Source organism: Salmo salar, chromosome 14, assembly GCF_965601325.2.
Source record: "Salmo salar chromosome 14, fSalSal1, whole genome shotgun sequence".
NCBI lineage: Eukaryota > Metazoa > Chordata > Actinopteri > Salmoniformes > Salmonidae > Salmo > Salmo salar.
This window is the reverse complement of record NC_138304.1, coordinates 74,848,843-74,916,804: the sequence shown is the minus strand read 5'-3', so window position 1 is coordinate 74,916,804 and position 67,962 is coordinate 74,848,843. Positions and strand designations below refer to the sequence as shown.

Below are 67,962 nucleotides of genomic sequence, written 5' to 3'. Positions count from 1 at the left end.
CATGAGGCAGAAAAATGATGTGGATATATTGAAGAAACATCTCAAGACATCAGTCAGGAAGTTGAAGCTTGGTCGCTAATGGGTCTTCCAAATGGACAATGACCCGAAGCATACTTCCAACGTTGTGGCAAAATTGCTTAAGGACAACTAAGTCAAGGTATTGGAGTGGCCATCACAAAGCCCTGACCTCAGTCCCATAGAACATTTGTGGGCAGAACTGAAAAATGCGCGTGCGATCGAGGAGGCCTGCAAACCTGACTCAGTTACACCAGCTCTGTCAGGAGGAATTGGCCAAAATGCACCTTACTTACTCTGGGAAGATTGTGGAATGCTACCCAACACGTTTGACCCAAGTTAAACAATTTAAAGGCAATGCTACCAAATACTAATTGAGTGTATGTAAACTTCTGACCCACTGTGAATGTGATGAAAGAAAGAAAAGCCGAAAATAAATAATTCTCTCTACTATTATTTTGACATTTCAAATTTTTTAAATAAAGTGGTGATCCTAACTGACCTAAGACAGGGAATTTTTACTAGGATTAAATGGCAGGAATTGTGAAAACTGACTTTAAATGTATTTGGCTAAGGTGTATGTTAACTTCCGAGTTCAACTGTATGTGTAATCGTTATATCAAAGTAGTACTTCTTGAATGGAATCAATATGACTGTATTCACTCTTTCGGGGTTGGAGGGGTATAGAAGTTGAGTAGGTGATGAATAGTTGGGAAGTTGGGTTTGGACAGGGTCAACATTCATGCATTTGTGTACTGAAATGGGTGATTTTCATAATATGAAGTTAAATCAAAACTTTCTAAAAAAATCTAAACCTTTTCTGAATGATGTTCAACATTTCCTGCAAAATCAAGCATTTCTTACAGCTCTGTTTCCTTAGTGGTCCCAGTGTGTTTACACAAATTTCAATTATTGCAGAATACATTGAGAGATATGTACAGTAACATAGTCCATAGACAAGTCTAACCAATTCCATTTCTGTACACTGACAGTCAGAGTGTAATGAGAAGCAGATACAGTCCCACTGGAACTCTGTCGCCCTCCTCTGACCACAGTGTGTTATGGCAGTTTGGGTGATAAAGTGGGTGTTTTACTTTATGGTGTTTTTCAATCAAGTATTTGGTACAGTTTCAGAAATCTAAGCATAAAAACCAAAACAAATCATCAAAATGGCTCATGTTTCAAAACTCTAAGCACATTTCCAACTGACTGAGTACAACAAACAAAGTCACATATCACTCATATCTCAACATTTTCTGAATGTTGTTCAACATTTCCTGCAAAATCAAGCATTTCTTACAGCTCCATTTCCTTAGCGGTCCCAGTGTGTTTACACAAATGTCCATTTATGCAGAATACATTGAGAGATATATACAGTAACATAGTCCATAGACGTCTAACCAATTCCATTATTGAATTGTAGTGTCATATTTTGATGAAAAGGTGTTTAGAGTACTTTAGACTACAGGAGACTCCGTAGCTCTGCAGCTGTTGAGTCAGAGCAGTTCCTCTTTAGCTGAGGGAGGTTTTTGTACAACGCTCTGACACAGTGAATCCGGTTGTACCTCTGCTCACAGTAGTAATCTCCAGCATCTTCAGCCTGGACTCCACTGACAGTCAGAGTATAATGAGAAGCAGATACACTCCCACTGAAACGACATGGAATCCCAGTCTGACGAGTAAAGCATAATAAACCAGGAGTTTAGGAGCTTCTCCAGGTTTCTGCATGTAACAGTTGAGATAATCACTAATGCCTGAACTGGCCTTACAGCTGAGGGAGACAGTCTCTCCAGGGTGAACAGAATGAGATTTAGCAGAATGGGTCAGAATGATGTCTGCTGATGATTCTGAAAGAAAACAAAGTGCAGAAAGGCAACCAACATATTGTAAAGCAAAGCCCATCAAGCTAAATCCTTTTTTGAAATATATTGTATTCTCTGTCATTTTAAAATAACAAATGAAGTGTAACTATAAAGCCAAACCTAGAATTAATCAAAGTTGGTTAAACTGTCTCTCACCAGTAGAATCAGTGACATTATCATTGTGCTGCGTGTCAGTGGCTCTGAAAGAATTGAACAGTCACTGATCAACACTGGGGTTTTAAAAGTATGTGGAGCAATGAGGCAGGACAGCTATGTAAATGTCCCATCTTTTACACAAATACACACACACACACACACACACACGCACACACACAACCAAGCAGATCAAAAAGTCAGCCGTTCCAAAGGTAAAAATCATAGACAGACCACACATTGTAACAACTACATTTTAAATGGGGCCTAGTTTGACTATCCCACACAAAGGCTGATGTCCCTCAACAGTGGTTGTCAGTCCCAGGAGAAGGTAAATGAAGCTCAACAGTAGAATTGCTGCTTCTATAGCCTTCAAACCTTCTCATGGTGGACAGTAGTGGAGCTCTGTCGCCCTCCTCTGACCACAGTGTGCTATGGCAGTTTGGGTGATAAAGAGGGTGTTTTAATTTACGGTGTTTTTCAATCAACTATTTGGTACATATTCACAACTCTATGTACAAAAATCGAAACAGATCATCAAAATGGCTCATGTTTCAAAACTCTAAGCACATTTCCAACTGATTGAGTACAACAAACAAAGTCACAAATCACTCTTTCAACTTGGATGCATATCCAATCTAAGTATATTCTTCCAAAATGCCTTTTGATGTGATTTCCTATTAACTATCACTTAATAAAACTTCTCAAAAATGATAACTACCAAACCAAAATAATGTAGTACCTGGTTAATGTATAACTGCTAAACACTGTACATTTCTATATCCATATCCAAATTATACATGGATGTGACTGTACATTTTACATCATCATTCTCCATCAACCAGTGTACTTCAGTAGGACAAAGTGGTAAGAGTCACTATGTGCTACCATTATTATCGATATGGAATTGGGTGGTTCGAGCCCTGAATGCTGATTGGCTGACAACAGTGATACATCCGACCATATACCACAGGTATGACAACATATTTATTTGTATTGCTCTAATTACGTTGGTAGCCAGTTTATAATAGCAATAAGGCACCTCGGGGGTTTGTGGTATATGGCCAATATACAATGGATAAGGGCTGTATCCAGGCACTCTGAGTTGCGTTATGCATACGAACAGCCCTTAGCTGTGGTATATTGGCCATATACCACACACCCTCGTGCCTTATTGCTTAATTATAGTGTACAATGCACTGTTGAAATACCTGGGTTGTATATAACAATATATTCCTGTCATTATCTGAATTTCATTGATACACTGCAAGCTGATGAATTTCAAGAAGAGAGACAGGCGATACGGTATCGAAAAGCTGATCTTGCACAATGTTGCATGGAGCAGAAATGGCATACAACATGACTCTGTAAAAAGACCGCTATTGTGAACCACTAATCTAACTTTGGGTTGGGGAAGTCCTGTGGTTCGGGGGTGGAACGGGAACTGTTTGTCATGTTCGGTCTCATCACTTGTTTTTCTGTCCATGTGTACCTGTTTTGTGTACCTTATTAAAAAGATACAACCATTTGAACACCAATAAATGGTATACAACACCGTGTTACAGTTTTACAGTAGCCAACTGCTTTACAATACCCCTATTTCTGATGCTTTGTCCTACGTACACTATGTACTGTATAAGGATAATACAACTAGAAGACTGACATACAGTGCCTTCAGAAAGTATTCATACCCCTTGAATTATGCCACATTTTGTTGTGTTACAGCCTGAATTCAAAAAGGATTAAATAGATTTTATCTACACACAAAACCCCATAATAATAATACTCTGTATACATATCCCGAAAGAAAGAAATGATCTCACTCCAATACATTTTAATAGAAAGTTTGCAAAAATAGATAGATCTTGCTACCATGGAAAGAAAATACCTGTCTTTTTGTGGAAAAGTCCCCCTGATTAACTCTTTATTCATATCCCAGTTTATCTATTTGCTTATGGTTTTGCCAACACCTAGCAACCTGTGTTGCGCCGGAAGCCGACAGAGATGGCCGCCTCACTTCGCGTTCATAGGAAACTATATGTAACCGATGTCAAATGGCTAGTTAGTTAGCGGTGGTGCGCGCTAATAGTGTTTCAATCAGTGACGTCGCTCGCTCTGAGACTTGAAGTAGGGTTTCCCCTTGCGTTGCAAGGGCCGCGGCTTTTGTTGCGCGATTGGTAACGATGCTTCGTGGGGTGTCAGTTGTTGATGTGTGCAAGGGTCCCTGGTACGAGCCCGGGTTGGGGCGAAGAGAGGCACAGAACCTACACTGTTACATATACAGTATTTCGTTTTTTAATGTTATTTCTTACATTGTTACCCCAGGAAATATTAGGTTTTATTACATCCAGTCGGGAGGAACTATTGGATATAAGAGCAACGTCAACTTACCAACATTACGTCCAGGAATACGACTTTCCCGAAGCGGATCCTCTGTTTGGTCCACCACCCAGGACAATGGATCGGATCCCAGCCGGCGACCCAAAACAACGGCGCCGCAGAAGGGACAGACGGTGCGGTCTTCTGGACAGGCTCCGTAGACGGGCACATCGCGCACCGCTCTCGAGCAAACTACTCGCCAATGTCCAGTCTCTTGACAACAAGGTAGATGAAATCCGAGCAAGGGTTGCCTTCCAGAGAGACATCAGAGATTGTAACGTTCTTTGTTTCACGGAAACATGGCTCACTCGGGACAGCCACCCGGTTTCTTCACGCATCGTGCCGACAGAAACAAACATCTCTCTGGTAAGAAGAAGGGGGGGTGTATGCCTTATGATTAACGAGACGTGGTGTGATCATAACAACATACAGGAACTCAAGTCCTTTTGTTCACCTGACCTAGAATTCCTTACAATCAAATGCCGACAGCATTATCTACCAAGATAATTTTCTTCTATCATAATCAGTCGTGTATATCTCGCCCCAATCAAACACATCGACGGACCTGAAAGAACTTCATTTGACTCAATGTAAACTGGAAACCACATATCCTGAGGCTCAAATATTCCAATAACATGTCGTAATACCGAGCCCACAATAACAGACCGAACATATATAAAACAAACACACACAAAAACCATGGGGAAAACAGAGGGTTAAATAATGAACATGTAATTGGGGAATTGAAACCAGGTGTGTAAAACAAAGACAAAACAAATGGAAAATGAAAAGTGGATCGGCGATGGCTAGAAGGCCAGTGACGATGGCTAGAAGGCCATATAAAGCCCTCCCCCGCCCTCCTTTTGGAAAATCTGACCACGACTCCATTTTGTTGCTCCCAGCCTATAGACAGAAACTAAAACAGGAAGCGCCCGTGCTCAGGTCTGTTCAACGATGGTCCAAACAATCGGATTCCACGCTTCAAGATTGCTTCGATCACGTGGACTGGGATATGTTCCGCATAGCGTCGGACAATAACATTGATGAATACGCTAATTCAGTGAGCGAGTTTATTAGCAAGTGCATCAGTGATGTTGTACCCACAGCGTCTATTAAAACATTCCCCAACCAGAAACCATGGATTGATGGCAGCATTCGCACAAAACTGAAAGCGTGAACCACTGCTTTCAATCAGGGCAAGGTGACCGGAAACATGACCGAATACAAACAGTGTAGCTATTCCCTCCGCAAGGCAATCAAACAAGCTAAGCGTCAGTATAGAGACAAAGTAGAGTCGCAATTCAATGGCTCAGATATAAGAGGTATGTGGCAGGGTCTACAGTCAATCACGGACTACAAAAGGAAAACCAGCCTTGTCGCGGACCACGATGTCTTGCTCCCAGACAAACTAAACAACTTCTTTGCTCGCTTTGAGGACAACACAGAACCACTGACACGGCCAGCTACCAAAAGCTGCGGGCTCTCCTTCACTGTAGCCAATGTGAGTAAAACATTTAAACGTGTTAACCCTCGCAAGGCTGCCGGCCCAGACAGCATCCCCAGCCGCGTCCTCAGAGCATGAGCAGACCAGCTGGCTGGTGTGTTTACGGACATATTCAATCAATCCTTATCCCAGTCTGCTGTTCCCACATGCTTCAAGAGGGCCACCATTGTTCCTGTTCCCAAGAAAGCGAAGGTAACTGAGCTAAATGACTATCACTCACTTCCGTCATTATGAAGTGCTTTGAGAAACTAGTCAAGGACCATATCACCTCCACCCTACCTGACACCCTAGACCCACTCCAATTTGCTTACCACCCCAATAGGTCCACAGACGACGCAATCGCAATCACACTGCACAACTCCCTAACCCATCTGGACAAGAGGAATACCTATGTAAGAATGCTGTTCATCGACTACAGCTCAGCATTTAACACCATTGTACGTGGTCGTGGTCTTCAGGAAACAGAGAGGGAGCAGCCCCTTATCCACATCGATGGGACAGTAGTGGAGAAGGTGGAAAGTTTTAAGTTCCTCGGCGTACACATCACGGACAAACTGAAATGGTCCACCCACACAGACAGCTTGGTGAAGAAGGCGCAACAGCGAAGGAGTGATGCTTTGTCCAGATGGAGGAATGCTAACTTCTGTCACTGGCATAGAGGGCGTTTGCGGAGTGGCCTGTCCCTCATGCTCCGTGTTGGCTGTTGACCTCGGAGCCTCCGGGGACTGTGTGCCATGCTGTACCAGAGGGGCAGATTGGGAAAGAAAGGCAGACAGGTCAGGTCCCTCTGGAGGGGTGGTCAGGTCAGCTCCCTGTTCGTTCCTATCCAGGAAGGATGACACCATCCGTGCCTCCTCCAATTCCCTTCTTGCCTGATGGTGCCGTCGCTGCTGTGCCAGGTCTTTGGCAATGAATTCCCTTTCCTGTAGAGCTCTACGGGCCTGCACATCCAATAGGTGACATCGTTCGTCAGCCTGTCATTCCTCCTCAATCTGACGCTCAATTTCCTCCAACGCTAATAGTTTCATCCTCTCTTGTAGGACAGCGGTCTGTGATTGGCTGAGGGCTAGTGAATGGCGGCTGCCATGGCCACATCCAAAGGGGTATCCACTGGTCGAACTCTCACTCCGTCTAGAGTGCCTTGACGATTTCCCTTCAGTTAAGGGGTGAGCGGAGCCGGTCTCAGGAAGCTGGTCGACCTGTGCGGTGGGAGTTACCTCCTCCATAGGTTCTTCCTGTAGACCACTTTCCCGTCCCAAAGCAGTTTCTGGTCCTTGGTCCAGAGGGGATGGTTGATGGCTGAAACGTACAGCTGATCCATCACCAATTTGATCTCTTGTGGGCTTGCCCTTGAATGTGGGAAACTCGACCACATAGTCCTTAAGATAACCAGGTGCTTGCCTGGTTCTCCTGGTACTACTGGTGGTTGAGGATGAAGCCTTTGTTACTTTAGGCTTAGCTCCTGGACCTTTTCTTTGTTCCAAGACCTTTCCCTCCGCTGCTCTCTCTTCCTTTCATTCTTCCTTCCAGTGGAGACAATTCCTCCTTCTCCCCCTTCATTTCTTTTTCACCTGTCTTTGGTTCCATCATCATCCGGTTCGAAGGACCATTGAAAGATTAGTGGAATCTGTGTGGGTAGCTGGACAGGTAGGATGACTGACAGTGAGGTTGAACAGGTGGTCACGGGTCAGGTGACAGAGGAATGGATGAGACTGAGGCAGGAATACCTTTAATCATAAAGTGGTATATTTACTGAGTAGTCTGTGGTGGATTCATGGACGCACAGAACTTCTGGATTTGACAGAGTGAAGGAAGAGAAAGCAGCGCGATCAGGCGATGGTGATTTCCTCCTTTTATGGAGTGGAGATCTGTCGGACATTTCCACCTGACCTAATTAAAGCACCCCTGGCCCAGCTGAGTAAGTGGCAATGAATTAAAGGATTATTCCACCAACTCCATGGGCTTTTTCTACACACACTTTATATAATGTTTACATACCCTACATTACTCATCTCATATGTATATACTGTACTCTATACCATCTACTGCATCTTGCCTATGCCGTTCGGCCATCGCTCATTCATATATTTTTATGTACATATTCTTATTCATTCCTTTACACTTGCGTGCATAAGGTAGTTGTTGTGAAATTGCTAGGTAAGATTACTTGTTATATATTACTGCATGGTCAGAACTAGTACCTAAATGTATGTACAAGCCCGGATGTATGTATATGTGATAAATGACCCAGAACCCCAGGTGGTATAGTTAGAAATTCCTGAGGGTCTAATGGAATCTTGTGTGACGAACTTGGTTATAGATTAGGATGAACCAAGTTAGTACTGAGGTACTGGATGACAAGTGATTGAAAGTGTTACAGTGAGGGAAAAAAGTCTTTGATCCCCTGCTGATTTTGTACGTTTGCCCACTGACAAAGAAAGGATCAGTCTATAATTTTAATGGTAGGTTTATTTGAACAGTGAGAGACAGAATAACAACAAAAATATCCAGAAAGAAACGCATGTCAAAAATGTTATAAATTGATTTGCATTTTAATGAGGGAAATAAGTATTTGACCCCCTCTCAATCAGAGAGATTTCTGGCTCCCAGGTGTCTTTTATACAGGTAACGAGCTGAGATTAGGAGCACACTCTTAAAGGGAGTGCTCCTAACCGCAGCTTGTTACCTGTAAAAAAGACACCTGTCCACAGAAGCAATCAATCAATCAGATTCCAAACTCTCCACCATGGCCAAGACCAAAGAGCTCTCCAAGGATGTCAGGGACAAGATCGTAGACCTACACAAGGCTGGAATGGGCTACAAGACCATCACCAAGCAGCTTGGTGAGAAGGTGACAACATTTGGTGCGATTATTCGCAAATGGAAAAAACACAAAAGAACTGTCAATATCCCACGGCCGGGGGCTCCATGCAAGATCTCACCTTGTGGAGTTGCAATGATCATGAGAACGGTGAGGAATCAGCCCAGAACTACACGGGAGGATCATGTCAATGATCTCAAGGCAGCTGGGACCATAGTCACCAAGAAAATAATTGGTAACACACTACGCCGTGAAGGACTGAAATCCTGCAGCGCCCGCAAGGTCCCCCTGCTCAAGAATACATATACAGGCCCGTCTGAAGTTTGCCAATGAACATCTGAATGACTCAAAGGACAACTGGTGAAAGTGTTGTGGTCAGATGAGACCAAAATGGAGCTCTTTGACATCAACTCAACTCGCCGTGTTTGGAGAAGGAGGAATGCTGCCTATGACCCCAAGAACACCATCTCCACCGTCAAACATGGAGGTGGAAACATTATGCTTTGGGGGTGTTTTTCTGCTAAGGAGACAGGACAACTTCACCGCATCAAAGGGACGATGGACGGGGCCATGTACCGTCAAATCTTGGGTGAGAACCTCCTTCCCTCAGCCAGTGCATTGAAAATGGGTCGTGGATGGGTATTCCAGCATGACAATGACCCAAAACACACAGCCAAGGCAACAAAGGAGTGGCTCAAGAAGAAGCACGTTAAGGTCCTGGAGTGGCCTAGCCAGTCTCCAGACCTTAATCCCATAGAAAATCTGTGGAGGGAGCTGAAGGTTCGAGTTGCCAAACGTCAGCCTCAAAACCTTAATGACTTGGAGAAGATCTGCAAAGAGGAGTGGGACAAAATCCCTCCTGAGATGTGTGCAAACCTGGTGGCCAACTACAAGAAACGTCTGACCTCTGTGATTGCCAACAAGTGTTTTGCCACCAAGTACTAAGTCATGTTTTGCAGAGGGGTCAAATACTTATTTCCCTCATTAAAATGCAAATCATTTTATAACATTTTTGATATGCGTTTTTCTGGATTTTTTTGTTGTTATTCTGTCTCTCACTGTTCAAATAAACCTACTATTAAAATTATAGACTGATCATTTCTTTGTAAGTGGTCAAACGTACAAAATCAGCAGGGGATCAAATACTTTTTTCCCCCACTGTATATGTATGGTGTTCTTACCTGAGGGAAGACACTGGTTTTATGTACGGTGTTCTTACCTGAGGGAAGATACTGGTTTTATGTATGGTGTTCTTACCTGAGGGAAGATACTGGTTTTATGTATGGTGTTCTTACCTGAGGGAAGATACTGGTTTTATGTATGGTGTTCTTACCAGAGGGAAGATACTGGTTTTATGTATGGTGTTCTTACCTGAGGGAAGATACTGGTTTTATGTATGGTGTTCTTACCTGAGGGAAGATACTGGTTTTATGTATGGTGTTCTTACCCGAGGGAAGATACTGGTTTTATGTATGGTGTTCTTACCAGAGGGAAGATACTGGTTTTATGTATGGTGTTCTTACCTGAGGGAAGATACTGGTTTTATGTATGGTGTTCTTACCTGAGGGAAGATACTGGTTTTATGTATGGTGTTCTTACCAGAGGGAAGATACTGGTTTTATGTATGGTGTTCTTACCTGAGGGAAGATACTGGTTTTATGTATGGTGTTCTTACCTGAGGGAAGATACTGGTTTTATGTATGGTGTTCTTACCAGAGGGAAGATACTGGTTTTATGTATGGTGTTCTTACCTGAGGGAAGATACTGGTTTTATGTATGGTGTTCTTACCTGAGGGAAGATACTGGTTTTATGTATGGTGTTCTTACCTGAGGGAAGATACTGGTTTTATGTATGGTGTTCTTACCAGAGGGAAGATACTGGTTTTATGTATGGTGTTCTTACCTGAGGGAAGATACTGGTTTTATGTATGGTGTTCTTACCTGAGGGAAGATACTGGTTTTATGTATGGTGTTCTTACCTGAGGGAAGATACTGGTTTTATGTATGGTGTTCTTACCTGAGGGAAGATACTGGTTTTATGTATGGTGTTCTTACCTGAGGGAAGATACTGGTTTTATGTATGGTGTTCTTACCTGAGGGAAGATACTGGTTTTATGTATGGTGTTCTTAGCAGAGGGAAGATACTGGTTTTATGTATGGTGTTCTTACCTGAGGGAAGACACTGGTTTTATGTATGGTGTTCTTACCTGAGGGAAGATACTGGTTTTATGTATGGTGTTCTTACCTGAGGGAAGATACTGGTTTTATGTATGGTGTTCTTACCAGAGGGAAGATACTGGTTTTATGTATGGTGTTCTTACCTGAGGGAAGACACTGGTTTTATGTATGGTGTTCTTACCTTAGGGAAGGCATTGGTTTTGTTTTGATATATGTATAACTGGTGGGATTATAGATTTAGTGTGGGACAATTGTGCTAGTCAATATCAATAATTTCTATGTACTGAAATAAATCTAGACTGGTATAGACAACAAGTCTTTAAGACTAGTACAAGACGGGATACATTTGTGAATTGCGTATTGGGAAAGACACATTGTGAGTTTACTCTTCCATTACATCCACAAGAGAGGAGACAGGGAGACCCCCGTACTGAAGTTAAAAAACAATTGAAACCAATTCTGGTTATTTACCACACATGTGGAACCATTTACAGTAGCGTGGTTAGTGAATTTTTTATTTTATTTTATTTCACCTTTATTTAACCAGGTAGGCTAGTTGAGAACAAGTTCTCATTTACAACTGCGACCTGGCCAAGATTAAGCAAAGCAGTGCGACAAAAACAACAACACAGAGTTACACATGGGATAAACGAATGTACAGTCAATAACACAATAGAAAAATATGTATACAGTGTGTGCAAATGAAGTAAGGAGGTAAGGCAATAAATAGGCCATAGTGGCAAAGTAATTACAATTTAGCAATTAACATGGAGTGATAGATGTGCAGATGAGGATGTGCTAGTAGGAATACTGGTGTGCAAAAGAGCAGAAAAACAAAAACAAATATGGGGATGAGGTAGATAGTTGGATGGTAGGGCTATTTACAGATGGGCTGTGTATAGCTGCAGCGATCGATAAACTGCTCTGACAGCTGACGCTTAAAGTTAGTGAGGGACATATAAGTATCCAACTTCAGTGATTTTTGCAATTCGTTCCAGCCTTATTAGGGGGTATAAGAGAGGGAAGATGACAGCATGTGGTCATTGGTGGTTGACTGTGTTGGCTCTATCCACACTACTTGTTCGTGTGGGTGAAGCCGGCCCTGTCAACACGTGGGTAAAGTTTGCTCGAGACTTAGGTAGAAAAGTGTCTCCAAACGGGACTGCAGTGTTAATTTTGTCTAAACCCAAATCCATGAGGGAGTTGTTTGGTTCAATGAGTAGTCAATGTATTTTATGAGGAGGGCAAAAGACAAGCAGAGCCAGAGTAATTGTACGCTAGGACTCTTTTATGGACATGAGCTAATTGATCAGGGTAATAAGAACATATCGAAAGGAACTGGAGATCTGGGGAGGGTGTTTGACAAATGGGAATCCAGAAGCTGAGGATAAAATAGGGACTGTAACTCGTGGGTTTTGGCCACGGCATAATCCCCGGGATGATGATAATTGGAAGATAGTTAGGAAAAGGCTTATGTGTACTCACCCAACGATGTGTGGTTGGAGTGAAAACATGGGGACCACCGTGGCTGAACCAATTTTAGAGAATCTGAAGTAAGAACGTGTTCCGCCATTATGTATCTGTAACAATGGCTCTTTGGCTGTGGGTGTAACAGTGCATTGTAGATCTTATGCAGGCTACCTCCCTGAAGAAGAAGAGCGCAGGCAACATTTTAGTACACCCTATGGGTGGCATTTAGTGGATGTCTCATATTTAATTACTAGAGTGACCTATCTTGCTCTAAACGATGGTATGGGATCACCCTGGGGGTTTATGTGGATTTGCGGCGGTAGAGGTTATCTGGTAATTCCAAATAACTGGCGCGGGTGTTGTTTCCTCTGTGAAACTATTTTACCAATGTTCTCAGTCCCTGCCTCTGCTATACTAACTAACCGTTCCACTGATAGCATTTCCACACATATAAAAAGGTTGATTCCAATTAACAATGAGGCGTATGGCCATGTCCTTAAACCAGCTGAGATATTCGGTATCTCCATTATTCCTAACATTGGTGTATCCATTTTAGGTAAATGGATGAATAATTTGACTTACTCACTACAAGCTCATATTAATTTGACCTACAAGGGTTTTAGCCAGCTCTCCCTGGATGTCCAGAATCTTAAGGCAGTTACAGCTAGGCACAGTTTGGCTTTGGTTTACCTGCTGGTGTAACTGTTTAGCTTCCATCCCTCTCCTCGCCCCTACCTGGGCTTGAACCAGAGACCCTCTGCACACATCGACAACTGACACCCTCGAAGCATCGTTACCTTTCGCTCCACAAAAGCCGCTAACTAGCCAGCCATTTCACACTGGTTACACTGGCAGCACAGGGAGGCGAGTGTAAGGCCCTGGGACTGGACCTCGATGACGAATGCGTAATGTTACTTCCTGACTCCTCCGATAACATGACCAAAATCCTGCTTGATATGTCTAAGATCTGTAATACTCTCAGCCCTAGTGACGATGACGTTCTGAAAAGGATGAGTAAATGGTTCACTGGGAAATTTGGAAATGTTATGGGCCAGATTTTAATGGGTATATTATCGTTTGTAGTTCCTGTGTTGATAGGCTTTTGCTGTGTTTTGATTTTTTGTTGTCTTGGTAAATGTAAAAGAAGACCATGCCTGGTTTAATGTTATTGGCTTTACCTGCCTCCTATGATGCCACTGGTGTTGACCCCAACTATGACCCTCTTGCCTGCCCAACTGACCCAGAGGATGATTACTATACTATCTATATGTGAATGGTTAAAAGTTCCAGATGTCTAACGTCGATATCTATACATGGTTATATGAGACTAGGTAGTCTCAAAGGGGGTAATGTTGGGGTATACCCTGGGGGTCAGGTGTGGGGCTACACTAATGCCATGATTACTGTATATATGTGATAACCTTTGTATGCTTGCAATGCACAATGATGGAAAAGTACTGTCGATATCTATACATGGTTATATGAGACTAGGTAGTCTCAAAGGGGGTAATGTTGGGGTATACCCTGGGGGTCAGGTGTGGGGCTACACTGATGCCATAATTACTGTATATACGTGATAAGCTTTGTACGCTTGCAATGCACAATGATGGAAAAGTACTGGGTAAATGGAGATGTACTGTTCTAGTTCTCAGGCTGAGAATTGTCTGCACCTGCTGATAGTCACTCAGGCTCAAGGCTGAGATAGTAGAGTGAGAAACCAGTCTAGACATGTTTTTCTCATCTTAGATACTTTGTATCTAATCCAATACAACAATGTTAAGATATGGTTGACGGTAGGTTGTATATAGTGTGGTCTCCTATTTCGCCACACAGATCTTTACTATAGACTACTGAGGTATTCTGTATGTGAAGTTTTATATCAAGGTTCCTGTGTCATCTATCTGGAAGACTGATTGATTGTTAAACTTTTTTATATTTAACCTTTATTTAAGTAGGCAAGTCAGTTAAGAACAAATACTTATTTTCAATGACGTCCTAGGAACAGTGGGTTAACTGCCTTGTTCAGGGGCAGAATGACAGATTTTTACCTTGTCAGCTCAGGGACTCTGGGATTTGATCTAGCAACCTTTTGGTTACTGGCCCAATGCTCTAACCACAAGGCAACCTGCCGCCCCAACTTACACCACCCCATGCAATGGACCAACCAACACACTTGAGCTCACCATCGCCCACATCGCGAGTGGCAACGGTGGGGGCATACAGGGCACTGGCGAGCCCCCACAGGGCCAGGAGCAGCACCGCCTCCCCCTTGCGCCCCAGCCTGTTCCACATCTGCGGGTAGAGCACCTGGAGGTAGCGCTGGACACCGAGTAGAGTGACCGTTAGCACGTTAGCATACAGGCTGAGGTAGAGCAAGAAGGTAGCTAACTTGCATGCAGCACGGCCCAGAGTCCAGCGGTACAGGAGAGTATAGATCCACATGGGCACCGTGGCCAGGCACAGGATGTCAGAGGACACCAGGTTCAGCATGAGGCACACGGTGAAGTTGGGGCGTCGGGACGAGCGGCACAGGATGACCACCAGGACAGCTATGTTACCAGGGAGGCCCAGCGCACAGCACAGCCCCAGGATGGTGCTCGAAATCAGGCGGCCTGAATTCGGGGAGGTGGAGTCCAAGCTAGAGGTGCTGGAAGAGGTCAGGTTCTCCACGGTCCGTGAAAAAATAAGATATAAGAGCTATCTGGAAGAAGGCAGACTTCAGACATCTAATTCTTTGTTTCTGAAAACCTCAAGTTTGTTATCTTCTTTTGACTTCTTGTCAGATAGGGAAAATTATGTGGGTTAACTGCCTCTGGTCAGCTTCCTCTTAATGAGCTGTGTGTGTGTGTGTACGGGAGATGTTGGCATAATTCTGTATTTGTCAAAGGCTACAGCCAACCTGATTCTCATAAATAGACACACTACACTGAGAAGATAGTTAGTTTCAAGCTATAGGCAGAGCATCTACCATATATGTGCCTAGGGGCCAGCCATACAATTTTTGTATATTTTATAATTTCAGTAATTTTAACTTATGTAAAAAGTTTAAATGATTTTAACTTTTGACAGAAATGGATGCGTAATGTAATCCATCTCCTTGTTGCAAAGGCTTGATAAAGATAACAGCTTTTTCTTAGCGTTCCGCAAATTTTTTTGCCATAGCTTCAATGTTGCCATCTAGTGGCAAGGACAGAAAAACTATAAAAGATTACTGCACCTTTAATTTCCTCCCTGCCACAGATTCTAGCAGAAATCTACAATGACTTATATTATCTTAATTTGGGAGACTATTGACAATAACTGGACAGTTGTATAAAGCATATTTATTTGCAAATACACATATATACAGTACTTGCATTCTCGCTTTTCTTTAACTCACATCGTAGTTCTTGTGTTTTAAAAAAATGTATTCTATATTATCATCACTGCATTGTTGTCAAATAGCTCGCAAAGTAAGAGTTAGAGAGTAGTGATTTACACCTTTTGTATCCTGTGCATGTGGCAAATTAACTTCACTATCAGTTCCAATATATAGCCTACCAACATTCTCCCTTCATTGACCTTTCCTTCTTCTATCGTCTTATTTTGTCTCTCCTTTATTTAATGACCGAGTTTCACAGTCCAAATATCTTTTGTCAGTTAAAACCTCAATCTTTCACCATAACCGTTCTCTGTCACCATCTCAGTTGTAAATGAGAACTTGTTCTCAACTGGCCTACCTGGTTAAATAAAAGGTGAAATAAAAAAAAAAGTAAAACAGCCAGTCCATTCTTTCCAACCAGAATTCACAATCCTTATCAAGTCTCACTGAGTCTTTATGAATGCGATCAGATCCACAGACAAGAATATACAATGTGGACGGGTGGGTCTGTCAATACTAGTCAATGTCGATTGAGACCCATCTATTCAGATGGTATGGAGTGCGCAGAATCATTCCGGGCTAACAATGCGGAAAACAGAAAATGACTCTTGCGGTTCAGCGGTTGTCAGTCAATCAAATCAATCAATCATCGTCCTCTTCCGAGGAGGAGCGCATCACGCCTCCGCTATCGTTGCGGTAACAGCGGGCCAGGAGGCGGAGTTGCTCCAGGGACTCCTGGAAGTCGGTCAGCTCAGGTCCCTGGGAGAGGAAGCTGGGGGCGATGCGGCGGGGGTCCAGGGTGCTGACACCGCGGTGCAGCTCTGACAGCCACGGGCCCAGGGCCGGAGACGACTGCAGGGAGGTGAGCACGGGGACGGAGGGGACCGCACAGGACCGCTCTGTGGAAGAAAGGATAGGAAGAGGGAGATAAGGTTAGAGGTATAGACCTGACAATGATGAGAGACTGTTGGATACAAGCATAGTGAGGCATGAAAATAGAATAGACTTATTTAGGGATTGTGAGGCAGAGATCTGAAGTGAAGTGACTGACAGGGAGTGAGCGAGGAAGGGTAGAATATGCATATACAATCACTTGTGTAGCCAGATAAAATGGCTTTTACTATTGCCATTTATTAATACTGCGCAATATAAAAACACTTGCCCCTTAATCCCCCCCTTCCCAGATACATGTGTAAATATTGCAGTAAAAATCATGCCTGACATAATCTATTGCTGAAGGCAAGATCTCTGCCTCACAATCCCTAAATAAGTCTATTCTATTTTCATGCCTCACTATGCTTGTATCCAACAGTATCCAACAGTCTCTCATACTTTGTATTCAATGTTGTATTCCAAAAATATAATAACAAAATATTTATTTTGTCAAGGAACTTCTTTCTGGCATTGAGCACTTGTGTTGAACGTATGCGGTCGGGGGGTTTCTGCAAAACTTATATTCTACTGAGCCATTTACTTTATGTTCGTATTGTTATATTTTATTATTGTTGTTGCATTGCCGAGAACGAACCTGCAAGTAAGCATTTAATTGGATGGTGTATACCATGTGTATCCTGAACATACGACTAATAAAACTTGATAACAGAAACATAGACCGAGTCAGAGAGTGACAAACAGACAAACTTTGAAAATAACTTGAGAGTGAGAAAGAAAGCGCAGTTAGATAAATGGACCAGAAATGTCAGAGAAACATTAGGATTAGATTTACTCACTGTTGGGGGGAGGGGCTTGACTCTGCAGAAAGCCCTGTGGACCCAAGGATTGGCTGAATATCTGTGGGAAGGGTGGGGTCAGCTTACTGGGGCTGGATACTAGCTGGACCGAACTACACAGGGAGAATGAGGAAATGGTCAATTGAGATTTTCATGGTTTAAACAGCAGGATTGGTTTGGTGTGGTCAAACTACTACAGTCGTGTGTGTGTTGTATTCGTCCATGTGCATGTGGCCATGTCTCTAAGCCTGCCTATGTGAGTGTTTGACATTGTCAGTGCACGAGTGTGTGTGTGTGTGTGAAAACGGGTGCTATTGTGTATGCAAGAATGACACTCACAAAGGCGTAGCGGGGTAGTGAGCATTGATGTAGGAGGCTAGCACCTCTTCCCCACTGTCAAGAGTATGCAGCTGGGTGGGCGGCTGCATCCCTGGTCTCAGCTGGCTGCAGATGGGACCACAACGTTACAGCAATGCACATTAACACCAGAGCAACGTTTCTACACACCTTCAGAACCATTAAAAACATCTGCAAATTTGTCAACTCAACCTTTGACTAACGCTGACAAGATAACTTATCTGATATACATGTGGAGTGATATTGGGAGTTTTGCATCTAAAACCCTATGAGTTGGAATACCCAGATGTACACATAGGCCTACATGCCCCAGAAATACACTTGCAGTTGACAGAGTAACGTAACAGTAACATAACAGCCATGTTTTGTCTCACCTGACCAGACTCTGCCCCTCTAAACCCTTGAGGGTCACTGATTGGCCGAAGCAGTGGCCATCGCCCAGCTCGGGGCAAGCCGATAGGGGTTTCCACGGCAACACATCCGCGCAGTCACCCAGGGCGTCGGGGAGAGAGCTGCCCTGTGTCATCGGAAAGGGGAGGGCTCCGTACGCAGCCACCAGCTGAGGAAAAACACATCTCGGCCATGTTCATTAAATCAAACTGTCACATGCGCCAAATACAGCAAGTGTAGACCTTACCGTGAAATGCTTACTTACAAGCCCCTAACCAACAGTGCAGTTCAAGAAGAGTTAAGAAAATACCAAATAGACTTAAGTAAACAAAAAAACAAAAAAAATTGGGCGGCCCGTCATTAGGCACCAAACGGAACAGACAAACAGGGAGGAAATACATGGACTTGGCTAACAAGAAATGTTTTCAAATGTTTTGTTGTGTGCCCACTAATCAATATGACCCTGGTCTCTCACACACTGTAAATCTGTTAAATGTATAGTAGGCTGTGGGGAAGACATAATGATTATCTTGTGCCCTGGACATTCCCTTCTAAATGTTATTTCAGGGGGATATCTGAAGCCAACCAGAGCTGCAGTCTAGCTTGAGCTGTTATTTTAGTAATACCTGTCTAAACCTTTCACAGGTTATTTAACCAGGTTAGTCTCATTGGGAAGAAGAAAATTAAAAATCTGACATGAGAGATAGCAGTAGGGTTAGCAATGTAAATGGCTTGATTTTAAACTCAGCGGTAATGGATTCAAAGAAAGCACCCCAGCTCTCACCTTTCTCCCGGACACTGCCAGTGCGTCTGCAAACTCCCACATGGGGGTGCTGTTGTGCCTCAGCCTGTAAGGGACAGTAAGGGAGTCCAGGGCCAGAGCCAGCACAGAGCTGGAGTGGTACCACAGTGAGGGCTGGAGGAGACCGAAAAGACAGTGAGTGATGGGAATAGACAGAGAAACACACACACACACACATTCATTTCTGGGGTTGTAGGACATCTTAGGGTTGGCGTGTTAAAAACAACTGTTAGCATCCTCTCAAGCAACGGTGGGGGAGAGCGATGTCAATCATTTACACTACAGCTCAATCAAGTCTATATATTTTCAGCGACAGAATGAATAAATGACTACCAAAATGTGGGAATAGACAGATGATAGATGGGAAAAGAGGGTGGCGTCTGTCTGACTCACGTCGTAGTTGAGGTGGGGGAAGGAGGGGGGTTGGGCGGGCCGTCTGCCCAGCCCGCCCTTCAGGGTCAAAGGGCAGAAGAAGGAGCTGTTATTGGCCATGTGGACCATGCCTAAGGAGTAGTTCAACAGGTGGTAGAGCTCCTTCATCGGGGTCTGAAGAAAGCAACAGAAGAACAATGTCATATGACTTTATTCACAACACAATAGTTGTGCATGAAACAATTACTATGATACGGATAAAACCAGATTATAGTCATTAAATCAGTAGAAAATTGTGAAATAAAAACAAAATCACAGATCTCAGCTGAACTCTATGAATTACATTTCTATCTACAATTTTACAGCGAATAAAACTCATGGCATGACTTGACAAAGAACACCTGGGTCATGTTCATTAGGCACCAAACGGAAGAAAACTGACAAACAGGGAGGGACTACCTGGACTTGGCCAATAAGAAATGCTAATTGTCCATTGAGTGCCCTAATGAACATGACACTGTTGAAGAAAACAGTGCTTACAGATGAACTGCCTGAAAACACACTGCCAAAAACCTCCCTCTTGTCACTCACTGTGTCTGGGTGACTAACAGGTGCGAGCCCCCAGGTAAGGATGCCCCGTCCCCCATAGGAGTCCTGCAGCATCTCGGTGACCTTTGAACCCATACCAGAGAAGCCATCAGCCAGGTCACAGAGCACCTGGAACCCCTGGGAGGGAGAGGGATGGCAGAATGAAGAGCGGGAGAAAGAGAAAGGAGAGATGACAAACAGATTAAATCAGCCATTCGAGGAGTGATTGTACCGAATGGGGCCTTTAGAATGAACAAAGTATGTTTGGATGGATATTTTTGGTATTCGAGACATGTAGTTTTCCAGGACCAGAGTTTGTGATAATCCCTATTGGAGAGTCATGAAAGAGGATCACCAGTCAGTTACCTGTAGGTAGTCACATTCCTCTATGAAGAAGTGTAGTCTGTCCTCCAGATCCTCCAGCACTGAGCCCTGAAGCAGAGCCTCCCCCTGGCCAAACGTTTCCAGGCGGTGGGCCTCCCTGTAGAACACAATGCCAAAACCAAGTCATTTTCCTGAGAAACCCAAGATAGTTCTGCTGTAGCGTATGGGAAACGCACGAGTTGACCTAGCCACATAATAGGACTGGATGTACACTAAGAAAGGCACTGCGAGTAATGTACTGTAGCGTGTGAACTTAATCATTTTTCAGGTTCATATCTGTTCAACAACTCGTCAACCAAACTTTGGAACTGGTAGGGACAGCTCAGGGCTTCATGCCCTCTTTTACCCCGCTTTTCAGTTTCCAGTTGAGGTTTTGGGTTGAGCAACGGTGCATCATAGTTAACCTTTTCTTGTAGTCTTCAACTTGACTTTTATTAAAACAAACTATTTGGTAAATAAATGTGTAAAGAATAAAAAACACAGTAAAATAAAGAGGGGGGTGGGGTCGGATATAGGATACGAACCCGGGTAAAGGTTTCATTTTTTGGGTTGGGAATGAGATACGGAGAACTGCATCTTTGGCTGTTACTATTTGACTCTATGTGCCTATGGTGATGCTCTCACCCGTCATGGTTGTACTCGTGGATGACAGAGATTGTGCGGGGGTGCAGGTGGATCCTCAAGAAGTCCGACCATACCCTCACACTGCCCTCCAGTCGATAACCCTTCTGAGCGCGCTCCAAGCGGCTGTTCACTGTCTCCATGGCTAAAGCCCCTACTCAGGAAACACGGATCGATGAAAAGTGTGTGTGAGTGACCGAGAGCGGCTTGTTTCTCGGTCTGATCCTCTTTTAGCCCATTTCTGGTCATACAAGTTCAAACATACAATAGTTTGCTAACTTATAAATCATGTTAAATATTGATTAAAATGTCATCTTCAAAATTATACCTTAAAAGGAAGACCTTACCTGAACAGTGAGGCACTGGAGTTGGGTCAAAATCAACCTCAGCCAATATCTCCCCCTTCTGGACATAAAAAGAACTGTCATAACAAGACACTTGAATGAGAGCCTTTTCGAACACGAGTTATGCCTGGTCCAAGAACAACTCCAATTTCCTTGCCTTGGGCCCAGACCTTCGGTGTTTGAATATCTGCAAGTATTGGGCAGGTGTAAGTAATATGGTGACGGCTCACCCAGCCTTTCAACAGGCTTCAGCAATATTGCTTACACCTATCTGGTTCCTTCAGACATGCAATCGGGCTAATGCCGGGTGTACACTACACAACTCTCAAAATCCTAACGTCGCCGAGCCTCTCACATTAAATTACCGTATTTCCTGTATGTTTTTGTCTTGCCAACGTAGTGGTGCGCACACTCAACGCTCTGGCACAGATGGGTTGTCACACACTACAAGATTCTTCACTTGGTCATGAAGATTCTCCATACCACCATGCTGTCTTGCGAAAAAACAATGTTATTAGATTGTGTAGCTAGAACGAGCGGTGGCTCAAAGCAGCCTCAAACGTTTTCAGTCAGATATTCACGCTTGCCATACAGAGTTGACATTTCTAGCCAACATGTTGAATTGAAAAACATTGCTTGTGAACTTCAGAGCTGTAACGATTTGGCACTTTTGCTTTGGTTAAAGCCAAGTACAAAGGCCTACTAGTAGTACTCATTGCTCCTGCGTGAGTCTACACATTCTGGGTTATGCAAAATAACGTTGCCATCTCACTAGCGAGCTCTCATTGGCTATTGCTGCTCACCGTTCTCAAAACTTGACGTTGCACATCTTACATTACAAGAGCATTTCAGATTTTGTGCTGATAAAATTAAACTTTTGAAAATATCACGTCTGGGACTGCTCACAGACGGGATTGGTAGCATCTCTGACACGCTCACATTAAATGAGCGTCGGTGATGGCCGTGCACTCCAAATAGGCAACATGGGGATTTTATCTCCGATCTCAAAAACTTGTATGGGACAGCCAAATCTGGGCCAAAATCGATTAGTCTACACCCGGCTTAAAGGTTTAAAGGCTAGGAGTTGTTTTTGGACTATCCTATTTAAAAAGCCTTCATTCTTTGGGTTTAAAGGGAGAGAAGTAGTATACTTGGTGTTTGTGTCATACTCACGTCTAGCTTGTCCAGGTCTAGGAGAAAGGAGTTCTTTGTTGGCAGGCTCTCTTTGTGCACCATTACATTGCCCTTCCTGCAAAGAGAAGTAACTTACTTCATACACATAAACAAGGTTTGTGGGAAACACACAGACAGACAAATGCACGCACACACACTTACCATGTGATAGCAGTGGGATCCTTCCCAGTCTCATAGAGGCTCCCCTCCTGTCTCAGTGTCTGAAGGCTACCTATATAGTGGCAATGGACACAGAGGATGTTGATTCAGTATTTAAATGTAGCCAACCTTGTTGTTCAATCTATATCTACCCCTGTATCCACAGTAGCAATCCTTACTCCAATGACATGCATTGTCCATTTGTCACCGTCAAACCTAAAGATGTACACTGTAATTGTGGCAAACCTTGTAAAACCTTCAACATGACATGTTTACTCAATCTGTGACCTCTAAGTGACATTCAGCAAACCATCTGTGTGAAATTTCAAGGAAGCAGTTAAGTGCTTCAGAACATTTCGGCAACATGGTGCCCTTATGAATGATGCACTGCAGGTTACCAAGGGTTGATTACCTTTGAGGTCCATGGCGATCAGGCGGGGGGTGTAGGTAATATGACCCCCAAAGGTTTGCCCCTCTCTGAAGAGAACATCATTCTGGAGCTCACCTGGGGGTGCATCTGGGTCATAGGTCAGCGAGGCATCCTGATGCAATACAAACAGAAGGAGGGAGGGAGAGAAGAACATGCATCTTAATAGTGGCATAAGATGCAGTCAAGATTTACATACATAACATATGATTTGCCTTAAAATATGTGCTATGTATACTGTGTCAACTCAAAGACAAATGGTAATTCAATGTGTCACCTTCCATGCTGCAAAGGGAGGTGCACTGAGCACCAATTGACAATGTTTATATAGACAGACAATAAACAGACCACACTACAACAAAATGTCCCTACACCATAAATGAACCATCTCTGCCTACACCCTCACAGCAAAGACATAGTTAGCAGGCTAGCTATCTCTAACTTTATAGCATGTCTTTTTTTCTGAGATGTATAATTGACTCCTGGGTTTTTTCCTCGTTGTTACCTAGCTAGCTACAGTACATTAATTTATCTAGTTACTTTTGCTCTAGCTCTGGCTGTGCAATTTCTCTCGATGGTTGTTGCAGTAAAATGTGGGCCACACCCTCGCCTCGCTCCCTTTTGCTGCACCTCTCACCCTCTGTGCACCAAAACACCACTCTTCTCCGCATTGTTAGCCTGGCTATTTCAGTTTGAATGTACGATAACTAGGGTCATGCTAGCTAACAACAGTAACAGTAGCACAGTAGCTAGTTATTTCAGAATAGTAGTGGCTAGCTAACCAGCTAACTTAGCCACGTACTGCACCAGTTGTTAACTAAAATAGTAGCTAGATAGCTAGCTTGCCCACTACAACTTTTAGAACACATGCATATGTTATATGCAGAAACCGCTAACTTTAGCGCGTATCAACCTGTAAATTCCACCAATGTGTGCCAACGAAGTTTGAATAGTGCCCGAGTTGAAGAGTGACGACTTCTCTACACAGGCTACCCATCGTGACGTCTATAAATTAATACAAGAAAATATCACAAATGCATAAATCTGTTAATTTCAGAATATTCTTTTAGAATAAGAAATATGCCGCTCCATCACGGCAGGAAAACATGACAACAGCGTTATGGATCACTCTAACCGTGTGTGCATCGTTCAGAGGGAGCCCACCCTTATGAAGGCTTTAGCGTCTACTATTGGTTAATAAGAAGTACACGAACAAATATGATTGGCTTTTTAAAACGTTTTTCAAAAAGTGGATAGGGTTCGGTTTCACTGCGCCGAGGAGGCACACGTGCAGCGCACAGCGCTCTGATAGGAGAGCGGTGAGTAAGCAGCCTCTTTATTGGCCTGTTGATTGTAGACAAAGACCCTGTTCAGTAGACTGCGATTATGAAAATAAAATATTATGGGTAGCCTATATTTACGACGAGAGGATGCATCTTCACCGATTAAAATGAATAAAATAATTTCGAAAGATTACCAGATGGGTTTAACATGGTATATAGACAAAAGTTTGTTTAACAAACCCTCTCTATCTCAATGTTATATCTGTGGTTTTGAGCTCGCCAGATTGTAGTCCTAAAACCCGGAAATAAATTACTTCTGGTTGGTTCAGCCATACCTATGGGAAAGCAATCGGGTTTTGGGATAAACGTCGAAAATAAGGTTAACACAGGCTTAGGAGATCGTATACGTTTTGTTCTATGATATAATATCAGCCAGTTAACATGACCATTAATAATTATAAAACCTTTATATATTTTTTAAAAATATATAAATGCCTCAAAATTCATAAAACGTGACTTTATCAGATAAAGATTATCTCATGGAACAAAACGTATACGATCTCCTAAGCCTGTGTTAACCTTTCTATACGTTTTGTTCCTTGAGATAATCTTTATCAGATAAAGTCACGTTTTGTGAATTTTGAGGCATTTATATATTTTCAAATCCTGTGTTTAACACACACCCTATTTTCGGCGTTTATCCCAAAACGCCATTAATTTCCCCATAAGAGTTACCATGTTAAACCATGGCGGAGTAGGTGCCTACAAAAAACGGCATTACAATTTTTTCTCTATGGCATTGTAGAAAACCTAATCGTGGACAGAGTTGTCACATGATACTGTGTTTGCAACTACAAAATTGTCCCGCAGTGCTTTACCTTGACACACGTGTGAAACAACCCACACCAACGTAAGTTTCACTTTACGACCTAGTTTGACAAACATTGGGACAAGTTAACGTATTTACTTGATTAAAACATCATATTGGAATCTCATGGAACAGCAGTAGCCTAGACATCAGGTAAGTCAGTCTAACTACAATTAGGCTACAGGGTTAAAAGTTCCTTATGTCTTGATGTTTTCACTATGGATTTGGTCCAGTATCGTTAGACCAGACTCGCAAAGCAAGTTTTTACGACAACATCCGCATTACAAATTGATATAAAGTAGGCTAATACTTCTTTCTTTACTTTTACCAACTGTATCTAAGAATATGAAACAATCTCTCTCTTTCTGAGTGCAGTGAGCATAAGAATGTTGCTAATTCCCATTTTGCACAGGAAAAGTTCACTTCCTTCCATTTAAAGGATTAAAGTTCAATACTCACTGACTCACAGCTCATTAGCTTATCAAATAGATTGATTTGTAGTCACACAGCAATACATAAACATAGTTTTATTGCTCTTGCCTTTCAGGTGAATCAGTGGGACTTGCCCTTATGAGAATGTTTTGTACCAACTTGTTTTATGGAATATCATTTAAAATGTTGAAACACAATGGTAAATAGTCACTTTGCAGACAGACAGAGAGACGGGCCAATAATTGCACTCACAACACATAGCCCCTAGACATGAATATCATATAGACTGAGACAGGCAGAGAAACAGTGATGTCAGAGCACCTGACTTTAAACCCAGAGCCAGATGAAGACCGAGCTGGAGGGCCTTCTACAACCAGTAGGTCTACTGCTGCAGGACCTCAAACACCTGGATCGGAACAACAGGGCCTAGAGCACAGGAGGATGGAAGAAGAAAAGGGGGAAGAGGATGAGAAGGAGGAGGAGGCAACCAGCTCAGCTGCCTTTGAGCCTAGCACTTTGCCATGGCCGGGAGACAAAGAGATGGCGCGAGAGGAAGAGAAAGGAAGTGTAGCGTCTGAGAGCGAGGGAACTGAAGAGGAGAGGGAGATAGGGAGCCAAGAGCTTCTGGAGGGACAGGAGAGACAGCCAGAGAGTGAGCGAAAGGCAAAATGGAGAGAAAGCATGCCGGAGGGAGAGAGATGGACGGATGAGGAGGTGGAGGGAGGCCAAGATGAGGAAAGGGATGGTTCGCTTGCAGATGATGAAGATGAGGAGGAAGGCCCAGTCAATTGGATGCCAGAAAAGGCTATGCAGGTCTTCACTCCGACAGTGATAGTGCGTCCATCTAGCAAATGGGAGGAGTTCCCACCCGAAAATAACTACTATGAGGAAATGGACACTGAGAAGAGTTCTTTCTTAGAGCCCCAGACACATACAGCCCCACCAGTATACTACTACCCACAATGGACAGAGGAGCGGGACAACTACACACGTATGTACCAGTGCCGGACCAAAACCATTTATGTCAATTGGGGTCAGTTCCATTTCAATTCTAATCAGTTCAGGGATTGAAGTGCATTACTATGAAACAAATATTTGTCATTATGTTGATTTAAAAAAAAATACAAATAATTGATGGTACATTTTTTTATTTTTTTTTATCTGATCCGTTCCCCCCTGAAGCTAGGACAGCAGATTCCCTGTTCCCTGCCCATCTTCTGAAAACATCTGAAACCCTACCTCAGTGTTTAAAATAATCCCACAGCGCAACCCTTTTTTTTCTTCTTTTAAGTCTTAATTTGTTTTTATTATAATACAACTTTTTTGTTTCTATTTAAACAATTTTCCCATATTTGGCTGTAGTTTTAATTGAACCCAGATTCCTCTGTTATTTAGATATGTGTTGTGGTGACGTTCTGAAACTTGGCCTGGGCATTGGTGCTGCAGCTGTTCTATTCCCTCTACTCGTGTGGGGCGGCTATGCCCTCTTGCCATTTGATGCCCCGCTACTGGACAGCGCCCCTCTCAGGCTGGTGTACACACTACGCTGCTCCTTCTTTGCTGTCATACCCATCATTCTAGGTAAGACTGTGGATTATTAGGGTTGGGCTGCGATATGACGTTGTTGCCTATCAGCCATTTAATAGACTCATAATGTGTGTTACTTCTTGCTCTTGGCAATGCAAATGTTTTAATAAAGAAAATTGAACTTGCATGTATGCATTGCTTTGCTGTTCCTCACTTTTTGTCTTATTCAACCTCTGGGAGGGGACACAATTGTCCTCTCCCCCTACCTCTATCCCCATCCCTTGCACTGTCCCCCTTCCCTCCTCTCCCAGGTGTGCTGGTGCAGGGGGTGGCGCGGCTGCACTACGGCGCCTTAACGCCCCTCTACGAGAGCAAGGTGGGGGAGGAGAGCCGGGAGATGGCGGTGCACCGGCACTATGTGGTTGACTCGCTCTCCCTCTTCCTGCTTTACTTCCTGCAACTGGCCGTCATGGCCACCTACATCAGCCAGGACCTGCTCAAGATGGTGCCCCTGCTCACCATCGTCTTTGCCTTCGGCAGGTGTGTGAAATGTATGTTCACTACTCTGCCTCAGTGGTGACAGCGCATTCTACACTGTATGTTTATTTGTGTGTGACTGATTATGTGCATTCACTCTGCAGGTAGCAGAGATGTAGCCTACGTGGCATCACTAGATAATCAGCCGTTTTTGAGATCGGGCATACGTCTGCAGTGTAGACAGCCTAAAACGTGGCCATTGTTCCCCTTTCTCAACAAGGGCCATGGCTTTTGTGGAGGGATAGGTAATACTGCTTCGTGGATGCAGAATGGGTTGTGTTGTGCAGATGGGTAGTAGCATTCCCTTACCACTGATCCATACTTTCAGTCAACATTGTTATCCTTATATTTTCTAACCTTTTTTTATATCATGTTTGTAAACACTTGATATGTTCTCTGTATATTATCTCCATGTTCTCTGACCTATAGAGTTATCTGGTATTCGTTTTGTTGTTCTGCGTCGCCTTTTGGAGATTTGAATTAGTCTTGGCAGACTGGAATTTTGATGTTTTCTGTTAGCAGGAAGTATCTTCAAATTACTATGTAGTCTACCTTAAGTTTTAGACTGGGGCAATATGACAGCGTTTACTAATATTCACTGAATATGGGCGAGTTCGTTTTAACATGGCCGGTGCCCTGGGTGGGCAGAGTTTTAGACCATTCCATTGGTCCTTAAGTGAAATTTCCACCCACCCGGGCCGTGCAAAATGAACTTGCCCCATGTCTCTTCTTCTATAGGCTGAACTACTGGGTTTGTGACCCAATTGGCTGATCTTGTTGTGATCTCTCACCCTATAGGCTGATCTACTGGGTGTGTGTGTCCCTAAGCAGCAGTGTGAGGGGGTTGGGCTTCGGCCTCTCCTTCCTGCCCATACTGGTCATGCTGGGCGCCAACCTCTACTTTGTGTGCTCGTCAATCAGTGAAGGTGCTGTCTTTGATGTGGCCCCGCCCACCACTGCCCCACCTCCCCGGCAGAGTTGGTGGGGCTAAGGAGGAAGAGGAGTAGATACGCCCAATCCTGAAGCCTAGATGGACCCTCAGTCCCTAGACACTTATGTAGATCTGAAAGATATATGTCCACTTTGCTTTCTAGTAGACCAGGGCCATGCTCAGTAGGCAAACATTGTGCAACCTTGCAGATAGAAATGTATTCATTACTCTATATGTCAGAGATGCAAGTGTGTTCACAATATAACACACATTCCCCAATTTTTTTGCCCTACTGAGGTTTGTTTGAAATGTTGTTGGTACCCATTCAGCTCTACACAACGGTCATGGTGTTGATTTTGGAAGGAGAGAGGGGGGAAGAATCAATCAAGTTCATCAGCTTGGATTTCACCTTCATCTGAAACATTGGATTGCATTTGCAGTGGTTGATGGTGAAATACAATGACTTGAGGCTAGCAACCCCATAGAAGTTGCTTGTAATTGAAGGATTGTGTGTCATACGCCCTATGGGACTCCCAATCACGGGGTCTTCCAAGTTATTGAAATTTATGAAGACTTGAGTGCAACTTTGCTGAGGTATAAACCTAGTGCAGAGTTGCCACTTTTTGAAGAAAAAAAAAAAATGCAATGTCAAACAGGCTGGAAGCCCATAACGACAAGGAATAACAAATATTTAACTGAAGTAACCAAATACAATAAACAATGGTGTGAGTGGTTGTGTGCATAGATGTGATAATGAGGCGTGTTGAATGGTGCCAAAACAAACAAAATGGCCACAAAAATGCCACAACCAAAATCCAGCAGTGTGTCTGCATGGAGAGTCTCCTCAATGAATGGGGAAGAGGTATTTATCCCGGGCCCAGGTGTGTCCCATTTTGCTGACGACCCTCCCGGCTTCGCCCACCGACATCCTAATAAGGAAAACGAGAAAGAATACGGCAGACAGAGTGGGAGGGTCATCACAGCGGATATAATTGTTTCAACTGTGCAATGTTTACATTTCATTTCCGCATTTAATACTCCCAATGGATGGGAATGAAGAGTATAATTCAATGCCTACTTGCAATATGTGCCTTATGTCTGTACAGTACCATAAAAGCAGTGAACAATCAGTACATTGTTTGTATATGGCAGCCAGCTGATAATTGTTGTGTTCCTTTTGGACACTGTCTTAATGGAATGATGTTTCGCATAAGGCACCTAATATTCCTGAGTTGTGTCATGACATCATGAAGCCAAGGGATGAGATGGGGATTGACAACCAGCTCAAAAGAAGACAAGATCCCCTTTTCACTCAATTTGTCTATTTAATATATAAAATACGGTAAAACATACGCAAAAAGGATAAGGTTAAGGGACTTGGATACTTTGGTACAACAAACACTTTTGTAAAAGCGGTATAGAATTTTAATAACATCAGTGCATACATTGTATATGAAAATATACACAAAATGTATATCGTTCTCAAAAACAAAAATAACCTTTACAACGAAAACCCAAAGCAGACTAACCGAGCACAATATATTAGCTATCATTTGTTTTTCTTATGCTACATTTTTTTAATGAGGTTTTCTTACTCATTTGTGATGCATTGTGATTATTTATTTTTAAATGTATGTAACATGAGCATTTATTTATTTTGAATAATCCCACGCATTTACATTTTCAAATTCGGTTAATTGCTAATTTCAGTTTCCCCCCACATAAAATGTTCATATCTTAATCAATATTGCAGCATTTAACTGGTATTTTCCTTCATTGCATTTGCTATGTCACAATAACTGATCGTGCAATTTTAGCAAGTTTCAAGAAAGGAAGCCAGTTTCACATATGTATATAAGGTCGATTAAATAAAAGGTTGAATATCCTACACAAAATACCAGAAAAATATAAGCTCCATAATAATAGAATATTAATAATAAAAGACAATGGAACTGTCACCAGCACAAATAAACACTTGAAAAATAGTAAGATCTAGAAAACGTTTTACACAAGAAAAAAAAAGGGTGCAGGTTTTTCATTTAACATTATAGATTGTCTTCAGACTACATTGCTAGATTGGACAGAGAACCTTTTGTACATGAGTGGCCTGCAAGTGTCAGGGTGTTAAAACCAAATCAGTGTGGTGTCAAATGTCTCAAACCAGAGGGACCTCTCCCTCAGACTGAGGTGGGCGTGACTACACAAAAGTTCAGATAGAAATGTAGCGTGTAGAAAAGAAAACCCTTTGTCATAAAGAATCGGGCATGGGTGTCCGTTCTAGACATTACATTTCTATCTGCAATGTTGCACCCCACTAGAAAGGTCACTGGTGCCAGCCGTACGCACTGAACCCTGAGATGCAATGAAACCAAATCTGTGTTGCATAATGTACAGTAGATACATTTGTAGAAATCAACACCGCCTTCTTACATTGTGTTAAATAGGACAAGTCCATTAGACGTAGCTCACGCAGAGTGTGAAGCATATGAAAACATGATTTCATATGAATGATTAAAATGTGATTTCAAAAATCGGCAAATTACTTTAAATAAAGTAGCATTCGTTTTCGCTCAGCCTGACAGTGTATACTGTAGTTTACGAAGTCTGATCCTTTTAAGACAAAATACCATGATTCAATGCAATTGTACTAGTTTAATAGTACAATCCATTTTATTTATATAATTTGTTATAGTGGTCTTTCACTTGACTTTGATTATTGAGGATTGGGTTCAGAGCGTGAGGCCAAAGGACATGTTGACGCCGCAGCCAAACAGGCCTCAAGAGTGAGACAGAAAGTGCACACCATCAACACTAGCATTATATAGGTTACTGAAACAAACTTCTCGGCTACTACGGCAGGACTCCTGCATCGTAGCTCGAAACATATCACAATCACACTCATATGCAAACAGATCCACTGAGAATGAACACATTGCTTGTTTTAGGGATACCTAGCGAAGTCTATGCAAATATATTCATATATACACACACATCTGTATTGAAAAGCCTACTGCTTTGCTGCCAACTGAAGCTATAGAAATATAGAATATGTATTTTTCCATTCTGCTGAAACAGCTCTTTTGAAACATTGCAAAGAGCTGCAGAAAGCTAAGGGAACATCAAAACGCTTTTGTATAATGGGCGATTGTATACAAAGTCTTACTCTTAATTCCCCAAAACTACAGTTCTAACCTTTATGAATGTGTCCAAAATGCCAAGACCAAATACTTCCTTAAAAGAGCGCAACCAGAAGTCCAAAAACAAACCTTAAATATGCATTGGGGTCTTCTACTAGTAGAATGAGCCTTTAGAAGTCCTGTGACATGTATATCAGCATCTAGCCTAAATTCTGGTGCAACAAAAATTGCAACAATTGCTTCAAAATCAGAAAGGAAACACAGGTGACGACACAAAATACATCTGAGCATAGAGATATTGAGAGCAGAATCAAAGTCTGAGTGTTTTTTTACTGTTTCATGGAGGTGGTCAGTCATAATAACTGAACAATATTCTTCAGTGTCCCTGTACTGCGTCCGAGGCATTTGGCATTTAGGAAAAGAGGTTGATATCGGCACTCTGGCAAGATGCTCGATTTGGCCTTGGCTGACAGTGCCAGTTGACCACAGAGTGCCACCTGAGGCTTTGGCTGGGGTGTTGGAAATTGGTGGCAGCGGTGGGATCCATTCCTGTATATCCCTGACCGACCGGACATCCTGTTTGCCCGTCTGGGATCTCTTCGCACAGTGCCACTGATGAAGCTGAGCCAGCAATCTTTGCATGCAGCGCTTGTCAAAACAGTCATTCCCAAAGTGCATTTTGAAGGGGTGCTTTCTGAAGCAGACAGTGCTAATCATATCTAACAACAGAACAGAAGAGTCAACAGGGCAGAAAGTCCCACGTGGAAAACTAGCACTTGTGTCAAGCAAACACAGCAAAAGCCTTCCGTCGTACTGTTAACAATACAGTCGTGCTCAAATTAAAATACGTGACGTGTCGACTAACGTCTCTAGATTCACTTTTACGTCTGGTATAAACAGCAATGAGCAGTCAAAACATTTAGGAGAATATGTTCTATTTTAAATCCATCCATTATCTTCTTATCCTGATAGGGCAAGTGTCAATCCCACAAAACACACAAACTCAATTTGAGCGGGACAGCATCGAGATTCTTTGAGCCCCCACATTCAATGCGCTGCCCAATACAAAATCCAACAGCACACTATACCATCCTCCACTCAGGTGGAGCACAAGCCCAAACATTTTTGTCTCTGCTTTGAGTCCTGTGGAGCTGGGTAGGTGGAGGTAAATTCTTTGGATGGAGGCAGGGAAGAGGGGGTTGTGTGGGGGTGGAAAATGGCGGGAGGTGGCGGGGGGGGGGGGGGGGGGGGGGGGGTGTTCTGTGTTTGTGGTGTTTCAGGGGTCGATGATGTTGGCGCCATGGCCTCTTATGTGACCCACGCGTCGAGTCTCATGCGTTTTATGTTGGCTCCCTCCTGCTCCGCCTCATTCTGGGCCCGCAGGAGCTCCACCGAGGGGCTGAATTCGGGGGGCAGGGAACGGCCAGGGTTGCCCATGTTGCCCGCTGCACTTCCGCCGATGCCTCCTCCTCCGCCGCCTGCCGCAGGGTCGTCGCGGTCGTTGCCCTCGTAGGAGCTGCCGTTGCTGCTGAGGCTATCGGCGGGGGAGCGGCCGGTTGGGGGCTCCAGGCACAGCAGGGAACCTGGGTATTGTGGCGGGGGCGCGGCCGTCTGGACGCCCCCCCCGGAGGAGGACGGCGGGGGGCACGGGGAGCGGCGGTCTCGGCCAGGCGAGATGGGCTCAGACTTGATGCTCATGTTGGAGTTGGTGTTGACAGTCAGCATGGTGCCCTGAGGTATGTGCCCCACCGGCCTGAGCATCAGAGAGAGGGAGAGATAAGTGCAGGAGAGGGGAGGGGAAAGATGGACAAAGATTAAGCACAGAGATGGAAATGAAAAGAAAGAAGGAAAACAGGATGGATGAGAGTTTCACTTGACAATTACAATATATTGCAATACAAGCATAGTGACAGGTTTCTGATGTGAAGTTTCGGAGGGAACCCCTAATCACAAGACAGAGCACCAACAAGGCATAGTACAGTGCCTTGCGAAAGTATTCGGCCCCCTTGAACTTTGACCTTTTGCCACATTTCAGGCTTCAAACATATAAAACTGTAATTTTTTGTGAAGAATCAACAACAAGTGGGACACAATCATGAAGTGGAACGAAATTTATTGGATATTTCAAACTTTTTTAACAAATAAAAAACTGAAAAATTGGGCGTGCAAAATTATTCAGCCCCTTTACTTTCAGTGCAGCAAACTCTCTCCAGAAGTTCAGTGAGGATCTCTGAATGATCCAATGTTGACCTAAATGACTAATGATGATAAATAGAATCCACCTGTGTGTAATCAAGTCTCCGTATAAATGCACCTGCTCTGTGATAGTCTCAGAGGTCCGTTTAAAGCGCAGAGAGCATCATGAAGAACAAGGAACACACCAGGCAGGTCCGAGATACTGTTGTGGAGAAGTTTAAAGCCGGATTTGGATACAAAAAGATTTCCCAAGCTTTAAACATCCCAAGGAGCACTGTGCAAGCGATAATATTGAAATGGAAGGAGTATCAGACCACTGCAAATCTACGAAGACCCGGCCATCCCTCTAAACTTTCAGCTCATACAAGGAGAAGACTGATCAGAGATGCAGCCAAGAGGCCCATGATCACTCTGGATGAACTGCAGAGATCTACAGCTGAGGTGGGAGACTCTGTCCATAGGACAACAATCAGTCGTATACTGCACAAATCTGGCCTTTATGGAAGAGTGGCAAGAAGAAAGCCATTTCTTAAAGATATCCATAAAATGTGTCGTTTAAAGTTTGCCACTAGCCACCTGGGAGATACACCAAACATGTGGAAGAAGGTGCTCTGGTCAGATGAAACCAAAATCGAACTTTTTGGCAACAATGCAAAACGTTATGTTTGGCGTAAAAGCAACACAGCTCATCACCCTGAACCCACCATCCCCACTGTCAAACATGGTGGTGGCAGCATCATGGTTTGGGCCTGCTTTTCTTCAGCAGGGGCAGGGAAGATGGTTAAAATTGATGGGAAGATGGATGGAGCCAAATACAGGACCATTCTGGAAGAAAACCTGATGGAGTCTGCAAAAGACCTGAGACTGGGACGGAGATTTGTCTTCCAACAAGACAATGATCCAAAACATAAAGCAAAATCTACAATGGAATGGTTCACAAATAAACATATCCAGGTGTTAGAATGGCCAAGTCAAAGTCCAGACCTGAATCCAATCGAGAATCTGTGGAAAGAACTGAAAACTGCTGTTCAAACTCTCTCCATCCAACCTCACTGAGCTCGAGCTGTTTTGCAAGGAGGAATGGGCAAAAATGTCAGTCTCTCGATGTGCAAAACTGATAGAGACCTACCCCAAGCGACTTACAGCTGTAATCGCAGCAAAAGGTGGCGCTACAAAGGGGGCTGAATAATTTTGCACGGACAATTTTTCCGTTTTTTATTTGTTAAAAAAGTTTGAAATATCCAATAAATTTCGTTCCACTTCATAATTTTGTCCCACTTGTTGATTCTTCACAAAAAATTACAGTTGTATATCTTTATGTTTGAAGCCTGAAATGTGACAAAAGGTCGAAAAGTTCAAGGGGGCCGAATACTTTCGCAAGGCACTGTAGTAGCAACACCATTTGAATTGATGATCAAATCCATTCCAAGCAATTGACAAGTAAAAGTAACCCTCAAGCTCCCAAAATCCACACAAAACAGGCCAACAGCATTAGAAAAGAATGAAATTGTCTGTGTATGAAGGGGTGTTTTGGCAAGAAATCATGGTGGCTTAGGAAAAACAATCCAGAAACGGGGTTTTTCAAAAATCCCAGTTGGAGGATTCCCAGTTCCGGAATTTCTGAAAAACCTGGGAACTTTGGTAAAGTGTAAATCACCACCACAGAATTGACATGCCGGGGCAGCCAAAAGCGCACAGACATTACATAGTACGGAGAAATACAGTACCGGCCCAACCACTCATCTCTACCCAAGAGGAGGTTGGACTGCGAGGCGCTGTGGGGAGAAAGAAACATTGGAGCACTTGCAAAAGAAAATTACAGAGTATGTAGCTATGTATGTGAAAGGTGTAAATGAAGGGGTAATATTAGTATACATCAATCTACCCATCCATCTATACAGCAATGCAAACAAAAATAGATGGATATAATAATACATTAATGGAAATATGTATATGTTAGGGATAGATAGATCATAAATAGATTGAAGTTGTGCCCAATCCCATTTCTTCCAATATAGAAGAAGCATTAAAAAAATAAGAGCAGTGACCATCACATTTTCAGGAGCGGTAAATAATATTTCATGGTTTTCATAAGTGGTCTTCTGGACAGTCCGTTGCCTGATTCAATGTTAGTGCAAGCCTTTGTGCCCCCCTGTGGTTAATGCTAATATGTCACCATCTGGAAAAGACAACTCTCTCCCTTTATAATAAAATACTTTGCTTGCGTTTGTAAATGTATTTGACATTGTCCTAAATACAATTGTTCTGAAAAAGGGTCTGTGTTCTTAAGGAAGGAAAACAATGGGATAGAGAACAGTCCCCATCCACCCGAAGGGACACGTGACACCTCGGCAAAGACATTCACCTCAGATTGGCCGCCAGACTGGAGATCTGGCTAGACAGGTCCCCGCTCTGTTTGTCCATGCCCCACATGCTGTGGACAAGAGGAGAGAACACACTCAGTCACACAGGCTACTGAGGCTGAGTGTGTGTGCATGGAAGCCATTTTGACCTCTACTATTTGGGTCAATTGACCACCGGAGGATTTGGCTGGGCTGGGGGGGGGGGGGGGGGTATTGGTGCTAGCAGTGGGATCCATTTTGACCTTTGACCTCTGCTGTTTGGGACAAAACTGTGACTTTTCTCATTCAGGCCTTGAAGACCTGCCTGTTAGCAGCTTTGGAGGTTCTAAGCAACTACGCTATCCTGTGTGCTGCCATCGTAAAGCTGAGTGTGGAGCCACAACGCAGCATAATACGACCATCCTTATTGGTGCCCTGTGTGAGGAAAATAATACCCGGCATCTGACCTAAGATAATTAGGTATTTTATCAGTATATAAACTTTAAAACAAATCCTGTATTAAGTCACATCCCTAAAAAAACGATGGTGCTTCAAGAAGAAAAGGATCTGGGGTGGCATATGTCGGTGACACCAATTCACAGACCCCATCTAAAAGGATGTGAATTGCTTGCAGCTAGAAATGACATGGGGACACTATGCTACATGACAGGAATGGCCAGTCGCATAGTGTTTTGATGGACAGGTCGACAGTCATCAATTGGTTTGTAGAGAATGGAGGAGGGCTTCATGGTTGCTTTGTGACGTGGCAATGCAAGGATGGACTTACACCAAGTTGCTAAGCGACGCCAGACTAAGTTGTTGCTGTTGCTGCTGCTGTTGCTGCTGGGATAAAGACGGTTGCTGTTGCCACGACAAGTTGCCTTGCAGCAGGCCGCCTGGTGACGCCAGGGCGTGGAGAGCGGTGATGTCAGCGCTCGTCAGCTGGTATTCTGAGGGAGGCGAAAGACAAGAGGGAAAATGGTTCATCCACGATCATTTCCTTTCATGTGCTGTAATGTTGAAATGAATCAATCTATATAGGAACTCTGTGCACACTAGTGCAGCTATGGTGCTTTTTGCAGCTGTTTGTTACTCACTGTTTGTTACTCCGCCACTCTGAAACTACTGATTTTGGTGTCAGGGAGAAATGAAAACCAGAAGGACTGCAGAACTCAAAGGCCAGAGTTGTGCAATCATGAACTTGTGTCTGTGCAATATATACACAATGCAAGCATGTCTATTGGACAAGAATATGAAACGCAACATACAACAATTTGAGATTTTACAGTTCATATAAAGGATCAGTCGATATAAATAAATTATTAGGCCCTAGTATATGGATTTTACATGACTGGGAATACAGATATGCATCATTTGGTCAAAGGTAGGGGCGTGGATCAGAAAACCAGTCAGTATTTGGTGTGACCGCCATTTGCCTCATGCAGCACGACATCTTCTTTGCATAGAGTTGATCAGGCTGTAGATTGTGGCCTGTGGAACATTGTCCCACTCTTTAATGGCAGTGTGAAGTTGCTGGACATTAGCAGAAACTCGAACACACTGTCGTACACGTTGATCCAGAGCATCCCAAACATGCTCAATGGGTGACATGTCTGGTAAGTATGCAGGCCATGGAAGAACTGGGACATTTTCAGCTTCCAGGAATTGTGTATAGATCCTTCCGACATGGGGATGTGCATTATCATGCTTAAACATGTGGTGATGGCGGCGGATGAATGGCATGACAATGGGCCTCAGGTTCTCGTCACGGTATCTCTGTGCATTGAAATTGTCATCGATAAAATGCTATTGTGTTCATTGTCCAGATGCCTGCCCGTACCATAGCCCCACCATGAGGCACCCTGTTCACAACGATGACATCAGCAAACCGCTCGCCCACACGACACCATATGGCATGGTATGCTGGTTGAACATACTGCCAAATTCTCTAAAACAACTTGAGGCAGCTTATGGTAAGAAATTAACATTGAATTATCTGGCAACAGCTCTGGTGGACATTCCTGCAGTCAGCATGCCAAATGCACACTCCCTAATTTGTAAGTCGCTCTGGATAAGAGCGTCTGCTAAATGACTTAAATGTAAATGTAAAACTTGAGACATCTGTGGCATTGTGCTGTGTGACAAAACTGCACATTTTAGAGTGGCCTTTTATTGCCCCCAGCACAAGGTGCACCTGTGTAATGATCATGTTTAATCAGCTTCTTGATATGCCACACCTGTCAGGTGGATGGATTATCTTGGCAAAGGAGAAACGCTCACTAACAGGGATGTAAAAAAACATTTTAGAGAAATAAGCTTCTTGTGCGTATGAAACATTTCTGGGATCTTTTATTTCAGCTCATGAAACATGGGACTAACACTTTACATGTTGCGTTTATATTTTTGTTCAGTGTATAAGCATTTGTAGTAATCTGCTCATGCTTCAGGTAACCTGTGTTGTAAGCTGTCGGCATGGCGGAGAAGGGCAGCCCCTGCGCCAGGAGGCTGGGCGTTGTCACGGAGACCACCGGCGTGGTGAGCGCCTGGGCCACTTGTGCGCCGGCCAAACGCTGGGCATTCTGGGAAGAAAGGAAATGAGGGAAAATGTTAGACCAAATAAACAAAGAATTTAAACCTTGGTGTTTGACAGAAATGAGCTACATGTTTAAAACCTGTGTATTCAATGAATGGAACTTCTGACATGATTGAATGTCAAATGTTGATACGGTTGGATTCATGACAAGTTAAGCCTTTCAAAATGTATCTCGTATTAGGTAGAGGTGTTGTCAGGAGACATCTTGTGACATCATGCATCACACACACACACAATAGTGGTGGTGGCATTGCCAGGTGAACGCGAGCGAGCCTTAAAGGTATAGTTCACATTTTAAAATGAATAAGCTTACTTCAAAAAGTGAATTATCCCTTTAAATGCATGCCATTCATTGTTTGGGTAACCCCATGCAGTTTCCAGATGGACAGGGAACGTGCTGCAAGTTGGCGGTGGCAACAAACTGCCAAGTGAAATGACACCCATCATGCTGCCCAACAGTGTCAGCGTTGATGGAAGAAAATGGGCCGACAAACGATGAAGATGATCCAAGCGAAGTGTGTGGCAAACGTCGCGCAAAGTTGCTGCTAACATTCCCACTGACAGATGCTTGCGTAGCTTGAAAGAATCTTTATTTTTCACCTTAAATACAGCAACTGATCATAGTTGTAGGACTATATGCAGTCATGCTGGAGTCACACAACTACGACTCTAAAACCACATGCAGTCCGGTGGCGACTATAAACTCATGACCATACCACCACATGCCATTGGACCATAGCCAAAGAGACTATCTATACTTTGGCCTTAAATGACACACTCATGAGCGTTGCATTGCACACTTGTGACCATGTGAATGTAGGGGGAAGGTCAACAGTCATCGACACATGCGAGTGACAGGAGAAAGAAAAAAAGAAATTCACCTCGTTCACCATCTCCAGCTCATCATCTGTCTGCAAAGGGGCGGGAGCGGAAATAATTACGCCACTGACCTTTCTCTGAACCCAAACACATGAATCTCTAGTCTCGACCGACCGTTGACTAAAGGTCATGCTGGACAGAAGACCATGAACAGAGAGGAGAAGGTCCTGTTTGTCAACGACACTACACTGAGTGTACAAAACATTAGGAACACCTGCTCTTTCCATGACAGACTGACCAGGTGAAAGTTATGATCCCTTATTTATGTCACCTGTTAAATCCACTTCAATCAGTGTAGATGAAGGGGAGGAGACAGATTAAAGAAGGATTTTTAAGCTTTAAAACAATTGAGACATGGATCGTGTAATGTGTGCCATTCAGAGGGTGAATGGGCAAGACAAAAGATTTAAGTGCCGGGGTATGGTAGTGGGTGGCAGGCGCACCGGTTTGAGTGTGTCAAGAACTGCAATGCTGCTGGGGTTCACACGCTTAACAGTTTCCCGTGTGTATCAAGAATGGTCCACCACCCAAAGGACATCCAGCCAACTTGACTCAACAGTGGGAATCATTGAAGTCAACATGGGCCAGCATCCCTGTGGAACGCTTTCGACACCTTGTAGAGTCCATGCCCCGGTGAATTGAGGCTGTTCTGAGGGCAGAAGGTGGTGCAACTCAATATTAGGAAGGTGTCCCTAATGTTTTGTACAATTAGTGTATATTACAGTGTATGATAATGTTTTTTTATAACCTTTGCTTACTCTAGATTGCACAGGTTGTGTTTCGGCAATCTGGTGGTTTTGCTGGAGGCACAAATCAAAAATCAAAATCTTTAACTAGAAAAAAATCAACTCCAAAGTCCATACTAGATTTCACTCTTGCTACGAAACTGAGATGACCATGTGCATAATAAGTGTCAACGAGTTTGTGGAAGGGGAATAGTCACGACCCGCATCAATTATTATTAAAGTCAACAAAACACAGACATGTCCCATTTAGTCTGGTAAAGCCTGGTTGACCCCAGTTAGGCCTGGTTCTGATTGAACTTGGTTAGTGGTTCAGCCTGGTTGAGCTCACCATCTGCATCAGGCTCTTCCCACCCTGAGAGGTGATTACCCGGAGGTCTGGCTTGCGGCTGTTGACCATCTGTGGGCTCTGAGGCGGGGGCGGGGACTTGGCCGGAACTACTTTCCCCAGGCTGTTGCCATTGGAGACAGAGAGGAGGCCCGGGGAGGCCCTGGCACTGATGTATCCGTTAGCTGGAGGGGGAAAAGGAAGGAAGCGAAATAAATGACAAAACCCATGCAGGTAAATCAACACTTAGGCACAGCAGGAATTGCTTCGTGTATTTAGAAGATGAAACCTCAGAGAGGCTAATAGTCCTTTATTTCATCATCACTGATCTGAAAGGAGCATTATATGACATACAGCACAGAGCCATGTTTTAATCCATCCTTCAACTATACGTGGTCACAGAGGAAATTATATGAGGGAGGGCGGCTGCCTTCTTGGGACAGGTCTTTTTTTGTGCAATGCGATAATCGGAACGATGCAGGATTTTAAAAGATTTAGTGTTGGAGTACACCAAGAAAACACCAGGGGAAAATTTATTTCTTTCTTCCACAATTATAAAAATGCCTCCACTATGACAGGGAAAATGTTAATGGGGCAGGGTTGTAGTGCTGCCAGAGAGGACAGAAATTTTAGCAACCCCTTGGAAAGTTGTCTGTCCTCAAAACGGTTTGTGGACTTAGGGCTCAGGTAGGCTACGACGCAATTAACTAACTCGCCCTACTGTCCAAGAGTATGTCTTGCAAGATCACATACGCCTAATGATTAATTAGTATTTTACATAGTAAAACCAAATATAATACCATAGTAAGTCTACATTACACCAAAAACACTTTCTTAATCATATTTTATGAGCTTTTATAATGCGCCCAAAACTGAACAGCGTGCACCACTAGGTAGGATATAGTCTATGCTTTAATTGAAACAAAATACAAGAAAGGCTTATAGTTCGTTAACACCATCTACTCCAATTCGCTCACGAAAGTCATTCAAGAAGATCAAATGCATATTCCCATGAAACTGATTAAAATCAAATGATTGGCATGCAGATTCAGTTTGGACATTTCACCGGTAAAACGTGAAGAATTATCGTATATGATTGACAGTGATGATTTCCTATTTGTATTAAAAATAGAACATTTCGACCCAGGCTGTATCACAACCGGCCGTGATCGGGAGTCCCACAGGGCGGCGCACAATTGTGGCACATCGCGCTTTACTTGGCTCATGTGGCTGGGTGTTAAGAAGAGTGGTTTGGCGGGTCATGTTTCAGAGTACCCATGACTCAACCTTCACCTCCCGAGTCTGTTGGGAGTTGCAGCGATGAGACAAGATCGAAATTGGGTAGAAGAAAATGGGGTAAAACACAACAAACATAAAAATCTTCAGACAATAGGCATAGGGCAGACATTGCAATTGGAGTATGCATTTTCTGCATATTCTATAATGATATTCAATAGGCTACATCTGTCAGTACAAACTTTGAGAAATTATGCCGTCATACTTTTTGTTCCCACACCTACATTTTTTTTTTTTTTTTTTAAATAGCACTACACCACTGTTTTTTTTTTTAAATAGCACTACACCACTGGTTGGGGGACAACAGACACCCGTGATGTGCTCCCAACGACAATGTTTTGAATAAACAAATAAAAAAAAACTGCCCGTAGTCATCTTGCATTGCTCGTGAGCTGTGAGAAAATGTGTACATTCCACGGCAAAAAGTACACAGAGTACACGGAAAAACATGTTGTCGTGTCACACGATGACACATGACAAATTGTCTTTACACCATAATCTCAGCTATCCCTGGATTGCGTGCTTCAAGCCTTCTTAACACCAGGCCTCCCCTCTCGCCAAAAGCCTGGGGCTAGATTTGATTTCGCCCCAAGGGAGGGTTGACACCTGAACCTTCTGGGTCTCCCTCTCCGCCTGGCTCCCACATTGCTCTGGTGTCTATCCAGGCAAGTGCTAGGGACACCAGCTGACGTCAATGGAAACATTCCAAGATGATCCGGGGCAGTCTCAGTAATAATGGGACACTAATGGCAGAGAAGATAGAGGAAGAGATGGAGAGGAACTACTAAGGACTGGACCCTGGATGGAGTATATGATTGCTCTTGGCAATGTGACAAGCATAAAATGTGTTTTTCACTTTCCCTTACTTTCACATTCTTTCAGCAGGCCCTTTTCTTGAAAAAAGCAACGTCCACATCTCTAATATGCTGATATTTATTGAGACATTTGGAAAAGTTCTGTCATTTGAGCGTCTCGATAAATCTCTGTGGGAGCAAATCATAGTGCAGACATTTTTCTGTCAAGCACCTAAGATATTGGATTAAATTTGCCCTTTTTCAATGAGTACATCCATTTCTTAACACATTGACTGTCAATGAGCATTGTATTGTCAGTAGAAGTGGTATTGTAGAGTAGTCCGTCATAAGGTTACTCACGGACTGGACTTGGGCATCCTCCATTTGAATTGTTCAGGTCGCCCCCGAGCATAGCACCTGTTGAAATTATAAACACTGGCTTAGCAAGGAAAATATGAACACTCCTAGCAGGACACTGAATTAAAATGTTTTTCAATTACTTTCACATACATTATAAGTATTCAGATGTATATTGTTTGAAAATACAAGTAGTAGAATATTGGAATGTATTTGGAAATACACTTGGAAAGCATTGGCATGTATTTGAAAATACTCAAATACACATTTTCAAATACAAATAAATATTCCCATGCATTTTAACCCAGGTCCTAGGAGTGTTTGAAAATAATATATTTGGAAAAAAGTATTTAAATATTTTCAAATACTAGGCCATTTATAGCATTTCAAAATACTTTCAAATGATTCCAATAGAAGTAGATGATTTTGGCCACACTATTAGAAAATACTCAAATACACAGAAAGTAAATATTTAAATAATCAAATACACGTGTGTTTGATCCCAGGTGGTCTGGATTCATTGCTTCAGAACAACATTGATTTGAAACAGGTTCCAATTCATTGAATTGTAACAACTCATTGATTGGAACCAGGGTCTTGTTCATTTGGCAGCAAATGGACTGAAACAGGGAGGGACTACCTAGACTTAAGAAATGCTCATTCATTTTCTGTTGCAAAACATTTTTTACGTTTTCCATTGCATGTCCTAATGAACATGGTTATGGCAGAGCAGAGTTTGTGTGGAGAGGAAAGATTACATATCCCACAGATGCCACAGCAGAAGGCTGTCCCGCTCTTTCGCTCACCTGCACTGGCCGGTCGCTGTGGCAACCCAGGAGACACTGTGTTTCTCTGGGGCGCCGGTTGCTGGGGCGACAGGTGGTGGTTGTCAGAGAGCGATGGCGACGTCACGTAGGAGGTGGTCACCATGGCGTTGCCAGGGTTACTGAATTGCAATGTGTTCTGATTAGAGGCCTGGACGGTGACGGGCATGGAAAATGTGGGGGGTGGGACCGCAGACTGAAAGAAAGTTGATAGTTAACATTGGCTCAGGTCTCTTGACTTTTGATAAGCAGACAATTGAAGAATAGCAGCATCAAACTGCTCTAGGTGAAGTGGAGCTTCTACCATATAGTTCAGTGTTTCTCAAACCTCTGAGTACCACCATTCAGTGCACTTATTTGACCTATCCGAGTGCTATCACCCATACTCGGGGATAGTGGCTAGCTAAGGGCAAGGTGTTTTAGATTGGGGGAGATGGTGAGGAAAAGGGGAGATGCTTACACTGACACCGTAGCGCTTGAAGAGGATGTCTAGGTCTTCGGTGGTCTTGCGGTATTTGTCGTCACTCAGGGGGATCTGGTCTATGGAGTCCTCTCCGTCCGGCTCGGGACTTTCGCAACCGTTGAAGCCTTTCTTTCGCAACGTCTGTGAAGACAGGATGAAAAAAAGACTGGTGGGAGATGAGAACAAAGGACAGGAGCTGAAGGTCTGTCTGGCTGAATAGGAACAAGTACACTCGAGCTGTATAGTTGAATATGTGTCTGAGGGAGGACAATTTCAAGGTACATTTGTGCAATAGCCTGGTTCCAGATCGCTTGTGCTGTATAGCCAACTTTATATGATCATTGTCATTGCTAAATGACAATAGGAGTTGGGTATACAGTACAAAACGATCTGTGACAATGCTAAGCATCCGATGGATGCACTTCCTCAAAAATACCCACCGTTCAGGTGAGAGTTTCAGACCTCCGAACTTGGCAAGAAAACACACAGATCAGTTCTGACACAACATTTCCATTCCCTCTCTAGCTGCTATTTGTGTTCTACAACACTGGAGGCTACAAAGAAGCGAAGACACTTTGGCTGCAATACGGTTCATTGTTCTGTGCAGACCTGGGCTCAAACAGTTAACTGTGCCTGATTGGTTCCACTGCGCCAGCCAAGCTCAATCGGAAAGTCACAAAATCGCAAACCCTGCCCACCTGGCATTCCAGGCCGTCTCAAACTAAAGTGGTACGGTCAGAGGCTGATAGCCCCTTCTGTTTGCTTTACCTCAATGATGTCGGCGTTGGTCCGGCTCTCGTGGGGTTCGTTGTACTCGGTGTACTTGAGCAGCACCTTGTCCATGTCGGTGCTGGCGTACTGGAACAGTTTGTTGGAGTGGTTGAAGATGATGAGGGCGATCTCACAGTCACACAGCACACTCAGCTCGTACGCCTTCTTCATCAGGCCAAACTTTCTCTTGGTGAACGTCACCTGCATTGGGAGGGGATAGAGAATGAATCAATTCGATTTATTTATACAAGCACTTTTTTCCCCCCCATCAGCATTGTCACAAAGCGATTTACATAACAGAGGGAGGTGGGAAGAGATCGCAGAGGTTGAGGAAAGTGAAAATGAGTTTGAGGTGTGGCGTCTGTAGAAAGTGTCAATTTATATCATTAACAAGTGCCGACACAGTGTTAAAAATCTGAGTGAACTGGCAGTGTGGGTTTCCTTTATCTGCAATGGAGTGAATTGGTGCCAGTCTGGTTCTTCAGTGACATTTTCATAAGGGGACACTGTAGCAAAATGCTTCAAAACATTGTGCCACAAAAAACGTCGCCTTCCATTTCAGAGTGTTTTCTTCAGTTTTGTGCCTAATGAACATGACCCACATGCAACTAACCCCATTCTCTTCAGCCTCCATCTCTTTACCCTCCTCTCTTTCCCAACTCTCCTTCCCCCTGTTGCTCAGATCCCTGAACATGCAAATGAGATGCTTTGATGAGAAAACTGATAAGGGACTTCAATATCCTTCCTTCAGAATACCCCCCCCAGATATAGAGAATCTTCCCACTTTTACGTCAAAAACACACATGCAAGTGCGCACACGGAAGAGCAATAGAGGACAAGGAAGGGTGTAACGTCTACTGGGGTTATGGTTTTGTAATAAGCTATTATGAAATGCTACTGTAGTGATACGTAACCTTTGGTCAGCAATTATGGATTTGATTTCAATGTTTCCTGTATGTTGTGTGTACATTTCTGAATGACCTGAGGCAATCACAGTTGTTATTGTAGTAGGAATAGTGAATGAGGTACATTGTCACTGAATAGTCAACATCATAAACCGACCATAGCATTGTACCTTAAGTTCAATGCTAATATGTTTTGTATGTACCCTCTGTGTATTGTGGGTATTTTCTGCGTTTTGCAATGTACAACCAGGAAGATCATTTTAATATTTAACCATTCATGACAAATAAATGAATCTAAAATGGCAAAATCAGTCAAATAGGAGGGTGGTGAGTGAACAAGAAGCGGACAGTAATAGATTTCCCAAGACCGTAGCACAGACACACCCAGTCACAATCCCACACTTTTACCCTTTCAAACATACACGTACGCAAACACACACCTAACCCCACACACACACACACACACACACACACACACACATTCACCCTTTGAAAACACACACACACGCACAGATCAGTAACTTCTGTCCCTGATATGACTGTGTCCACTGGCCTGCAGCAGCTGTGGACAGACTGATTTATCTGGAGCAGCTGTCCGCAGGGCTGTGTGTGATCTGATTGGCTCCATGTCGGTTTGAACTCTGTGCCTACTCGGCCTGAAACACTATGCACTCTCAGAAAGGGCCACGGGTGCGTGAGAGCTCCATTCAAGTCAAACACACACCCTCAAACAAAAAAAAATAATACACACTGCACACACTATACTGTACAAACCCAGAAAACAGTAACATTACAACACTGATACGATGTTCATTAATGGGCAGTGACACTAACACTAGTACATTAACACAGGGAAATATATACATTTGCACCTGTTATTTTTAGGAGGAAAAAAAGCTAAAACTTTAAACCATTAGCTGAAGAGAAGGAAAAAGAGCTTACAGTTATGTTTGACCTTTTTTGGTACATTTATTTCAGCAGGTGTGTAGTTTGCACCGGTACAAACATTCAGTGAATCTGGCCCATGGTGTCAAATGGGCCTTGGAGGTCGAACACACACAGTTGAAGTCAGAAGTTTACATAAACCTTAGCCAAATACATTTAAACTCAGTTTCACAATTCCTGACATTTATTCCTAGTAAAAATTCCCTGTCTTAGGTCAGTTAGGATCACCACTTTATTTTAAGAATGTGAAATGTCAGAATAATAGTAGAGAGACTGATTTATTTCAACTTTTATTTCTTTCACCACATTCCCAGTGGATCAGAAGATTATATACACCCAATTAGTATTTGGTAGCATTGCCTTTAAATTGTTTCACTTGGGTCAAACGTTTTGGGTAGCCTTCCACAAGCTTCCCACAATAAGAATGTTGGCCCATTCCTCCTAACAGAGCTGGTGTAACTGAGTCAGGTTTGTAGGCCTCCATGCTCGCACACGCTTTTTCAGTTCTGAAATGTTCTATAGGACTGAGGTCAGGGCTTTGTGATGGCCACTCCAATACCTTGACTTTGTTGTCCTTAAGCCATTTTGCCACAACTTTAGAAGTATGCTTGGGGTCATTGTCCATTTGGAAGACCAATTTGCAACCAAGCTTCAACTTCCTGACTGATGTCTTGAGACATAATTTTCCCGCCTCATGATGCCATCTATTTTGTGAAGTGCACCAGTCCCTCTTGCAGCAAAGCATCCCCACAACATGATGCTGCCACCCCCGTGCTTCACAGTTGGGATGGTGTTCTTTGGCTTGCAAGCCTCCCTCTTTTTCTCCAAACATAATGATGGTCATTATGGCCAAACAGTTCTATTTTTGTTTCATCAGACCAGAGGACCTTTCTCCAAAAAGTACGATCTTTGTCCCCATGTGCAGTTGCAAACTGTCGTCTGGCTTTTTTATGGCGGTTTTGAAGCAGTGGATTCTTCCTTGCTGAGCGAGCGGCCTTTTAAGTTATAAGATATAAGGACGCGTTTTACTGTGGATATAGATACTTTTGTACAAGTTTCCTCCAGCCTCTTCACAAGGTCCTTTGCTGTTGTTCTGGGATTGATTTGCACTTTTCACACCAAAGTACGTTCATCTCTAGAAGACAGAACGAGTCTCCTTCCTGAGCGGTATGACGGCTGCGTGTTCCCATGCTGTTTATACTTGCGTACTATTGTTTGTACAGAAGAACGTGGTACCTTCAGGCGTTTGGAAATTGCTCCCAGGGATGAACCAGACTTGTGGAGGTCTAAAAAACATATATCTGAGGTCTTGGCTGATTTCTTTTGACTTTCCCATGATGTCAGGCAAAGAGGCACTGAATTTGAAGGTAGGCCTTGAAATACATCCAGAGGTACACCTCCAACTGACTCAAATGAGGTCAATTAGCCTATCAGAAGCTTCTAAAGCCATGACATAATATTCTGGAATTTTCCAAGCTGTTTAAAGGCACAGTCAACTTAGTGTATGTAAACTTCTGACCCACTGGAATTGTGATACAGTGAATTATAAATGAAATAATCTGTCTGTAAACAATTGTTGGAAAAATTGTGTGTCATGCACAAAGTAGATGTCCTAACTGACTTGCCAAAACGATAGTTTGTTAACAATAAATTTGTGGAGTGGTTGAAAAACAAGTTTTAATGACTCCAACCTAAGTGTACGTAAACTTCCAACTTCAACTGTACATCGGCCCGCCTGGATTGGGAGGAAGGAAGGATGCCTTTTTTCAGTATTCAAAAGAGAGACAAGGCCACACATCTTTCTCGCCCATCTTATAAGGAGTCGACTATATTCAAGGCCCTTGATTAAGACCCTGGTCCAGACTATGAAGACACGGCCACACATCTCTCAGTCTCACCTGTCTGTTCCTCTCGTCGGTGATCCGTTGGATCTGAATCTTTTTTCTCCCCATGCTTCCTGGTGGTGGTGACTGTTGGTTGGGGTCAGTCAATCAGGGTCAAGGGTCAGAGGTGCCTCCTCTCAGACAAGGAGAGGGGGAGTGTAGTCTATTAGCTCTTTCTAGAGTATGGGCAGACTCATAAACAAACACCACGTGCAGTCACGCACACACACACACACACACACACACTCCTCTGCCCAGGTCTGAGGTGACGGGGCAGAGGGTCTGCCGTTGGTAGAGCTGGTGGAGAGTTGCCCTCAGTTCATTGCTCGCTCAGGTCAAAGGTCACCAGTTTCTCGACCGTTGCTGTGGTGAGGACAATGTCACTCCTTGAGAGGGAGAGAGAGACAGAGTTACGTCTACATTCCTCATGGACACACAGCCATTACAATGTGTTTTCATAGAAGAGATCCAGTGGTGTCTATGTGACCAGAATGCACCAGAAACTGTCGTCTACGCTACACTGTGAGGAAAAAAACTAACCACAAGCTATTAATGTATTAATTGGATTTATTCAGCAAAGAAGATTTGCTCGGAATACTGCAACTTTACTGTGAACATATCCGTAAGTACTGTGGACAGAGATATGCGATGGAAAAACATGTCGTTGTTCAAAACGTGTGGCTCAAGGACAATAGCCCAGGTAATGCTAGCTGACCTGTCTGAGTACACACACCCCTTCACACCGTGCCAACAGCTATTATGCTTCTCCGTCAGTCAGTGTAAACACACACACCCCCCGCAGCTCAACAACAGAAAGGCTCTGACTTCACCCTGCTATTGTCATTCCTCCCTGGTCAGATGTGATCCCACAACCCCACACTGTGGAACGGCATGCTAACCGCCACTGGTGCTTCCAACTGATTAGCGAAAGCCCTCACCTATTCATAGAAGCTAGTCTATGACAACAGGGTGGCGTGCTAAGCGCTAGCTGCCCAGGAGGGGGAATTCCCATGCACAAGGACATCAGAGGGAGAGACGGAAGGATTACGACAGGCATCTAAAAATACCGGTGTTCACACAAGACACACAAGACACATTGAGCGTGTTAGATGAGAAGTATGTGGCTAGGGCTAGCATGTAGCATATTAGCGTGTAGCATGATGTTTCATAGGCTCAAGTTAGATGACAAGATAAGAAGCAACATGGGCAATTTCCTTCTTTGGAGTCAACTCAAACCTTGTTCCTTATGGCCAAAGATTGGTGTGTGAAGCAAAATCACAGCGGTAGTGGACACATTCACAGTTCCATAACATTCTGCAGTGATTTCTGAGTTGGATACTGTACATGGGACTGAATGACTAATAGATATCAGAAGCGCCTTTATTCGCCAAGTGAATTTACACATGCCCGGAATTAGCCATACCCTCGAACATCCGCCACTTCCTGCCAAAGCCATTGGTCCTATTTTTTCACCATTGTCCACACAATATGCTGACTAATTCAGCAGGGTTTCATTTCCGTTCAGCATACATTTTCATTATACGCATGAAGAGGCCACAAAAATGAATTATATCCTCATATTCCTCTCATAGGACTCTCCTGGAAATGAGACAATGGTGTAAGTAGTCCCACATCTCAAGAGGGCCTTAAAAGCTCTTTGTAAAACTGTGTTCAATTAATAAGAACCTCTTGTTATTTAGCACTTGTTTGTACCAACCACACATTTTCGGTGTTTTGGCTTATATGAATTCATGAGTGGTTTTTATACAAACCCAGGCTATAGCCTACTGCCCTCCCTAAGCTGGGATCAGAAGCATAAGAGAAAGCATCACTATTCCAATCTCATTCCATGTGTCGTACAGTATTGCAGCTTCACTAGATGCTAAGTGCATTGATTACAATTAATACTCAGCTGGATGGAAATCCTGCATACACAATTGGTCACCAGGATCAATGTGGAGTTAAATTGCAAAACGACAAAAAGGAAACCAGGTAAATTCATGCAGACCATAGTCACCCCCACCTCAGTCAGAACCCAACTGTGTCCTTTAGTACATATGTGTCTGTGCCGTTCACCTTCATATTCACATGCTGGAGCAGCTGTTAGCGCACTTTCTGTTCAGACTGAACCAGGTTTTCATCTAGGATTTAGCCTGTCCTTAGATCTATTGTTTTTGTTGTCGTTTTATCCCCCCAAAAATACAAAAAAATCAATAGTCCTTGCCGATGACAAGCATGCCCATAACATGATGCAGCCACCACCAATCTTGGAAATATGAAGAGTGGTACTCAGAGACGTGTTTGCCCCAAACATAACGCTTTCTATTCAGGACATAAAGTTAATTTCTTTGCAGTTTTACTTTTGTGCCTTGTCGCAAACAGGATGTATGTTTTGGAATATTTTGCTTCTTTTCACGGTCATTTAGGTTAGTATTGTGGAGTAACTCAATGTTGATCCATCCTCAGTTTTTTCCTATCACTGATTTAATGTCACCATTGGCCTCATGGTGAAATCCCTGTGACAGGGTGTATTGATACACCATCTAAAGAGTAATTCAATAACTTCACCATGCTCAAAAAGCTTATTCAATGTCTGCTTTTTAATTGTTTTACCCATCTACCAATAGGTGCCCTTCTTTGCAAGGCATTGGAAAACCTCCCTGGTTTTGTGGTTGAATCAGTGTTCGCCATCTTCCTTTTAAATAGGGAGCAAATTTGTTTTCAGCACTTTTATTTCCAAAACTTGGTTTCTCATTGCTCGCTCTTGTCCCTCTGTAGCAGACATATGGTAAGCAAAATATGCTTGGAAGATCAAATCGCATTTCGGCACCAAATGATCGTGATAATATCGTATTGTGAGGTCCCTGGCAATTGCCAGCCCTACATTAGCAGAGAGCCCACTCTGGAAATGTATTTGTTCCAAACAATGTCTTAAAATTAACTAAATAAAAAATGGTAGTTTTGAGATATGAATATTTATGTTGAATAAATGAATGTGAACATGTGTATTTTAGAATGAAGACGTACTCCATATTTCAGAGCACACTATAAAGGAGTATGATGACACCAAGATGTTGTCTGGATCATGTACGGTTCTTAGATCAGGGTCTTACAGGAGTAATGTATAGGTCTAAAAAGAGCCTAAAATGGCCACTTTCATCATGATAAAAAAAAAAAATTTAATGTGTGATACAAATATAAAAAGCATGTGAAACATTCTTCCTCCTAATGAAGTTTCCATGTTAGAATTGCCAGAATAATCTGATATCCCTAAAATTATTTTGGGGCTCGCAAACGATTGCCATTTCAAGAGTTCATGCAAAAGTTCCATGGGCAATACAGCAATAAGCAATACAGGCACAATACATTCATGTGAACACAACAAATTAACAGTGAATTAAACATGACCTAATTTGCCCAAACCGCATATCAGAAATGACAAAGCCAACAAAGCTCTCCATTCCAATATCACGACTGAAAACAAACGTAAAATCGTATGTTTATATGATGGCAAGTACCATTTAAGACCGTGTTAGAGCAGGGCTTTGCCTATGTAGTTAACAGACTGACATCACTGGCCATGACAAAAACATGAACTCCAAGACCACCCAAGGGTTCATTCCCTGTGATCATTTCCATTATATAAGCGTCAAGAGTGCTTCATCTGGATAGAACCCTATAGCACAATGTGACACTCCATCGAGGGATACTGCATGCAAGTTACTGTCTATATTTGGCAAGAAAATAGTACATAAAAAAACTGTCACCATATTCATGGTAATCCAGGACATTACGACTCGCTTTCTACCCCCTTCTGAAAATGAGATCACTCCTTGATTCCAATGTCTTTTCACTCACTATTCCAGATTTGTAATATTTTCTTCCAGGAAAGAAATGGATGAATTTAGCCTCTTTGCACTTGCCCCTTTCTCTACAGAACAATTGTAAACAGCAGCTGGAGAGGTCAGTGATTACATTGTGGATGTGCCAAATCAACAGTCTACCATAGGAGAAAATACAAATAATATCAACAAAATAAATACTTATTTTTTTTTTTTTTTTTTTTTTTTAATTAAAGAGTCACCTACAAAAGTTTGGAACCCAAATTCCCCCACACAAAAATATTCTCATCCAATTGTCCAAAATCAAGACCGTGCCAAATTGTAGCTGGTTGAGAGAAAAGAAATGATTTGCCTGCGCTTTAGCTAGGGTTGCACATTTTGGAGAATATTCAGAGGTGGAAACTTTCCATGGGAATTAACGGGAAATTAATATCATTTAAAATATAGATGTTTTTTGCATTGGATATATTTACCATATCATATGGAGACAGAACCATAAACCTTTTACCTTATCATAAATAGACATAATTGCAAATGATTAAATTCTTCCAATAGAAATAAACTTTAAAAAAAATTTAGTTACGAATTTAACATTAAAATGAGTTCACTCATTTGGGATGATTTCACTGAACAACAAAAGAAAGGGAATATTGAATGATCCATCGCATCTCCCCAAAACTTTTTCAACATACACAACGTAAAATGAAAGTCTAGAAAGTAAAGCTTTGGTTGTCTTCCTCTCAGGCTTCCATGTCTTCTCCCTAGACCTCCTCAATATCCACCTCTTGAACATCAGACTCTGAAGCGTCATCTTTATTGTCAATTTCCAACCGTGTTGAGGATGGCTCTTTGTCAGGCTCAAAAAGTCTCAAATTTGCCCAGATGGCCATACATTTTTCAACCCTTGTATTGGTCAGCCTGTTGCGTACTTTGGTGTGTGTGTTCCCAAACAAGGACCAGTTGTGCTCTGAGGCGGCTGATGTTGGTGGGATTTGGAGGATGATGGAGGCAACAGGGGAAAGAGCCTCAGATCCACAAAGTCCCTTCCACCAGGTGGCTGATAAGATGTTGGCACGACTGACATATTGCATCTCCATCCCAAAGCCCTTGCTTGGAAGTGTACTTTGCCAGACTGCCAAGAACCTTGCCCTCATCCAAGCCAAGGTGGCGAGGCGGTAGTGATGACACCATAGGCCTTTTTGATCTCTGCACCAGACAGGATGCTCTTGCCAGCATATTTGGGGTCAACATGTACGCTGCGGAGTGTATGGGCTTCAGGCAGAAGTCTTCAAGCTTTTTGATGCATTTCAGAACTGCAGTTTCCTCTGCTTGGAGCAACAGTGAAGTGGGCAGGGCAGTATGGATTTCTTCTCTTACATCTGCAAGCAGAGTCTGAACATCAGACAGGATGGCATTGTCTCCCTCAATCCGTGCAATGGCTACTGCTATAGTTTTCAGGAGTTTCAGGCTGCTTACCACTCTCTCCCAAAATACATCATCCAGGAGGATCCTCTTGATGGGGCCGTCCATATCGGCAGACTGTGATATGGCCATTTCTTGGAGAGACTCCTTCCCTTCCAGGAGACTGTCATACATGACGACACCCCCCCCCCCCCCCCCCAACGGGTGTTGCTGGGCAGCTTCAAATGTGGTGCTCTTATTCTTCTCACTTTGCTTGGTGAGGTAGATTGCGGCTATAACTTGATGACCCTTCACATACCTAACCATTTCCTTGGCTCTCTTGTAGAGCGTATCCATTGTTTTCAGTGCCATGATGTCCTTAAGGAGCAGGTTCAATGCATGAGCAGCACAGCCAATGGGTGTGATGTGAGGGTAGAACTCCTCCACTTTAGACCAAGCAGCCTTCATGTTCACAGCATTGTCTGTCACCAGTGTAAATACATTCTGTGGTCCAAGGTCATTGATGACTGCCTTCAGCTCATCTGCAATGTAGAGTCCGGTGTGGCTGTGTTCTTGTAGAATATTGGTTGAGGGATGGAGATGAAGTTAATTATTCCTTGCCCACGAACATTCGACCACCCATCAGAGATGATTACAATACAGGCTGCTTTCTCTATGATTTGCTTGACCTTCACTTGAACTCTGTTCAACTCTGCATCCAGCAAATGAGTAGATAAAGCATATCTGGTTGGAGGGGTGTATGCTCGGCGAAGAACATTCCGAAATCTCTTCCAATACACATTGCCTGTGAGCATCAGAGGTGAACCAGTTGCATACACAGCTCGTGCAAGACATTAATCAGCATTTCTCTGACTACGTTCCTCCATTGAGTCAAAAAAACGTCTGATCTCGAATAGAAGTTGAGGGACTTTTGTCAGGGGTTGCTTGTTGTGAGCGCTGAGGGAACTTTATGCACTTGGCCAGATTATTCTGCATCTGTTGCATTCTTCACATATGATTTGGCACAGTATTTGCAAATGTACACAGCTTTTCCTTCTACATTAGCTGCAGTGAAATGTCTCCACACATCAGATAGTGCCCATGGCATTTTCCTGTAAAGATCAGAAAATTGTTAAATAAAAACCGAATACAATTCCATGTACAGATAAATAGTTAAGCAGTTCGATTAAACAACTCCTATGTAAGATAAATGTTTTAAAATGAAACATGTAAGCAGACAGGTGAATTAATACTCCTCACTTAGGCTCAAGCAAGCTAAAACCCACATGGTAGCAAAAACTAACGAACTATCTAGAAAAATGAAACGCACACCTATAAAAGGCGAGGTGCTGGCTAGCGGAGTAGAAAACTTGAAAATAAGGGAAAGCCGCATACTAAGAGCTCAGATGCAAAAATGTAATAATAATTGGTTATTAGGTTATTCAATTTTTGCATCTGAGCTCTTAGAGTGTGTGGCTTTCCCTTATTTTCAAGCAAAAACTAACTAGCAGAAATGTTAACAAGTTAGAAATGATTAACACACTTTGCTGTGGGCTACTATTTACTAGTTAACAAAAAATGATGTATGTCGTATAAAATATATTCACCCCACCCAGTATTGTCATCAAAACTTACCAGAAAGCATGTACTCCTTGGCTCAGACAGTGTAGTAGTGTGGGCTCAATAGCATCACATTACTGTGCAAGATCTTGAGAATCAGCTGCACATGTGATGGAAGAATGCACTGTGCATGTGATGGAAGAATGTACTGTGCATGTGATGGAAGAATGCACTGTGCATGTGATGGAAGAATGCACTGTGCATGCAGAGGGCTGCAATTCCATCAAGTTGGGGATAGTTTAACCAAAGTATGCCACAAGACCTAGAATTGCCTTATGTGTATCCCACAAAAAAGGTTCACCGTTATAAGCTGACTGTTTTGATGAATTTAAGCAAATTTCCCAGGTTTAACTTCTCATGGAAAAATCCCAGAAATTCACCGGAAACTTTTCGACCACTTGCAACCCTAGCTATGGGACTGCTCTTTTCTTTTTTTTTTCTTTTTTAATTGTCCACTAATGCAGGACTAGTAAAGGCCCAGTGCACAAAAACTGTGAGAAAAAAAAAATCCCAACCATTTTTGCAGCACCGTCAGCACCCAGACTCTCCCGCAGTGAATGGAAACCTAACAATTTCTTGACTTTGCTGACATATTTGATTAGCCGTAGAATGAACTACAACAAGGACTGTGGCCAGCCCTGTTCTCCCCGTGCGCCACTCGGCATGGCTACCCCCTCTCATTACTGTAATTGACATGTCCATCCTCCCTCTTCCTCCCCCCGAAGGCGCTGATGGCTCAATTAGGAGCTGGCTGGACGACTGATTAGATGCCAAGATAATGAGGCTGCCGCTCGACTCACACCGAGCCAGAGCAGAACCAGCTCACTCTGTCAGTGACATTACAGGAACCCCAAAGAGCTAAAGGAGAGACGTAGCTTTCAACTAAAGCCCAGACTCAGACACTTTGGACAGGCTCAGGCAGGCTGGTCTGAAATAGACTGCTCCAGGTTGCTGAGACCTTACAGAGACCGCCTCATTATCTGTCGAGGGCAGGCCTTCCGTCACCTTGGTTCAATCGACCTGCCTGGATGTCTTCTTGAAACGTCAACTGGGTGCTTTCGCACCCTGTGAAAATGTCCTCTGATTAAGAGAGAGTGCGCAATCAAGCCAGGCTAGGCATCTGTCAGTTTTGGAGTGGTGTACAGTAATTAGTGGCAGTGACCTTTTATCAGATTACACATTGGTCAATGAAATGTGGGCAAAGTCCTAGAATGAAGGCCAGGGCCATCATGCCTTGAAAAGGAGGAAGGTGGGGGGAAGCTTATAATACTCCTTGGTTATCTGACTCCAGCTAATGGAGGAGGGATTCCTCAATGTTTCACAACGGAGGATAGGTTGAGTAAATCTCAGTTCGGTCATTTTTCTTGAGTCTAGGTTCAATGGTTTGCAAAGACTTTGCACTGTAACCTCTCCTCATATTCATTTCATTATGGCTCTCTCGAATCTCGGAATTTCCCTTGTCACCTCCCTCTCCTTTGACCTTTTCTATTGATACAGATGATCTCCTCATGCGGCAGAAATCCCACACTCCAGGGCTACATGACAATGAATCACCATTTGAGTCCTGTCACATTGGCTTCACATTGCAAACTCTTGCTGAGGAAAGAGCATTCACAGGTCCTGTCAAGCTGACATGTTGCAGCCAGGTTTACTGCTACTAAGAGCAGTCAGGTCTAACACAATAGCTGAACATGGCAGAACGTGACAGGTGTGAACTAAATTGTGTCAAAAAAGTGAGTTCCTGGTGTGTCAACGAGTGACCATAAGAGTACATGGTGAACAGTATTACACAGGGATTTGTCTAACATTGAAATCCTTGGGCGGGTCCAAACAGTGTAAAAAAACATTTGATAACTTTTTCGGGATGGAAAACCTTCAGTGTAAATTACTAAACCAGATATAAAGTAAGTAGAAAAGATAATGACCCTATATATATTTTTTAGAACAATCTTTGAGAACTAGCAAATCACCCAAATAAAAGCTACAGTCATGGAACATTTTAAATGTATTTAACAGTATGTTCTGTTATGTTTCAGCAAAAGAACAAACAATAAGCCATGGCAAAATGCATAGTGTAGTATGATCTAAAATAAGGAGCGGCGACAACGAGGTTCTAGCTCCAGCCTGTTTATTAACCTAACCCTCGCATGTCATACATAGGTACGGATTCTCCCAAGGGACATCCTACTACATCTTCCCCTCTCCCATGAACAACAACTCAACATGCATAACCACTGAAGCATAACTGAAATGCAATTTGGAAACCAGTATTATTCTCTAACATGCTACTTCACATCCTGAAACAGCAGGACAGCATCTTTTTCTGGGAGAAGTAAAGGAAAACAATGCTGGCTGGCATTCAGACATTAAACTCAATGGGGAGGTTGTGTCATTTAAACTAGACACTGGGGCAGCAGTGACAGCTATCCCAACTAAGCTGTATAGCTATAGCAGAGATGGCCCTTTGCTCTCTACAAACAACAAACTGTATGGGCCCAGTAATAAGATATTACCAGTGGTAGGGCACTTGGTGATTAAACTGGAGAGTAAAAGACAAGTGCCATCCAGCCTGTCTTCGTCATTGACTCTCTAGCCAGACCGTTGCTGGGGCTGCCAGCAATTGAAGCATTGCAACTCACAGAGAGTGAGTGAACTGGAGGACCCAGGTGAGGTTTTCAAAAAGAAATTCCCAAAAGTGTTTTCTGGTCTAGGAAGGATAGAAGGTGACTACAAAATCCACCTGAAAGAGGATGCTGTCCCCTATGCCCTTACCACCCCCCGTCGTGTGCCTATCCCTTATTGGCCAGAGTAAAGGAAGAGTTGGGGAGGATAGAAGAAATTGGGGCGGTGTCTAAAATAGAGTCCCACAAACTGGTGTGCAGGGATGGTAGTGGTCCCAAAAGCCAATGGGGACATAAGGATCTGTGTGGACATGACTAACTTGAATGAGGCACTCTGCAGAGAGAGACACGTCTTACCATCAGTGGAGCAGTCACTGGCTCAGTTGGATGGCTCACAAGTCTTCACAAAGCTGGATGCCCGCTCAGGTTTCTGGCAGATACCGCTGTCATCAGAGAGTAGGGCGCTCACAACGTTTATAACACCGTTTGGCCGTTACTGTTTTAATGTTTTGCCATTTGGAATCGCTTCCGGTCCTGAGCATTTCCAAAGACGCATGTCCCAGCTGTTGGATGGGCTGAGTGGCGTCATAGTCCACGCGGACGATGTGCTCGTGTGCGGAAGGGACAGAGCAGAACATGATGTAAGGCTCACAGCAGTTCTGACCAGACTCCAGGAGACTGGCCTGACACTCAATGAAAAATGCACTTTTGCACAGTCAGAGGTCTTGTTCTTGGGACACAAAATCAGTGCAGCTGGAATAGAGCCGGACCCGGAGAAGATCAGCGCCATCACAGATATGCCCAGACCCCAGAACATGGCTGAAGTCAGGACCTTCTTAGGCATGGCCACATATGTGGGTAAGTTCCTCCCACAGTTCTCAGATACAACCAAACCTCAGAGACTTACTAGCCAAAGAGAATGACTGGTCATGGGGTCACATGCAACAGGTGGCGTTTGACAAAATCAAAGGAGACCTGGCCTCACAGAGAGTGCTGGCCCAGTACTGTCCCCATGCTAAGACAAAAGTATCAGCAGATGCATCATCCTTTGGGCTAGGGGCGGTCCTTACACAGATGCAGGACAACATGGAGTGGCGTCCAATAGCATACATCTCCCGAAGCTTATCCGACAAAGAGCAAAGGTATGCTGAAGTGGAGAAGGAGGCGTTGGCTATCACATGGGCATGTGAAAGGCTCAGCCAATACCTTATTGGCCTGCAGTTTACAGCAGAGACTGACCACAAACCACTGTTGGCTCTGTTAGGGACAAAAGCACTGGACGACTTGCCTCCCAGAGTTCTGCGCTTCCGCCTCAGATTACTGAGGTTCACCTACAAGATGGTGTATGTGCCAGGGAAGGCACTGATCACAGCAGATGCACTCTCCATGGCCCCAATTAAACGTCCATTATCAGAGGAGGAGCAACGTCTAGAGGGTGATGGACAGCCTACCTGCATCTCAGACCAAACCGCAGCAGATCGCAGAAGAGCAACAACGAGGTTCTAGCTCCAGCCTGTTTATTAACCTAACCCACGCATGTCATACAAAAGGTACGGATACCCCCAAGGGACATCCCACTACACATAGAATTGCAGGAAAATATTTTAAACAGCAAAATGTTCTCTCAGCTCCATGGCAGAATATGTAGAATCACAGGAAGTGCTTTAAAAACAGCAACATTTTCTCTCAGCTGCATGGCAAAAATGTGTAGAATCTGCCTTCTTAACGATACAAGATCCAACAAAGTTGGACAAAGAGGTGTAGCATCCGTTGTTCCCAGCAGCTTTCCCCAAAATACTAATCTTCCTGATGCATAAGGACAAATATCCTCAGAGCCCCTGTACCTCCGGTTCAACCAGACAAATTAAAGAAGGGGAACTGTTTTACTACTGTGGCCAACTTTAAAATGCAAACAAGCCAGGCCAGCCAGCCTTTATCTCAAATCAGTAGTGTAACTTGTGGGAGCTACTGTTCCTGCTTCTGTTGAATATGTGGTGAAGAGAAATAATGTTTCCAGAGGAAAATCAACTTTTTGACCAACATGGTTAAAAAAAAAAAAATTGGCAAAAAGCTAATTGATATAGGTTGGTGGGGAGGTGTTTAACAGATGTAGAAATACAACGAAAAAAAATATAAATGCAACAATTTCAAAAATGTTACTGAGTAGTTCATATAAAAGGTAAATCAGGCGATTGAAATGAATTCATTCAGCTCTAATCTATGGATTTCACACGCCTGGGAATAAAGATATTAATTTGTTGGTCACAGATACCGTTTTAAAAAAAAAGGGTAGGGGCGTGGATCAGAAAACCTGTCAGTATCTGGTGTGACCACCATTTGCCTCATGCAGCGTGACATCTCCTTTGCATAGAGTTGATCAGGCTGTTGATTGTGGCATGTTGTCCCACTCCTCTTCAATGGCTGTGAGAAGTTTCTGGATATTGGCAGAAACTGGAACACGGCATCATACTCGTTGATCCAGAGCATCCTAAACATGCTCAATGGGTGACATGTCTGGTGAGTATGCAGGCCATGGAAGAACTGGAAAAATGTTCTAGTTCCAGGAATTGTGTACAGATCCTTGCAACGTCGGGCCGTGCATTATCATGCTGAAACATGCGGTGAAGGCGGTGGATAAATGGCACAATAATGGGCCTCAGGATCTCGTCACGGTATCTTGGTGCATTCAAATTGCCATTGATAAAATGCCTTTGTGTTAGTTGTCCATAGCTTATGCTTGCCCATACCATAACCCCACCATGGGCACAAATTTGAGAGAAATAAGCTTCTTTTGTTTTTCAGCTCATGAAACATGGGACCAACACCTTACATGTTGCGTTTATATTTTTGTTAAGTATACTTGACTAGTGAAGTGGCCGTCTGTAACAGCACGTTCTCTAATAGCCTTGGGCAGTATACCTTACATCAGGGTATTTGGAAATAGCCAAGGGATGGTTTTACAATATCATAAATACTACTTATTTGAAGTTTTCCTATACATTTTAATATTTGTAGCTATTTTTTAAGTAAGCATAAATACCTGCAGTCAACTTGTTCAATGCATTAGGAGAAAAAGCAGATTGCGTTCTTATTTCACCCGTCACATTATGAGTTTACTTAGTTCCCCAAAACAGTTGAGCCAGTCAAGTGTTTGGTTGTAAATGGCACAACAGGAGAAAGCGGAAGGTGATTCCAGCTGTGCATTGACAGGGGTTGTGTTTTATATTGAAAGTCAGTGATTTTTTTCTTCAATAGAGTGATAAAGGACGTGCAACTATAATTTTCCTACACAGAAAATAGATTAGTGCAACACATTTGGCAGAAAATAGCTTATTTTCATCAGATGACAGAAGTCCAACGCTATTTGGCTGGCAGCCACACAAGGGAGCTTACAATGAAAAAGGAAGGTATTTTTTGGGCAAAAATGATGCATGTCCAACATATTTCTAATGTTTAGGCCTATCATAGAAAGAATGTAGCCAACTACATTTCCTAATGTTTTGCTTAAAGTTCATCTTTAATTTTTACCAAGAACAGTTGTCTGTTTACACACAAAAAAATACCTGAGAAAAATAGATACCCATCTGTCAGAGTAGTGTCTGCTGAACGCCCGTTCGTGAATTCTCCGATTTTAGAAGAGCAACTGAAGCACACACGTAATCTTATGCCGAGCAGAAATTTCAATAAGAAGCATTTTACATCTGCGCTTACAATAAACAGCAAGAATAATTTTTTTCCTGCGTGAAAAATGTAGAATTATGCATTGACACTGGGCTTGGGCGGTATACCATACAGTGCATTCGGAAAGTATTCAGACCCCTTGACTTATTCTACATTGTTAGTCTTATTCTAAAAAGGGATTACATATAAAAATTCAGTCTACACACACACTACCCTATAATGACCAAGTGAAAACAAGTTATACATTTTTGTAAAATGTATTAAAAATAAAAACAGAAATACCTTATTTACATAAGTATTCAGACCCTTTGCTATGATACTCAAAATTGAGCTCAGGTGCATCCCGTTTCCATTGATCATCCTTGATATGTTTCTACAACTTGATTGGAGTCCACCTGTGGTAAATTCAATTGATTGGACATGATTTGGAGAAGCACACATAAGATCCCACAGTTGACAGTGCATGTCAGAGCAAAAACCAAGCCATGAGGTCGAAGGAATTGTCCGTAGAGCGCCGAGACAGGATTGTGTCAAGGCACATATCTGGGAAGGGTACGAAAACATTTCTGCAGCATTGAAGGTCTCCAGAAACACAGTGGCCTCCATCATTCTTAAAATAAAGACATTTGAAACCAACAAGACTCTTCCTAAAGCTGGCCACCCCTCCAAACTGAGCAATCGGGGGAGAAGGGCCTTGGTCAGAACCCGATGGTCACTGACAGAGCTCCAGAGTTCCTCTGTGGAGATGGGAGAACCTTCCAGAAGGACAACCATCTTTGCAGCACTCAACCAAATCAGGCCTTTATGGTAGAATGGCTCTACGGAAGCCACTCCTCAGTAAAAGGCACAACAGCCCGCTTGGAGTTTGCCAAAAGAAACCTAAAGGACTCTCAGACCATGAGAAAAAAATATTCTCTGGTCTGGTGAAACCAAGATTGAACTCTTTGGCCTGAATGCCAAGTGTCACGTCTGGAAGAAACCTGGCACCATCCCTACGATGTAGCATGGTGGTGACAGCATCATGCTGTGGGGATGTTTTTCAGTGACAGGGACTGGGAGACTAGTCAGGATCGAGGGAAAGATGAACGGAGAAAAGAACAGAGATCCTTGATGAAAACCTGCTCCAGAGCGCTCAGAACCTCAGACTTGGGCGAAGGTTCACCTTCCAACAGGACAATGACCCTAAGCACACAACCAACGCAGGAGAGGCTTCGGGACAAGTCTCTGAATGTCCTTGAGTGGCCCAGTTAGAGCCCAGACTTAAACCTGATTGAACATCTCTGGAAAAACCTGAAAATAACTGTACAGCAACGTTTCCCATCCAACCTGACAGAGCTTGAGAGGATCTGCATAGAAGAATGCGAGAAACTAACCAAATACGGATGTGACAAGCTTGTAACGTCATAACCAAGAAGACTCAAGGCTGTAATTGCTGCCAAAGGTGCTTAAACATACATAGAACTGAGGAAAGGGTCTGAATAATTATGTAAATGTGATTTGTTTTTACTAAATTTGCCAAAATTTCTAAAAAACTATTTTTTCTTTGTCATTATGGTGTATTGTGTGTAGATTGCTGAGGGGGGGAAAAAACAATTTATTAATTTTAGAATAATCCTGTAATGTCACAAATCGTGGAAAAGGTCCAGGGTTCTGAATACTTTCCGAATGCACTGTATACACCATATACCAGGGTATTTGGAAAAAGCCATGGGATGCTTTCTCAATACCGTTGAACTATTTTTCAAAAGTAACTACAAAAACAAATTGTATAAGTAAATACCTGCAGTCAACTTGCGCAATAAGTTAGGAGATAAAGAACACTGCGTTCTTCCTTTCAACCTGTCACAATTTTTCATTATCAAGCTTACCGGTAGTCCCCAGTCACGTAGTGTTTGTTTACAAGCACACAATGACGAGAGACCGGAGCCTTGTGAGTCACTCACTGTTGTGAAGCATGCACCAGGTGATCTAATTACAGTATGGAATTCACAACTAAATGTTTGCCAGCTAGATATCTTATAACTCCTAAGTTAATTGGATAAAATGTGCTAAATGCTCTGCAGTCTCATCTGATCTCGAAAGCTAAGCAGGGTCAGTTGGGTTTGAAAACCGCGCCCCTTGTGTGCAGTGACAGTGTTACTGAATATCTTGGTATGCCAGTCTGGACACCACCCAAGCCTAGTTAAGAAGACCCCTAACTTAATTTGCTAAGTGGCTGAATTATTAAGGTGACAAGTTCCTACCTGTTTAACTTCATGAGCTGGATTACCCGTCTTTGCAATTTGTTTATTTTCCTTTGTGCTCATTAGCATATTTAGCTAGCATACGCCATGGAAATTCTCTATTACTTGTGCAATTTTTGGGGGGGCATTCTGGTAGACGCCCAATAGGCTTTTTTGCGGGTTATTTGGCACCCCTTTGTGTACTAAGCCGGTAATACCGTAAATCCTGGGGTGAGAGAAGTACAGTAGGGGTGCCAGGGCATTCATACTTCTTGTGCATCGCTGAGCAGCGCAGAACTGTGAAGGAAGTTGTCAAGTAAGTAAGTAGGTGTTTATACAGGACCTCCCACCCTCACCTACCTTCAACCAATAATGTCAATGCAGAGCCCTCAGAATTGTTAAAAAATTTGAGAGGCGTGCGGCACGGAGCTCCAATTGGCCACTGTGTCCCTCCGGAGGTCCTGCAATTGTGTCACACCATCCTTCCCGTGCCTCCGACCATATTTTTTGATCAAACATAAATTGTCTCTTAGAATGGCTTGTGATGTGTTTAGAAGGTTGGAAGTTCATTGGTTTCTGATAACAGCTTGAATGTGTACTCCATTGTTATATATATATATATATATATATTTCAAATCACCCAGACTTATACCAACTTTTGCTTTTGTTGAATTCATGGGAAATATTTCCCATGAATTCAACAAAATCAAAAGTTGGTATAAGTCTGGGTGATGTTTTGTGTAACAAACTATGTCATACTGTAAGTAAGGCTTACAATAACTTGGGTTATACGAGTATATTTTCAAGCATTGATAAAATGACTATCGGAGTCTACATGATTGTGTCCTTCAGACTGGCCCCAAAGCACAAGGCTGTGTCTGGCCTACTTCTACCCGAGCAGCAGCATTAGAATCAGACTAAGAACCGGATCCCTTGGGACCCTCCACACAACATAGCCGCCAATTTCCAGGTCACATGACATTAAAATGATTAACGTTCCACTACGAATCTAATTCAAGGCCCGGAATCTAATATTAATGTCTGCTGATGCATCAAGAGGTTATGCATAAGCTAAAGGGTAAGTACAGTATTTAGGTGGACTAACAGCTAGGGAATCCATACCCTCTGTTCTATGGCACTGCTCACTTGGCTACAGAAATCTGAGCAAATTTTCCACATGAGATAACATCTGTTATATTTGAACGGTGGTCAAGGCCTTCAAAATACTTTGAAAGACCATCTCTGCATAAGAAGCTTTATACAAGAAGTTTCCCTTCAAATGTAATAGGATTTATTAAAGGTATGCTGTGTGAAGGTATACAAATCTAAATATGTAGGCCCCTATGTGCAGTACAGCATGCACATAGTATTATATGATCTCCAAACCCCAGCATCACAAATTAGTGATTTGTTGTTTGTTTTAATAATCACATGCAAAGCCAGTACATCAAGGTGCAATAATTACATGAGAGAGATTTGAGAGGTATAATGATTTTAAAATGCAGAGAGATTTGAAGTATAGTGATTATAAAATGCAAATATAAAAAAAATGTTTGAAAGTTTTATCAGCGTGCACTGACATCTGTTTTTGCCTTTGATAGCTAGCCTACCTGAGTATTTCGTCACTAACAACTACATTGAAGATGAAAGTATGACTGTTAATCCAGGGGAAATATATGGTCTACAGTGTGCAGCCTGAAGTGTAGCCTATTATTTTCTATGAAAAAGAATGGTCTAAAAAAAATTAAAAAAAATAATAGCAAGCCAGCCTACTGTAGGCACAGACTGACAGACAAGTCAAAGACGGACAGACATTCTGATGGCGCTTTCAAGCCAACTGGGAACACCGGGGGGGCGAGGTCAAATCATGACGTCAGTGATCTTCAGGTCGGAAAGTTGATGTTCTACAAAGATGCCCGACTTGTCAACTTGGAATTCCGAGTTGGACCACCGTTCAAAACGATTTTCCCAGTCGGAGTTCGTTTTTACCCGTTTCCATAATAGTACTGAAGTCGGAGATTTCCGAGTTCCAAGTTATTTTGAACGTGGCAAGAGACTGACAGTCAGACAACAAATCCGCTGTGACAGCTCGCTCTAGCTCTATTGTTTTGGTTGTGGCCCTGTTGTCAACATGCGCGCACCTCAACCGTTATAAACCGAGGGCTTTCACCGTTCACACCATAATGGAGGGTTCATATGTCGTCTAGCGAAGGTGCTCTTTTAGGCCATTTCACAATCTCTGGCGAAGCCGACCGACAGCCATTAGTCTACCTTGCTTGCCAGCCTCAACTCTTCCGACAAATACAACCCAACCATCAAGTGCCATGACTGCGACTACTGAACACACCAATTATAATAATAATTTTAAAAAACAATTTAGGGGGCGAATAATGTTGTCAATACAAATTTGCCTATTAGGCTATCCTCTGTCTAGAACGGTTTGATTAAAACAATACAAGCACTCTTGTTCTTACGAGGGGAAAAAACGAAAACGCAGGAAGCAAATGTAGAATTCCACTTACCCTGAAATATTACATCCACAATCGTGTGAAAAGATAGAGGAATGGTTTAAAATAGAGGTATAATGAAAAGACGATGCGCTATAATCATGATTGACGTCTCAATTTAGATAAATCCACTCTCCCCTTCTCCGTAAAATGTAACTATTCCGTTCAGCCAAACGATACAATGTAGCTAGTGCACAACCTACGTCATTGACACGGTTCATGAGTGACTTGTAAGAAGCCAATAGAAAACTGACACTCCAGCATCAAAGCCAATCACAGTATAAGTTACTGTAAATAGGAAGGGCATGAAGGAGACGGGATGACGGCCATGTTCTACAAGGATGTTTGTATCCCTCCGCTTATTTACCTTTTGCATGATTTTGCATGTGGGTAAAATGTCACTGTGTGTATAGTCGAATGGCCTACCTCCCCGTGTTCATGTAGAAGACCCGTTAGCTGTTTTACAATTATGTGGTTTACAGTTAGGACATTAGTATACCTACAGATTGTTGGGAGAATCTCAATTGTATACTCATCACGTCCTCTCTCCTTCTCAAAACCCATTGGATGAGAAAGCTAGAGGTCCCTCCCCTCTGACCTTCTCCTCCAATGAATTTTGAAAAGGAGGCAGGAGAGCGGACTCAAGGAGTATGCAATTGAGATTCTCCCCTAGTCTTTGAGTTGACAGCAAAGAAAGTGGAAATGTGGACACTGTAAAAAACCTCTGTGAAGTCTCCTCCATGATCAGAAGAGGGTGCCACTTCAACAGTATAGGCATGTATAGGCCTATTATTTAGGCAGCAGGTAGTGTGTTCTAATTATCTTGATTAACCAATTGCTTTCACCTCCTAAATCGATTGTTATTGCCCATAACATAATTTCCAAAGACCTTGTGTAAAGGACGTCACAATGGTTGATTGCTTAGTGAGTAGCCTACCTTCCCC

The 67,962-nt window shown here is 43.0% G+C and overlaps 3 protein-coding genes across 11 annotated transcripts; 1 reads left to right on the top strand and 2 right to left on the bottom strand.

Annotated features, from left to right (window-relative positions):
* Window positions 1-15,685: 15,685 nt before the first annotated feature.
* Window positions 15,686-24,258, bottom strand: msto1 (misato mitochondrial distribution and morphology regulator 1). Of its 2 annotated transcripts, XM_014141549.3 has the most exons (15): window positions 24,226-24,258; window positions 24,004-24,095; window positions 23,076-23,205; window positions 22,667-22,736; window positions 22,505-22,580; window positions 21,335-21,392; window positions 20,991-21,141; window positions 20,349-20,463; window positions 19,986-20,120; window positions 19,416-19,568; window positions 19,005-19,136; window positions 18,205-18,389; window positions 17,813-17,917; window positions 17,474-17,586; window positions 15,686-16,642 (listed from the first exon to the last, which is right to left on the bottom strand). In XM_014141549.3, the coding sequence occupies exons 2-15, from the start codon at window positions 24,085-24,087 to the stop codon at window positions 16,386-16,388; spliced, it is 1,764 nt and encodes a 587-aa protein (XP_013997024.1). In that variant the 5' UTR covers window positions 24,088-24,095; window positions 24,226-24,258; the 3' UTR covers window positions 15,686-16,385. The 2 variants fall into 2 exon arrangements, with proteins under 2 accessions (XP_013997024.1, XP_013997023.1); XM_014141548.3 differs by having other exon boundaries at window positions 24,004-24,243.
* Window positions 24,259-24,348: 90 nt separating this feature from the next.
* tmem79a (transmembrane protein 79a) lies at window positions 24,349-29,798 on the top strand. Of its 4 annotated transcripts, none has more exons than XM_014141559.3 (5): window positions 24,349-24,409; window positions 25,789-26,664; window positions 27,069-27,254; window positions 27,512-27,740; window positions 28,536-29,798. In XM_014141559.3, exons 2-5 carry the CDS (start codon window positions 25,983-25,985, stop codon window positions 28,726-28,728), a joined length of 1,290 nt encoding a protein of 429 aa, XP_013997034.2. In that variant the 5' UTR covers window positions 24,349-24,409; window positions 25,789-25,982; the 3' UTR covers window positions 28,729-29,798. The 4 variants fall into 4 exon arrangements, with proteins under 4 accessions (XP_013997034.2, XP_013997032.2, XP_013997033.2 ...); XM_014141557.3 differs by lacking the exon at window positions 24,349-24,409 and adding an exon at window positions 25,096-25,394; XM_014141558.3 differs by lacking the exon at window positions 24,349-24,409 and adding an exon at window positions 25,098-25,283.
* A 175-nt stretch (window positions 29,799-29,973) lies between these two features.
* On the bottom strand, window positions 29,974-67,241 carry LOC106569867 (myocyte-specific enhancer factor 2D homolog). Of its 5 annotated transcripts, XM_014141550.3 has the most exons (13): window positions 67,034-67,241; window positions 49,140-49,510; window positions 45,389-45,592; window positions 44,618-44,761; window positions 44,140-44,353; window positions 43,337-43,393; window positions 40,890-41,071; window positions 39,818-39,847; window positions 38,796-38,922; window positions 37,131-37,293; window positions 36,367-36,435; window positions 35,729-35,776; window positions 29,974-33,558 (listed from the first exon to the last, which is right to left on the bottom strand). In XM_014141550.3, the coding sequence occupies exons 2-13, from the start codon at window positions 49,191-49,193 to the stop codon at window positions 33,114-33,116; spliced, it is 1,737 nt and encodes a 578-aa protein (XP_013997025.1). In that variant the 5' UTR covers window positions 49,194-49,510; window positions 67,034-67,241; the 3' UTR covers window positions 29,974-33,113. The 5 variants fall into 5 exon arrangements, with proteins under 5 accessions (XP_013997025.1, XP_013997029.1, XP_013997028.1 ...); XM_014141554.3 differs by lacking the exon at window positions 35,729-35,776; XM_014141553.3 differs by lacking the exon at window positions 39,818-39,847.
* Between the last annotated feature and the right edge of the window lie 721 nt (window positions 67,242-67,962).

Bases quoted from the DNA above. Each gene is read 5' to 3' on its own strand.
- LOC106569867 (XM_014141550.3), bottom strand. From the start codon at position 49,193: ATGGGGAGAAAAAAGATTCAGATCCAACGGATCACCGACGAGAGGAAC. The intron at 36,436-37,130 runs GTAAGTCCATCC...TCTTGTCCACAG, and splicing joins GCGTCGCTTAGCAACTTGGT to CATGTGGGGCATGGACAAAC. The intron at 33,559-35,728 runs GTACTGTATTTC...TCTGATGCTCAG, and splicing joins AGAGATGAGTGGTTGGGCCG to GCCGGTGGGGCACATACCTC.
- msto1 (XM_014141549.3), bottom strand. From the start codon at position 24,087: ATGGGTAGCCTGTGTAGAGAAGTCGTCACTCTTCAACTCGGGCACTAT. The intron at 20,464-20,990 runs GTGAGAGCATCA...TGTGTTCTACAG, and splicing joins CACGAGTACAACCATGACGG to GGAGGCCCACCGCCTGGAAA. The intron at 17,918-18,204 runs GTGAGACAAAAC...TCCCATCTGCAG, and splicing joins GAGGGGCAGAGTCTGGTCAG to CCAGCTGAGACCAGGGATGC.
- tmem79a (XM_014141559.3), top strand. From the start codon at position 25,983: ATGTCAGAGCACCTGACTTTAAACCCAGAGCCAGATGAAGACCGAGCT. The intron at 26,665-27,068 runs GTATGTACCAGT...TCTGTTATTTAG, and splicing joins GGAGCGGGACAACTACACAC to ATATGTGTTGTGGTGACGTT. The intron at 27,741-28,535 runs GTGTGTGAAATG...CTCACCCTATAG, and splicing joins ATCGTCTTTGCCTTCGGCAG to GCTGATCTACTGGGTGTGTG.